Source organism: Zophobas morio, unplaced genomic scaffold (genome assembly GCF_036711695.1).
Source record: "Zophobas morio isolate AGI-343-1 ecotype UQ-CSIRO unplaced genomic scaffold, CSIRO_AGI_Zmor_V1 ptg000130l, whole genome shotgun sequence".
Taxonomy (NCBI): domain Eukaryota; kingdom Metazoa; phylum Arthropoda; class Insecta; order Coleoptera; family Tenebrionidae; genus Zophobas; species Zophobas morio.
In genome coordinates this window covers 72,705-144,793 of record NW_026972235.1, presented here as the reverse complement: position 1 = coordinate 144,793, position 72,089 = coordinate 72,705, and the positions used below count along the sequence as shown (strand labels likewise).

At 27.0% G+C, this 72,089-nt stretch overlaps 1 protein-coding gene and 2 long non-coding RNA genes across 4 annotated transcripts; 2 read left to right on the top strand and 1 right to left on the bottom strand.

Moving 5' to 3' along the window:
- The first annotated feature begins 43,066 nt into the window (after positions 1–43,066).
- On the top strand, positions 43,067–43,949 carry LOC135145124 (uncharacterized). Of its 2 annotated transcripts, none has more exons than XR_010283334.1 (4): positions 43,067–43,102; positions 43,422–43,481; positions 43,658–43,800; positions 43,858–43,949. It is a non-coding gene; the product is annotated as an uncharacterized LOC135145124 (long non-coding RNA). The 2 variants fall into 2 exon arrangements; XR_010283333.1 differs by having other exon boundaries at positions 43,852–43,949.
- A 5,366-nt stretch (positions 43,950–49,315) lies between these two features.
- LOC135145132 (uncharacterized) lies at positions 49,316–54,480 on the top strand. The gene is made up of 9 exons (XR_010283338.1): positions 49,316–49,390; positions 49,458–49,544; positions 50,377–50,521; positions 53,322–53,450; positions 53,508–53,551; positions 53,604–53,695; positions 54,000–54,090; positions 54,158–54,325; positions 54,399–54,480. It is a non-coding gene; the product is annotated as an uncharacterized LOC135145132 (long non-coding RNA).
- Positions 54,481–55,394: 914 nt separating this feature from the next.
- On the bottom strand, positions 55,395–68,775 carry LOC135145134 (transcription elongation factor SPT6-like). The gene is made up of 22 exons (XM_064077241.1): positions 68,636–68,775; positions 67,557–67,679; positions 67,206–67,268; positions 66,857–66,942; positions 66,675–66,789; positions 66,061–66,124; positions 65,917–65,957; positions 65,251–65,402; positions 63,077–63,235; positions 62,095–62,264; positions 61,898–62,018; positions 61,714–61,756; positions 61,171–61,269; positions 61,005–61,055; positions 60,827–60,891; positions 60,652–60,754; positions 59,604–59,702; positions 58,592–58,709; positions 57,295–57,446; positions 57,012–57,161; positions 55,716–55,789; positions 55,395–55,650 (listed from the first exon to the last, which is right to left on the bottom strand). The coding sequence occupies exons 1-22, from the start codon at positions 68,657–68,659 to the stop codon at positions 55,395–55,397; spliced, it is 2,328 nt and encodes a 775-aa protein (XP_063933311.1). The 5' UTR covers positions 68,660–68,775.
- Positions 68,776–72,089: the final 3,314 nt, after the last annotated feature.

Below are 72,089 nucleotides of genomic sequence, written 5' to 3'. Positions count from 1 at the left end.
CACCCCCTTTTCTAACCATGAAAGATTACGAAGAAGCCTTTGACAACATGATGAGAGGAATCAGCTTAGCATTCCACTTTGATGATTTCTCTAATAATTTTGTCAAAAGCAATGTCTATGTGTCCAACAAATCTTTCATAGAGGGTAATGTTCCGGGAGAGGTTATTGATACTTTCAGATGTCTAAAAGTTAATTTTTTAGACCACGTTCGAAAGTTTTACAAAAATAGAAAAACTATTCAAGTGGAAATTAGAATCTACTCAAGCAATTTTCTTAAAGGAATTTAAGAATAACATATATCTGAAAGTGATCAATACTGATAAAAACCAAGGCCCTGCATTAATGACCACAATACAGTATGTAAAATGGTGTAGCGACCATTTACAAATAAAAATTCTTATTTCGAAATTCAAAAGCGCAATAAAGAGGAGATATTGACAACGCGTCGAGATAAGAATCTTGGTTTTTATCAACAGGTAAAAAGAACGTTGGATAAAAATAATGAGTTTATAAAACTGACCAGAATCATTTTACATCATCTGGATAAGACTAAACTTTATTATTTTTACGGGTTAGCCAAGGTACACAAAAAAGATTTTCCTAGACGTGCACCAGACATTAGACCATTAGTTGCGTGTGTTAATACACTTATTCCTGGTCTGTCGAAATGGTTTTACCATCCCTTCTTATATCAGGAATTCCGATGATATCCTGACTGCTATTCAGGGTACCATTTTGTCGTCTCATCATGAAGTATTGTCTTTAGATATTTCAGCCTTATATACTTCCATTCCTACTATGGAAGCATTTAGGGTGATTAAAAAATATATTTTAGAGCATTATGGACCAATTCATGGTGGTTTGCTTGTAGAGACTCTTCATTTAATTCTAAATACAAGTTATTTTGAATTCTATGACAAGCTCTACATTCAAACGAACGGAATTCCTATGGGGAATCCAGCATCCCCCAGTATAGCAACACTTTATGTTGCTTACTATGAATCTATCAAACTATACCCTCTTTTAAAATCAAATCTCATCCTGTATAAAAGATATTTGGATGATACATTAGTGATTTTGAATGACAATGGTAGATTCTTAGAGAAAAAGATGCTGGCCATCCTTAACAGTATTCCTGGTCTGAAATGGACTAAAGAATCAATGAAGGATGGTAAATTACAATTCCTCGACATCTGTATTCATACAGATGGTAAGATGGTATGGACAACATCGGCGGAAAAGGATACAAATTTATTTCTATATCCTACCCCTCATTTGGCACATCCGCCAGGAGTTGTAAAAGGTATGGTGAGAAGCTTAGTTTCTAAATATTACAGACAAAATTCTTTTCGCGAGGATTTTTGTATCATGTTGTAACAAACTTTTTGCAAGGTTAATGGAGAGGGGACATTCCAAAAAAAGATTATATGTAATATTTAGATACGCTTTCTCAATGTTATCTATAAAGGAGAACAACGATAACAACCATATACCTTTACGAAACGTTTCTTTTTTCATATCCGATATGACCTGAATGGACCGAGGCGAAGTTGAATTAGAAATGCGCTCGCTACGAATGTCATATCAGCTATGACAAATAATTGCCCTATAACGATTGGATATTCCAGACCTCGGAATATCAATGAATTATTGGGTTCGAATCGTTTCGTAAACTCGGAAAGTGGAGCATTATAAATTAGAAAAGGAGGATAGCTAGCTAGCACTGTTTCTTTTTTATAATGTTCCTAAGCCTTATATTAAAGTCATATGATTTTTTATATGAAATGTTCCCGAACATTTCTGATTATTCGGGAACCACTTTCCGAGTATAAACCTGAAAAGGTATAAAAGAGACTGAAAAGACCTCTTCTAAAACTTTTCGCTTTTTCGCTTACCAAGTGCCCTCAAATTCCACTGAAGAAGCCCAGGCAGCAGAAAGAATCCTGATTCAAGATACTTTTTTGAACAATCAGTCAAGCTTGGTTCAAGGATACCTCTGGAGATTTTAGCGAAAAACTTTTATTAATAAAACTATTCTATACCGCATATGAAAGTTTATTGATAAAAGAAATAGTTTGAGTATCTTCAAGAAGCTTTATGATAATTTTGGTTTGCAAAGATTATCATTACATCTAACCCTAACCTAACCCTTTAATGAAATTAAAAAGGAATTCAATATAAAATAACATTATCACGAGGCGTTCCTACCCCGTACTTTGAGTCTTTTTTTAAAATAAACTATAAATGATTAATACTCAACGTAAACACCAATCCAGTTATTTTTAATGAAATTAAAAAAGGAATTCAATATACAATAGCTTTATCACGTGGTATCCCCACCCCGTGCTACGATTATTCTTTATAAAATAAACTATAAATGATAATACAAATTAATTAAAACATAACATAATAAAACTATAGAAATATTAAGTAAACTACAAAAAATGTATCCATTTTATTAATAAAATCAAATAAAAATTTATATTTACTACATCTCCAAAAAAAGGTAGGGCTAACTATTATTTTACTTTTATTATGTATAATTCCCAGTATTTCACGTTAAAACCATGGGTAATAGAAATTCTTATATATTTTTTTTCTTATAAACTAAATAAGTATATTAATATAAATACATAATAATTGCATTCTAAAAAGTTCTTGACTTTCATGTGGTATTTCATTATATTTGATATCATTATTTTGAATTTTTTGTGATAAGTATAAACTTTATTAAAAAATTCTATATATAATTATTATTATAACCCAAAAAGAAAGTAATTATATTAAAAATTTATAAATATAACGGAAATTAAAATTAATGAATACAAATATTCATTAAATACAACGAACTTAAAGGAATTTATGATCAAAGCAGTATTAAAGTGATTATTTAAAAGAAATATAGTTAAATAATAAAAAAATTTTTTAAATATTTTATTTATTATTTTCATTTTTTCTAATAAAATTCTGGAAAAAACATATATATATATAAAAATAATATATTACTTGTATATTTTTAGTGCTACAAAAAATAATAAGTTAAAATAATATCTATTTATAAATATTCATGAAAACTAGAAAAAGTAAAAAAATAAAAATTATTTATTTTCTTTATAAAAATTGTATTACTTTATTTCTTCTTCAACACAACAAACGAAGTTATAAACTCAAAGAAGAATTTTTTTTATGAATAACTAAAATATAATTTTTTATTCTATGATTAAGGTTTTTTATAATATTACTTCATTATTCATAGCATTAAAGTAAACATATTAGGAAATTTTGCGTTTTTTTGATTGACAGAATAACTAGGGAAGAAGGGATAGATTGCATTAATATATAAAGATACGAATGCAAAAATTTAATCAATTAACATAAACAATATTATTCTGCAAGTATTTAAGAGCAAGTTAGTGTCAAGAGTGGTAATCATTGCCAGTATGCCGTCTGTGGACTTTCTCTTTGCCGTACTCTTATTTATTTTTCAAGAGAGAAAGGTGTATTCGCAGCATGCACAAACATCTCACTGTTCAGGGGCATACACCGACCATGAAAATATGTAAGTCCCCATGCCTGCCTAACAAATCGCTGACACATTGTAAACGTAAAACCCATAAGACCAGAATATTAATGATCTTAATTTAAAGTCACAGGACCTAGTTAATGTCTTATTAATAATATACTTTTGACTATAATCAAGTACCTACTCAGTAGAACTTTTAGTATTGTACTGTTGTTATAACGTCCTTTACCAGAATCCATACATATTTTAAAGGGATTTAGGAGGGTGCAACTTGAATACTTTTCCACCGAAGGGAGCAACTTTAAACACTGCTGTAACGTCCATGTAAGATTTGACTTCCAGTATATCCTTATTTAAAGATAGTAGAAAAAGCTATACAGTAGACGTAAATATTCTCTAGATAACATTTTTTTTTAATTTAAGTGTTTTTTAGCTGCAATGTATTTTCCCAATAATAACAAGGAATTGGCCGGGTGTATTTACTTAGAACTATACATTATTAAGTTTTTATTATAATTATTCCTGACTTATATTATAAGAAATTTGGAAGATAACACTCCTACCGTCATCACTAAAAAAATGTTTGCTGGCTTCTCCAGCTTGACTTTTTTGTAAGTTTGAAATTATGATCGTATCATGCAATTTTTATTATAAAATAATATTCTGTTTATCCATGCTAATGGAATTAATCATATATCGTTCCCCGTACTTTACAAAATCAATAGCCTAGTAGATACATTATATAACTTTTCGTACTATTAATAAGAATCTTAATAATCGTTTCAGTACTTTTTAAAACCTATAGCAATGATAATAAAATATTACATGTAGAAACTTAACGAATAACAAAATAAAATCAATTGAAGACGATTCTTTTTCTCGTCTCGTTGCCTTGACTGAACTGTAAGATTCTTATTCTTTAATAAAATGCTTGTGGGTTAATCCATAAGCCAATTTGATAAATTTTAGAAGCATTACCTTGCTAATCTATTTCAACTCCCCTCTTCGTTAGCTAGAATTTAATTTTTTCTAAGTTTTCATAGTTGCTCTATATATTACTTTTTCACTAATATTAAAGACCAAATGGATCGATTTTAAGATTAATTGTTATCATACTTATTATTAATTTTGCTTCTAATATTACTACTCACGTAAACTTTAAGGAATTTACGCTCTAACCAACTTACCTTCATCAGCAAAGGAATGTTCTCTGGTCTCCGTAACTTAACTTTATTGTAAGGCCGTAATTATGATCCTATCATTAAATATTTTATTATATTATAATATTCTGTTCACTCACCCTACTCGAATCAGTCATAAAATGTTCGCTGCTTACTTGATAAAATGCTATAGTTACTCCCTTGTAATATTATTAAGAGTCTTAATAATTGTGTTCAATATTATTTAAATTATATAACTATGTTATTAACATATTACTTGTAGATCTTTATGGAATAATACAATAAAGTCAATTGAAGACGATTCCTTTTCTCATCTCGTTGCCTTGACTGAACTGTAAGATTCTTATTCTTTATTAAAACGCTTGGGTGTTATTCCATAGGCTAATTGATAAAAAAAAAAATTTCTTGCTACTCTATTTCAACTACAGCCCCCATTGTTTGCTAGAATTGAATTTTTTCTGAGTTTTCATAGTTGCTATATATATTGTTTTTTCACTAATATTAAAGGACCAAATGGATGGATTCTAAGCTTAATTATTACCATACTTATTATTAATTTTTCTTCTAATATAACTACTGACGTAAACTTTAAGGGATTTAGCTAACAACCAACTTACCTTCATCAGCAAAGGAACGTTTTCTGGCCTTCGTAATTTGACTTCATTGTAAGGCCATAATTATGATCCTATCATTAAATATTTTAATATATAATAATATTCTGTTCACTCATGCTACTCGAATCAATCATAAAATGTTCGCTGCTTACTTGATAAATTATATAGTTACTTCCTTGTAATATTAGTAAGAGCCTTAATAATCGTGTTCAGTATTTTTTATATCCTAGTGCAATGTTAGTAACATATTACTTGTAGAATCTTACCGTATAACAATATAAAATCAATTAAAGACGATCCGTTTTCTCATCTCGTTGCCTTGACTGAACTGTAAGATCCTTATTCTTTATTAAAACACTTGTGGGTTATTCCATAAGCCAATTGATAAATTTTAGAGGCATTACCTTGCTAATCTATTTCAACTACAGCCCTCGTCATTAGCTAGAATATAATTTTTTCTGAGTTTTCTTATTTGCTATATATTTTGTTTTTTCACTAATATTAAAGCACCAAATGGATGGGTTTTAAGCTTAATTATTACCATACTTATTATGAATTTTGCTTCCAAAATATATCTACTGACGTAAAGTTTAAGGAATTTAGGTTTTAACAAACTTACCTCCATCAGCAAAGGAATGTTTTCTAGCCTTCGTAATTTGACTTCATTGTAAGGCCATAATTATGATCCTACCATAAAATATTTAATTATATAATATTCTGTTTACTCACGTTATTCAAATAAATCATAAATTGATCGCCGCTTGCTAAAATTATATAGTTACTCCCTTGTAATATTATTAAGAGACTTAATAATCGTGTTCAGTATTTTTTAAATTCTATATGTTATTAATATATTACTTGTAGGTCTTTATGGAATAACAATATAAAATCAATTGAAGACGAGTTGTTTTCTCATCTCGTTGCCTTGACTGAACTGTAAGATTCTTATTCTTTATTAAAACACTTGTGGGTTATTCCATAAGCCAATTGATAAATTTTAGAGGCATTACCTTGCTAATCTATTTCAACTACAGCCCTCGTCGTTAGCTAGAATTTAATATTTTTTAAATTTTCTTATTTTGCTATATATATTGTTTTTTCACTAATATTAAAGGACCAAATGAATGGGTTTTAAGCTTAATTATTACCATACTTATTATTAGTTTTGCTTCTAATATAACTACTGACGTAAACTTTAAGGAATTTGGCTAACAACCAACTTACCTTCATCAGCAAAGGAACGTTTTCTGGCCTTCGTAATTTGACTTCATTGTAAGGCCATAATTATGATCCTATCATTAAATATTTTAATATATAATAATATTCTGTTCACTCATGCTACTCGAATCAATCATTAAATGTTCGCTGCTTACTTGATAAATTATATAGTTACTTCCTTGTAATATTAGTAAGAGCCTTAATAATCGTGTTCAGTATTTTTTTTATCCTATTGCAATGTTAGTAACATATTACTTGTAGAATCTTATTGTATAACAATATAAAATCAATAAAGGACGATTCTTTTTCTCATCTCGTTGCCTTGACTGAACTGTAAGATTCTTATTCTTTAATAAAATGCTTGTGGGTTAATAAGCTAATTGATAAATTTTAGAGATATTACCTTACTAATCTTTTTCAACTACAGCCCTCTTCGTTAGATAGAATTTAATTTTTTCTGAGTTCTCATATTTGCTATATATATTGTTTTTTCACTAATATTAAAGGACCAAACGGATCGATTTTAAGATTAATTGTTATCATACTTATTATATATTTTGCCTCTAATATAACTACTTACGTAAACTTTAAGGAATTTAGCTTATAACCAACTTACCTTCATCAGCAAAGGAATGTTCTCTGGCCTCCGTAACTTAACTTTATTGTAAGGCCGTAATTATGATCCTATCATTAAATATTTTATTATATAATAATATTCTGTTCACTCACCCTACTCAAATAAATCATAAAATGTTCGCTGCTTACGTGATAAAATGCTATAGTTACTCCCTTGTAATATTATTAAGAGTCTTAATAATTGTGTTCAGTATTATTTAAATTATATAACTATGTTATTAACATATTACTTGTAGATCTTTATGGAATAATGCAATAAAGTCAATTGAAGACGATTCCTTTTCTCATCTCGTTGCCTTGACTAAGCTGTAAGATTCTTTTTCTTTATTAAAACGCTTGTGGGTTATTCCATACGCTATATAATATATTTTTATTTTTTACCTCGCTAATCTATTTCAACTCCCCTCTTCGTTAGCTAGAATTTAATTTTTTCTGAGTTTTCTTATTTGCTATATATATTGTTTTTTCACTAATATTAAAGACCAAATGGATGGATTTTAAGCTTAATTATTACCATACTTATTATTAATTTTGCTTCTAATATAACTACTTACGTAAACTTTAAGGATTTTAGCTTATAACCAACTTACATCCATCAGCAAAGGAATGTTTTCTGGCCTTCGTAATTTGACTTTATTGTAAGGCCATAATTATGATCCTATCATTAAATATTTATTATATAATAATATTCTGTTCACTCATGCTACTCGAATCAATCATAAATTGTTCACCGCTTACTAAAATTATAGAGTTACTTCCTTATAATATTATTAAGAGTCTTAATAATCGTGTTCAGTATCTTTTATATCCTATTGCAATGTTAGTAACATATTACTTTTAGAATCTTATCGTATAACAATATAAAATCAATTAAAGACGATTCGCTTTCTCATCTCGTTGCCTTAACGAAACTGTAAGTTTTTTATTCTATTCGATAATTCTTTTGGGGACGGTATTATAAGGCACCTTAATTTGGGAGAGTGCTTATTGTAAGATAGGAATAAACCAATTGTAGAAGCTACGTTTCACGATGCTACCCATTTTCACTTCAGTCTCTGCCTATTTTATGCATTAAATTGTTTTTCTATAGTACTACCACTATAACTCTCTTTTTGTACTTTTTTAACATTAATTTTAATTAAAATGTAGTAATATATTTTATATTTTATCTTAATTTTGAACTTCTTACCTTTTTAAATACTTTTAGGGATCTTGTTACTGTACGTTTTATCATGTTTCATAGCTTCTTTCTTGCATATACATATCATGTTGTGTTGCTTTTGAAGGCATCTTTTCACTTCTTATTATACTTTTTCCAATCGTTTTCTAAACGGTTAGATTGATTGTTTTTCCAAAAACTTTCTGTTTGTAACATCTAAATAAACCGCGTAAGCCGAGGCTTCGCACAGTTTATCAGTCTAGTCAGGTTATTAAAGACCTGTAGAAATGCATTTTAGAAATAATTTTTGTAAAACTGCTTATATAATAAGACTTTTCGGAGCAACGGTGGGTGTTCCTCCTGTTAAGTATATTTATTATTATTTATCTTTTGCATAACCATTAGAGATCTTAAAGAAAATCCTCTAACTGAGATTGGGGCTAAAGCTTTTGTGGCTTCCTGGTACCCTCTTGGCATGTAATTTTCTATTCCTTAGTATTGCAGTCTTACAAATTTTTTTTTAATTACCTTTTAAAATTTACTAGTGAATTAAAACTTGACCAAAATTTTCTTTGCTGCTCGCTGGCGCTCTACGAAGAATTAAGCGATGTTAATGGATACTGCACTTTTGAAGGGAAGCTAGAAACCTTTAGTGGTTTTAATCAAACTAAGTGTCCTTACATCAAGTAAGCCAGAATCTTTTCACACGACGAGTATTAATACTGAAATTTAATCCTGGTCTCCCTAAAATGGGGTAAGGATAGTAAAAAAACTCATTTAGTACCTATTACGCTCCCTTTTACTTGTTGGTACTGTTTTTTTCTGTATAAATCATAAAAGGCGATGTAATGATAATTTTTAATAAAGTTGATCTTTTAATATTTTTCTGTACCTTACTTACTCCGAAACTCTTAGAAGTCTATTACCCGCTTTTACGTCATCATCTATTTAGTACAACGATGTTTTTAGTAGTGCATTGCATTGCATTAAATGTTTCAATATATCGGGGTTAAGGGTAAGGTTTAACAAAAAATAATTTATGGATATATGAATTTTGGGCTATAATATTTGCCAAAGAAGTAATAGCAATCCCTCTCGAGTGGGCTCTCTTCAACAATGCCTACCCCCTGTTATCCTCGAGAAGAGTGTCAGAGACAGTGTAAATTGGGGACAAACATTAAATAATGTTGATTATAATTATAATCAACTATTTCCGACTTGGTTACGGAAATGAAACCTTAAAAAAATAACTTCTGTTTTTCCGTTAATAATAAGAAAATCTCCAAAACAACTATTTTTCCTATTAACTGTTAATAGAAAATTTGCTTTTCAGCTGGGGAGGTTTTTCATAAGCTATTATGAGCTTAGGAAGAAAAAAAAAGTGAATAGGCTATTGGATTTACGTGCAACGATTGCAAGCATTAAAAAAGTTTTCTAAAGTAAATAGGAATTGTGTCTTCTGTTGCAAATATTCAAATACTGTACTTCCGAACCTTGCTTTTTTATTGAAGTCAATCAGTAGAACGAAAATAACAAAGCTAAAAGAATAAAAAAAAAAATTTGTATTATGAGAAAAAAAATTAACTAGAGCTCGCGCTATTAAGACTTTTAAAAAGAAAAGATAGAATAAAGTAGATTATACAATTGCTACTTCACAGAAAACCAAATTTATTAGTACTCTTGAATTTCTTATTAAGTTAACTTATCGATAGCGCGTAAACTAAAAAAAAAAAAAAAGTAATTAACTTTAACGAATATACAAAGGATTGTCTATTATATAAAGAAAAACCAAGGGGAACAAGCTAGAATTGGCTAAATTAATAAAAAAAAAAAAAAAAAAAAAATTACTATACCCAAAACCAGCACATCAGCCAATAAAACGGTTTATAATAAATTAATTTATCATAACTAGCACAAGTAAGAAAAAAAAATCTATTGGAATTTAAAAAAATTAACTGAAACACAAAAATTAATGACTCTCTTTGCTAAATAAATATATTTAAAAAACTTGAGCTATCAAAACTTTTTGGTAGAAAACAAGCAATAATACTGTTAATGATTATGTTATTAATTTTCACAAACCAGCTTATTAGCATACAAAACAAATCATTTAGGAAATAAACTATTATAAAGAGGAGAGAACAAACAACCTCAAAAGTTTTAACAAGAAACTTTTCGTTGTTCATTGTTATTTTAATTAGATCATGTGAGTAACAAAAAAGCAAGTATATTAACTATTACCGTTTATAAAATTAACTTAATAGCAAACATTACGAATTTATAATAAACTATGTAGTAGTAAGCTACTATTAAGCAGTTTGAACTGAAACGCCTTAAAAGTTTTTAAAGAAACTTTTTGTCTCCCCCATTTTTATTTAGAGTAATGTAAGGGACATTTTAGTATATAAGCAAACTATTACTTTACAAATCTAACTTTATGCACTCATGATTTTATAGAGTTATGTATAGGCAGTGAGAAAAAAGGCATCAAAAGTTTAAAAAAAAAAACTTTCTTCTTGTTCAAAGCTATTAAACTATACAAAAGTAAGTGACAATTATAAAAGTTTGACTAGTTAGTACGTTATAAATTCATTTATTAGCACACAATGATTTACACTAATAACTTGGTCTAATAATCTTATAATTTAGTGTGTAAGCTTTTTTTAAGCAGCTTTTCGTTGTTCATTGTCACTTAATTTAAAATACTGTAAGTGCAATTATAAAAGGTAAGAAATCAGTACTCCTATAAATTCAGTAGTTAAAGTTTTTTTGTTAATCGCTATTAATGAATAGTGTAAAAGTGTGAAATTCCTTCACATGCTTTCATTAATTTTTATAACTATTTATATATTTTTATAAAATAATATTAAGAGACTTTATTTGAAGTATTCTAATATTCACTGTTATATTAATAAATATAGTGTAAAAAATTTAACTCAAACTTGAGTTTGGATTTACCTTTTACTTTACAAATCTTATTTCTATTTTTATTTTATAAATAATACTAAATACTTTTATTTTTCAAGTGTTTTCATTAATAATTATTATAATATTTTATATATTAGTATAAAAGAAAATAATGGGATTTAACTGAGTACAAATTTTACTTTTATAAATTCTTCATGACAATTTATTTTCTATGAATTCAAACTTAAATAACAAAAATGGTTTTCTTTTTTTAAAGTAATTTTTTTAATAGCTATACATTAATAAATATTTTATAAAAGAAATAAATTAATTTCATAAGTTTGCGTTTACCGATCTTTATAACTAATAAATTTTAATTATATAATAATAATAAAAATCTTTTTTCTGTTTTTTACTGAAAGTTATATTTCAATATAATATTGATAAATAGTACACAAGAAATAACTAGATTCATCTTGCGTACTTTTGATTTGTTATGTAAATTCTTATTGAATATTGAATTTATAAAATTTTTTTAATTAATAAATTATGTTATATAAGAGCTAAACTAAATTCATCACAAATTTCTTTCTACTCATTACTTTTACTCATTCTAATTATTTAATACATAAATTATTACTATAAAAAATAATGCTAATTTAGTAAATATTTTAATCAATAGTGATTATAATATTAATAAATAGTATGAAAGAATGTTAGATGCAAATTTTTTTGTTTAATTTTTAAGCTTAATATACTTTATTAAATAATTCTTTTACAAAATTATACTAATATTTTTTTTTTTAAAACTTTTTATTAATCGCTATTAAAAGAGTGTATCATAAAAAAAAATTAAAGTTTCGCCAAATTAAATTATTATTATATGCACTTTTCTCTAAAACATTTTATATTTCTAGTTATAAAACTTTTATACTGATAATAAATCTGTTTATATAAATAATAGTAAAGCATTTGTAATTTTATTTTAGATTTTTGGTGGAATAAAATATTGTTGAATAATTTTACAACGATGGTAGCGTCTTGAATGTTCTTTCAGTGGTTTGCGATATTTAGCTCCTTTTTACCAATCATAACAAATCTTTATAGAAATTTCATTGGTTATAACGATGCCGTAGCGTAACGTGTTTTATTAAACTCAATGCGTTTCATGTTTACAAATGAGTTTAATAGAGAAAAAGTAACCTCATAGAATCAGGTAAAAAATAGTCAAAACAAGTTCACAGTTTATCTTTTATAACTTAACTCATTTCGCTGTATAATGAAGTTAAAAGTTGTTAAATTAGCAGTAATTTAATGTTGTTATTCTCCTGAATAGCTAGGCATTCTTTTGTACTGCGTTGTATGGCTTTTATTACGATGAACCCAAACAACTATTTTTTTGGAACAGATTCAACGAAAAGACTGATACTTTTCTCCAAATATGAGGCATTGGGACCTGGTCAAATTAGTTGTTTTTCTGTATAGAATTTACCTGTTAAACTTCCCACCTTCAGCGTCCCTTTAAGTTAAAAAGATATTTATATAAATAAAAAACTTACAACAGTAAGCAAACTTCATTTGTAAAGGTTGTTATAAATACTGCATTTCTTACTGAAGGTGTCTAGTTGCTTATAAAAATTTTATGAATTAATAGAAGGCTACAATTTTACTATATATCTCTACTCTATAGCACAAGTGCGTGGTTAAAACGCCAATGCATTTTTTTCTAAGATTCAAAAATATGAAATTTAAGAGGTACTCCCCAAAAATAATATAGCGCTGTCGAACGTGATAATTATCAGCATGGTTTTTTTTCTTGTATAAAGAAAAAAATATATAATTACTTGAGCTTTTTTTTCTTTGAGATTATATTTACTAAGAAAATTTTATAAATTTAAAGTATAGAATAAACTTTACTATTTAATTTAATGAAGACTTCTTACAGGTCAGGTAAAAACGCTTTATCACCAAAAAATATTCCCACTTAAAATAAGGCAGAAAAGGAGCACTATTCCATGACCTATATGAGAGTGACGCGAGAGGGACTGCGCTTATTATTTTTGTCAGACGGGGGACAAAAATCTTCCTTTTGCCTGTTCTGCTTTTGCTGTACGTTCTGGGAAGGCCCAAAGCTCTCTAGATATTCTCCCCATAAGAAAGCACTTAGCAGTTATACCATATTTGTAAATGTGTGCCATGCATTAAGTACTGAATTATCTTTAACAAATAGTTGAGCGTAAAGTTAAACTTTTGAAAGTCTTTAGGCGACCAATTAGTACCATCAAAATTCCAAATGAAGTTACTAGGTAAATATTTTTTTTTTTTTTAAATTTAGCTAACATGCTTAAGAATAATAGTTTTGTATTAGACCAAAACATTTCTAACTAGGATATATATACATGCTTCTATACTTAATTTTTATTAATAATATAATTTATTAAACATTTATTATAAAAGGAATATATTCAATTGCAACCTAAAGCTCTCTGACTATGAACAAGTAGCAGCTCTATTAATTTAAAAAATTGTAAGAGTTACTCTAATACTATCATTATGAAATAATGCGTTATTTTAAAATAAAGCGATCTCTCATTTAAGGACTCGGATAGAATTATGCTTCCCACATTGGAGGGGCTTCACTTCTTGACTTTTATATACGTTTATAGTAAACATATAGGTGGTTTTTAAATATTTACTATGCAAGGTTAGTATGGTAAAACTATTTTTATGCAATTATTTTAGCTAAATTTGGGTATATAAATTTAAATTATTGAGGTCTGTCAACGATATAACAAATAAGTATGTTTTTTCTATAAAAGTTTATATCGATCTATTATTTAAAACATAATTTCTTATTGGCTTTGGCCCCTTCAGTTTTTTTCTTAAACTTAAGACAAATGATACTGAAAATGATGTCAAGTTACTAAATTTTATTTTCTAAATAAGCTTGTAGAGTTTTTGTAAATGCTGAACTATCCTATCAGCTTTTATGGCTTATAATTATTATAACTCTACGAAGAGTATAGCGAAACCCGAATTAAAAGTAATAATTGTTATTTATTGTTTTACATGCTTATAATAGAAACTAAATAAACTTTGATACGGTAATGCGACGAAAATATATAAAAAAGGTTATCAACTTTAGGTCACTATGCAAAAGAGAACCCCGGATAAACATTAAGGCACCTGAAATACCCCTCAGCATTCGATTTTTTATTATTATTAAAAAATTTTGAGGGTGCTCGTTAAGTCGAGCGCCATACCAGTTAGTCTTGATTCGGGCGCTAGTACCCTGTTTGTTCCGTTCTTTTGGGGAGGAAGTGCAGTACGTAATCAGCCTCCTGATCACCCACTAAACTATTAACCAAGTTACTGGAGATTTTGTCTTCTAAAATCAGACTAGTTGAAGAGCTGTTCGACAGCTTTCCCCCCGCAGATTTTGAACCACTTAAAATCGCACCATGTTTAGTTTTTAAGACTATCCTACGGCTGCATTAGCCAAAGTCGGCAGAAATTTGCAAATAAAGCTCAAGTTTGTAGTCCACCAACCAAACACTATTTACACAAAAAAGGATAAAATTTAACTTTGCTTTGTTACTGAGGTAGTTTACGTGATAGCGCAAGGAAAATTGCTTGTCGAAACCAAAGACCCAAGTACCTAGCTTTCGTTTGCTAAAGCATTGCTTGACCGCAAAATGTTATAATTACCTCCGTTTTAAAGCTCCTCTGCGACACAAAAAATATCTTGGCTCTAAAGTGGGTTATTTTGTAATTCGCCACTTATCAAACCATACCTCAACTGCAGAAATATCATTTGCACCTGCATTGAAGCAATACAAGGTGATTTGAAGCAGGCGTAGACAGCAGTATCATCGCAACCTATTACAAAAAAGTGAAGGTATTGTCAGGTCTTGGCATGTCCAATATGTATAAAGCAAATAAAAAAGATAGCATAGAGCCTCTGGGACTCCCTTATCTAGTTCTTTTATATAGATGAACTAGCTTTTCCCACTCCGATCAAAAAGTTCTTTGATGCAGAAATGACGGAAGAGATAGAAAATAAACTGGGCAGCTAAAGATTGATAGTTTTATGAAAAGCCTAGCGTGTCATACCTTGTAGAATGCTTCATCGACACCTGAAAATATTACACAGGGCAGTTTAATGATATTTATGCCCCTTTCGTGACGGGTCCCAAGAAACACAAAAGCTCCTGCGTAGTAGAGTGGCCTATTGGGTTTAAAAGTATACTCTGGTATACAACTAGTACTCTTTACAAACTTTCGCAATCTTCCAACTATTACAGCTTCAGAAATTTCATCAATACATGATAAAAGGTTTATAGGGCCCTAGGGTTGTAGAACGACACTTTAATTTAGCAGTGCACACGACCTGCCGCCGTTTTTTTATCGTTCAGGAAATGTACACGATTTTTAAAAATAACTATTAAGTGAAACTAAGGTCTTTACTGTTGAGAAAGGTGTTTAAGTTGGTTACGCCATCAGGACCTGGCGCGTTTTTAGTGCGCAGAAGATTTATAATAGAATATCATTTCTTTCGTATAGGTATATTTGCAAGTTATAGTTGGATCTCTTTTACTACGATTAGCACTACTATCGCGTGCAGGAGCTACATCCTTTGTGATTGGGCAGTGACCGAAAAAACTGCACGAAAATATGCGCTTTAACTCTATGATCCCCGGTATAATCGGCCTATCTCCAAAAGGACGAAGGATGAAGTTTCTATGATAACTAATGGATTTAAACAAACCGGTACACGGGGAAAGAGATTTCGCTGTTGCTTTCACACCGTTTACCGATATTTTGTTTCTTACATAGTAATATTAATGATGTACTTGCATAAAAACAAAAAACATAAAAATAAATCTTACTTTGGTTATAGTATATTGTATTAGCTTCACTTAAGAAATGTATTTTTTATAAATTTTATATATCTAACTTTATATTATTAAATTATATCACTGATCTGTGGCATGATTGCTTAATTTTTTTTGCACATCTTAGTGGCATTGTGTTAATTTTAGATGCATTGAAAATAAGTTTTCTCAGTAACTTTTAAATAGTTAATAATACAAATCTACTATTATTTTAATGCTAGATGCTCTATTTCACACCATTATGCTATTATTTTAAGCTATTTAATCATATATCTTATTGAGAAAATCTTAAATACAGATCCGTCTACCTTGTACGACTCTACGACTCCGAAATTCTCTTAGGAGTGCGCTATTTTATAATTTTGTTCTTTTTTAAACCTACCTAACTATTACTAAATACATTTACAAAATGTATAACAGTAAACACCTCTTAATTTTTAATTAAAAACTCTATTAAAAATATAATAACAGAGAATTATATATGAAATGTAATGTGGATGAAAAAAGTAACTTCCCATTTTAATCAATTCAAATGACTCAATAATGCAAAATTAAAAGTACGTTTTAAATTAACCTCGTCTAATGCTAACTATTAAATACAAGCTAATTGTAACAGTATATACCCGCCACAAAAACTTTTACTAAACGACAAGTAAAATAAAAGCTGTTTTAAAGATTCCTCGGTTGCCAATCTTGGGGGCTTAAAAACGCTGCTAGAGATTTTTTGATCTAAAAAGTGTATGATTATTGCGCTAGCGGTCCACATATATAAACATATACAACTAAAAAGAAATCGACTAATTTTTTTCGTTTCAAGCGCCTCGCTGCTTTATTTTTGTTCGTTCTGCGAGCAGGGATTAGTAATTGATTAAAACTAAAAACAAAAAATAAACAAGCAAACTAAACAAACTTCATTAGTGATCTAAAAGGTTACTAATAACACTAAGCATTACTTAATAAAACAAAAGTTAGGAGGCTAAATTATGTACCTTTGTAAGAGAAAGGAAATCATTTTATTAACGTAGTATTTTTGTTAAAAGTCTATACACGAGCGTTGACTTGACAACTTAGAAACAATTTTTTTTCTTAAATTTTGTTGAGAGGGAACCACACCACTATACAATTGACCCCATGTTATTATTTCTACCACCTAATTAATTTACCTCGGGCTCAACTCTTAGAGAAAAGGATTGCAGCTAGTGTAGAGCTCCTCAATTTTTGTTATATATTTTATAGTGAAGCGCATTTTGCTTTTATTATATGATCTTAGTAGTGGTACCTACTTAGTTTCTCTCGTAGTTTTACTGACTAATTTTTTTTTTCTCCTTTTATAAATCATTATTTCGTTGCTAATAAATGGTACTTAATAGTAGCCTATTTTTTACTTTTATAATTCTTTCATTCTTCTTTTTTAATTTTGGCGCTCTCAAATTATCTTCAGAAAACCCTTACCTCTTTTAATTCGTAACAACACAGTATTTTAAAATAATTTCTAGGAAGCGTATTTACAATAAACTAACCCTTAAACCCATATGGATAACTTACCTTCAAAGGGTTATTGTTTCTACCGGTAATCAAATTAATTTACGAGCAGTTAGACAAGCATTTGAAAATTATCTTCCTCAGTAAAATATACAAAAATGTTAATTAGAGAATATTGTGTTTAAAATATTATGTTAACTTGTTTTAACAAACCAAAGTTTTTACTCTGTTAATCTAAAACCTTGCTCCTTTCACTCGCACGGTAGACTCACTTTATCTCTACCCTTTATCCTATGAATTTTCAACCTTATTTGCCCTATAAACTAAAAAAATACCGAATTATTAAATTACTACCGTTCAAAAACTCTTTTTGGAAGTAAAAAATATTAGAAGTAAAGAAGTTCTATTCAATTTATTCTTCGAGGGAATCGTCATTAAAAAAAAAAATAGGTTGTGCATTTGCTTCATGACCTCCTCAAGTATAAGACAAAATAAATATATTTTATGCTACTCTCAATGATCTTGAATACAACTTATTCCTTGCCGGTTATATATAAAATTTTAAAGTTAAGGCTTATAAATATATATAATACAAAGTAAACATTTTGCTAAGGTCGAAAAACGCATAGATAAATTTAGTTTTTCCCTTGTTTCTATCAATGTGTAATACATGTCTTTATAGACCGAGTTGAGAGAGAAAAGGAGGCTGGAATATTTTAAGTTGTTGAAAATTTTTTCGTAGTTATTTACCTCAAGCAAGTTGTGGTTCTGGAGAGCGGGTCCTACACTGCGATTTTAAGAAGAGAAAGAGCGGTACTGCAATTTTTTTTAAAAACTTCAGGGTGTGTAAAGCACCCGTTTGCCCTTACATAAAAGTAAAACTCATTAATAAGAATATAATATTTAAGTGATAGATTAGGATACTGTACACTAAGTAAAGGATGAAAAGTATATAAAGTTGGTAACCACAAATTATAATAAAAAAGTTCTCGAAATGGGGCTTTATGGGAACCTAGTCAGCTATATAGATATTGGGAAAGTATAGAACATTTGACCACTTTCGCTTAGTATAAAAACTATGACTCCTATAAATAAGTAGTGAAGGTTAAGAGCAAGAAACGGTCAATTAATCTTAATTGCATTGTACGACCTGTAATGAGCATTACATTGCCTACTACACTGAACCCTACACAAGCACACACTAAAATAGTTTGTGGGGGCCCCTAATAAGATTTTGTTAAACCCCAATCGCCTACCCTGGTCCCACATTAGGAGGGTTTGATGGCAGCTAGTAAACAGGTTTTATCGGAATTCTAATGCTCGCTCGCTCTGAGGGACTAAGATATAGTGCAAAAAAATATATAGGCGCCACTGCTAAACTAAAGTGGCGCGACAGATAAAATTGCTTCGCTGGATGACAAACGCGTCATGTCATGGTTTGTGCGAAATAATGCTCTTCACCGGGGCCATCAGCTACCTTTTTTACGTCGTCTTCCAACCTAATGGCTAATGCCCTTTACAGTAGGCTAGCCAGGCACACTACTCGCCTGCGGGTGAGCAAACTTATTTAAGGGTAATAGGACGGGACACCTTACCGCGACCCACGTGACATGCGTAAGTGCTAGTTTTTGTATGTTAAAGTCAAGGAAATAAAGACACTTCATCGATCGAAAGCTATTATCTAACAGGTCTGTGATCACTCCTGGTTAAGAGCTCGAGTATTCGAAGTTTTTGGACCCCATCGAGCCCCTGGCGCTGAAACATCACCAGAAGAAGTAGCTACTACGACAAAACCCGGAGGTTATTAAAATTCAGCGAGTTTCTATAAAAAAAATGTTTCTAAGCGATTTATATTGCGGAACTTTTAAAGAGGTCTATTTAAGAGTTAGGGACTTTCGATACGAAATTATAAAGTTTAGTTATCTAAAGCTTATTTTACTAATATCTAGGTCCGTTATTAAGCAGAAAGAAATTTAAAGTGAGATGGCGATTTTTAATTTGCTGTAGAGCCGATAACTACAAACGTTCTACTTCAGCTAAATTAAACCAGTAAGCTGAGTCACAACTTAATTCACAACCATATTTAATAAATGCAGCGTAATACAAATACGATTGAGTAATATAGGGCTTGCCGATATTTATAAAGTAAATTAGTGTTTTAAACAATCTCTATAATAAATAGCTCATAAATATTTCTAAAGTCCGAAATGTCGGAATATCAAAAACGGACATAAATCGAGAAAATAATAAGAGGGAAATTTATATGTTACACTAAACTAATTTGAATTTATACATTACAGTAGGGCGCAATAAAATAGTCTTATAAAAGTAGAATTTAAAAGTCATTAAGCTTGTGGTAATAACCTAAACTATTTTTATAAAGTTTTTGAGGAAATAAAATAATTATAGTGAAATGAGCTATTTAACAACTATGAATGAAGCGAAAAACAGAAAAAAACACCAGTTTTTGATAGGTGGCCCCTACTTTTTGACGTCTTTTTTATTAAAAAATAAAAGATTTCACTATAACTTCTATGTGCAAACACTATATGCAAAAGTAAGAAAGTATAGGGATGTCATAAAGTTTTCAAAATGCATATAGAAGCTTGGTTTGTAGAGTTTACTTAGTTTACTATAGTTCCAGCGAGAAAGAAGACAGAAACGTTTTATTATGAATGAACCTGTATAAACATAATCGCAAAAAGTCTTCTAAAGAATGGTAAAATTTGTCACTTTTTAAGGCATATTTTCATCTATTAACTGTTTAAGATTGTTTTCAAATAATGGGTACTGGTAATTCCGGTCTAAGAAGGATTAAGCGGGGTTTGTATGTTGTATATTACTTGGGATCTGGAAATAAAATAAAACTAAAAACAGGACGCGTAATGCAACTTAAGTAGTAAGAAAAGGTCGTAATAATCAATATATTTGAGATTTATTTTGTAGACAGAGGAAAAATAGAAATTGTCGTAAAGTGTAATCTCTTATTAGCTCGCCACCTCATGGCTTCTAACCACTTTATAATTTATTAAAACGGGGGAGTAGGTTAATTACAGGAACTGCAACATCACTATAGGATCTCACAGGAACTACGTGCTTGAAAACAAAATATTTAAGGAAGATAGTAAACATTTTAGAAGTACTCTTCATTTTTTTAAGTATTGAACAACATATTGCCTCTTGAACATCCTACGAATGTTCCTGGAGTAGTAGGCTGTAATTGAAATATTCTAAATTCAACGTGTGCGAAATAAATAAACAAGGTCGTAATTTTATAACTAAAGTTGACTATTAACAACGGTAGTAAGATAGGTGATGTACTACGCAGTATACACTAGGTAAAGAGAAAACCAGCAAGTGTTATGGAATAATAATAATTCTTCAGTTGCTTTACCCATATACTTATTACCATAAAATTTATTATTTTTACTCGCAATTTTAAAACGAACAAGCGAGGTAAAGGCAGTTTATACAAAAGCTTTAATTACCTTTAGTTTATCACATCTTGGCTTTTCCCAGTTTTTTGAAAAGTGGACGCCCTCTTATGTGGTAGAAAATGGTTTATGAAGGGACCGGGTCTTAACACTTTGGGCTACAACTTAGGGTGTTGCTTGGTGTGTTTACCTCATAAGGAAAAGTCATACTGCAAAAGCAGAATGAATTCTCCTATAATTAGTTAACTTTCTCAAGCTAGAACCCTTTATATTTTTTTAAGTACGGAACTTTAAATATGTTTGCCTCTTGCTATGAAAAACTGTTAATTGTTAATTTAAGTTGTAGTACCCTTTAAGGTTATTTACAATTACAAAAAGTTCCTTTGCGTTACCTTAAACGTGTAAACTCGTCTTTGCTAAACTTTGAAAATATAGTGGAAAATTAAGTTCAAATATTTTGCAAGCTTATGTATGTATTTTGTAATTTTTATAATCAAAACAACTAAGTTATTTAAAAAAATTAAAAAGGAGTTTTTTCTTTAGCGAACAAATTCAAAAAAAAGAGAGCTTGATACGCTAAAAATATATTTCATAAGAGCTACTCAACACGAAAATAAGGGAGTGGGATTAAAAGTATTGTATATATATATATATACTCCATTATTCTTCAAAAGGCACGTCGATAATTTTTTTTTCCCTTTAACCCGGTGATTTCGATAAGCATCAAGTATTTCATAACATTTCAGCCCAGCTTTTTACCCAGGTCTTCAGTAGCCTTATAATAAAAAGAACATTAGTCTAGGAATAACCCTATAAGGAAAAGGAGGATTACATGAGGCCGTAAAAACCTTCATAATTCCGCAGTAGCGAGGACGCCATCTTTGGTCACAATGTTCTCTCCAGACTGATGATTCCAGAGGTTGATTTCAAGTTTGTCGCTACCATATTCCTTCTTGTACTCTACGCTTACAGTTTGGTCATGTAACTTACCGTCTTTTCTGCAGGAACAAGGAAAGATGCAGTAAAACGGAAAAGATTTAGTAATCAGGCTTTGCCCCGCTATTATAGCAAACAAAATTTGAACGGGGCAGGAAAGAAGTGCAGTCCAACTTAAGTGCAGGAGTAGGCCAAATAAAAGACCGCTTGCCTCTAAATTTAACAATGGTGTACCTCTTTTTAATAGGATACTATAAACAAGCTCTTAATTACCAAGTTCAAGTAATTTAGTTAACTTTAAGTATAAAGAACAAAACTTTATAATATATTTTATTAATAAAAAAAATAAAAAATAAAAAGTAAAGAAAGGAAGTTACACCTTCTTAAGTTACTCTAACTAAAGAATAAATTTACATAAACGAAAACCATGTATAGTAAATACTAAATTTTTTAGTGTTTTTTAACTTTTTTTTTCCCTTTTCAAAAAAACCCCTACTTAATATCCAAATAATATCAGAAACCTTTAAATAGTTATACTGCCATGGACTAGGGTATGTTTTATATATTATTACTATTTTAATTACTATATCTAATTTACTTATAAATGATTTTTCCTGTTTGAGAGTAGTGAAATTTTACATAGGTAATTATTTACTTAATGCTAGTTTACTTTGACTTTTTAAATACAATTGTTTGAAGTAAAAGTAGATAAAGTTGAAAAAATATAGATTACTAAGGCTCGACTGAAAGTAGATTCCGATAACCACGTGAGTATACTAAGCGGCCCACTATCTCCGTATAATCTGCTTCTACTTGGAAACAAAATTAAAGTTTAGTTTTAAGGTATTTTGGTTGAATTGATACATTTAATGGTGTGTTTAAATTTGTGATTATTCTAATAGTAGACTTCCATAAATAAATTTAATAAAAGTACTCTAAGAATTTTTAACATGTTTGGGATTTAGTAATTTTAAAAATACTACAAGGCAACGCTGATTATTAAATGTTTTGCCACTTTTTGTAAAAGATTTACTTATTTGCTTTATGACTGTTTAATCTCACCTTTATGGAAGGTGAGACGACATAGTATCTTTTTTATTATAAAATGAATGTATTAAAGTTTAATGAAGCTTTATCTAACAATTTAAAAAAACTAACTTAAAACAATCTTAAAAATACTAAAATAAAAACAGTTATGAGTAACTTGTAAGAATTTAACATATTTAAAAAGCATTTTTCCACAGATTTATAAACAAATAATATTTATTCCAACTTGTATTTTACAGCTTATATTTATTAACAGTTTAAAGCTATTTTTTAAACCTTAGGCCTTACAATACTCAAATCATCAGATTATTTTACATGTATTTAAGATATTAGCTTTTAAAAAACTGTTACTTTGCAAGGCATGTATAGGCAACATACCCTCGAGGGTTATGTACTCGTGGATAAAGCCCTCCTTTTCAACTATATCTTGGAGAAGATTGAAAAATTACTTAATGGATAACCAAAAGCATGCTTTCTCAAACTGATATTCTTTTAAAAATTTTTACACGCGGCAAAAATATTAAGCTTTTTTGACATTAAGTTTTTGTTTGGACCCTCAAGTAATATCTGATATTCTACCTGCTTATCATTATTAGGTATTTCGAAAGGATTTAGACCTTGAGCTTTGTTTCATTTTACCCATTCATCCAGGGAGGTTAATACTCTGTCCAATTATAATTAACTACACTTAACACTTAGAATTATGTTCATTTTCTTATTTTCCGTCGTTGTGATATGGGGTTTATTTAAACTAACACTTATTTATTTCTAGGTTTTCCTAAATTTTCTGCATTAGCACTGAAATCCGTCCCATACGTTTTTTGGTAGGATCTCAGGGACGTTTCAATAATCTCGTACTTAAATAAACTTTTTCGATAAAAGCTGGTCCAGTTATCATTTTTGAAATAAACTGCCTCCAATAATTAGTTTTTCTGCTTTCTACCCTAATCAAGAAATGTTACCTTATCATTAGTTAGTATGCTGTAATCGATATTATGTTGTGATAAATTAGCCGTATTAATTTCTTCATTATGCTCTTTAACTGACGGTTTTTTTTAATAATAACTCAGAATAATTAACCTGCATTTAAAAAAGTCTTAGTGTAGGAGATACTCCTTAACATGTTCGGCCCCTTTTTAAAAATTATATTTGCCCAGCATATCGTCCAATTTTACCTGCTACCCATAACACCTTTTTGTTAAAGCCTCTTTATTGCCTGAACAGCATTTTCCGCGAATTCATTGCTTTAGTGGCTATCAACAGTTATAAGGTGATGCGCTACATGTATATAATCCCTTTTTATAAAATTTTTCCTTCCAAACTAATAAATTTGTAAACTTAAACCTTCTAATCCAGTAATTTTTTACTTTAAACCACGCCATGGGCGGAAAGGGGAGTTGGGGTCATCTCCACCGGCTTCTGCATATAGCAAATTAATTCTAATAAATCTAGTGCTTCGAAAGTAGGCATCTTTTTTAATTTCTCTTGCCCACACATACCATGAATAGCTATCTACTATTACATGAGCACAATCATAGCCTCCTCTAGTATGTAGTAATTTTTTACAATCCATTGACAAGCTGTAAAATAGTGCGTTGAGTCTACTATTATATGCTTAGGCTCCTTGTAAATATTAAATTTTAGCAAACTTTGGACAAGTGACACAGTCATTAACCACCACGTCTATTATAGCTCCTTTTCTTTGCTTTCTTTAAAGATCTCTCTCAGTTTCTTCCTTCCTGAATGAAATAATTTTGTATGCACTTCACATTTAATTCTTTATAAAATTTTACACATGATATTGTTGCCACTCCAAACATCTCAGTTTGTTTATCAGCGCTTACCATTTTTGTTTTTAATGTCGGCAGTTTCGAATGATGGGCAAGAACTTCTGACTGGCAGTTGATCAAACATTGTCTCGGTAACCCTGTATAACAGCTTGCGTTTTGGATATTTGCTATGGAGCACTAGAAATTATTTGTATATACATATATACCTATGATGTAATAAAATGCCTCTTCACCCACCCCCCACTTAACCGTTTGTATTTGTCTGAAGCTCACCTGGTTGATTGGTTTGTACAGTTTACCTATATCATACATACTGCGAACCAAGAAGAAATAGTTTACATATGTGGAGATAAACGTGCTAAATCAAGCCTTAATATATTATAGATATTTTTTATAACTAGACAATTTTACTACCAACAATTCGAATAATTCATTACTAGGAAATTATACTACGTTCTAACTCAATAGGCCAGACTCTATAACAGTTACTATTAGCTACTATACGGATTTACCACGAGTAATCGCAGATTAATATGGTATTTTTAATATATTTTTCATCTGAGAAACAGTAACTAGCATTCAAAGCACTTTACTGAGGATCTCATAACGCGTCCCGTGCGTGCATCGTAAGTGAGCTTGCTCGTTAGCAATTTAAGTAACTTAGAGCAAAACAAAAAATTACTAAATCAAAAAAATAAAATTGTGGAGAGCTGATCAAATAATTTTAAAAAATTACTTCTTTTTTGTAAAATCTGTAAAAGATTGTAGATCTAAAGAAATAATTCACTACTCCTCAAACTCAGTTGAAATATATATCTCTTATGAAACACTACAAATGAATGACTTTTTGGCAAAGTTTACTATCAAGTAAGATTTAAGTTTTTGTATTTTTTGTAAGATATCTAAAAAAATGAAGGATTCCTTAGAAAAATTATATAATTTATTAGTTTACTTTTTACTTCTTAATTTATTATTAAAGTTAACTTACAATAGACTGAAGATTGTAATCGTTAAGACGCCTCTTCGTATATAAACTTTTTTTTAACCAAATAAAAATGGCTGCAATGCGCAACTAGTAAGGTAAATATTTTGACTTTAGCTAAAAATAATCATTACACTCAAATTCTTATTACAAAAACTTGAAAATACTTCAGTTTTATTTAAATTATCGAAAAGGCTTATCACTGAAAATAATAAGCGAGCCGGCACTCGTTTCTTATATAATTGTATTCTACTTGCTCTTAGTTTAAGGTGGCAAAGCTTTTGGGAGAGTTAAAGATTGTCAAATAAATTGCCACAGTTTCTTTTAGTCCTTCGACTTTCCTGTATTATATTTTTTCGTTATTCCTAATATACTATTTTACGAAACTATCAGCTTGTGAAATCAATGCAGTTCTAAATATACAATGGTATGAGCTATGCCTTAAACAACTGACGTGAAAAGAAGCCTCAAAGAGGGATATTAATATATTCCGATGGGGTTATTCAAAATTTTTGTTTAATAGTATTTAATCTTTTTATTGCAACTTGAATTATTAAAGTGAAGGTTGTAGTATTATTAATAGTGCAGCGATAATATATATGCCCCAAGGAGAACGCTAATTTTTCCTTTCTTTCTCTTTTCTTTAAATCGATATCCGTTTGCGTGGAATGGGTCTTTTAGTTTACTAAACAGTATATAAAATATAATTTTCATCAGGCAATTGTCATGTGACGTTAACTGAGACCACAACAAGAGCACCAAACTTGTTAAGCAAATTTTTGTATATATTTTTTATAAATCTTGTGGGACACTTGCACCCCCTTCCCCCTCGAAAGGGAAGCTGATAATCAAGGAGGTCCTTTCCTTGGTGGTTTTATCACAGTCTTCCAACCACACTAAGCAGTCCAGGTTCGATACATATCCGGAAATATATACTAATTAGCACCCTTTCTTCCACCCCTTTGTGAGGAAGGGGGAATTACTTTAAGCATTATAATGACTTCTAAAAGGCCTTTTTAGCAATTAAGTGCTTACAAAATAATTATGTGGCTAGTTTGCTTCGCATTTCTTTTTACTTGTTACAGCTGACGTTAGCTTAGAGGACTACAAAGTCAATATTTGTTTTAGGTAGTATAATAAAACTTTTAAACAGTATTTTTCCACAACGCTATAATTATGGCAATGGTAACATCCTAAAAAGTGGAAACGAAATCTCATTGCTTACTAGATATTGATTCACTTAGCTTTTCAAACATTTATATTGCCTAAAATAATGACTGCGTTAAATCACCGAGCAACCCCAAAAGTCATTAATTATAATAATAGCTGCACGCTCCAATATTCAGGTTGTATTTTTTTAAAAAAAGTTCGAGTTTTGAAATTTATTAATACGTCATTAGTTAATTAATTAAATTGTTTTTTTTATTATGAACTTTTATATGATAAATGTTTTGATTAACCATCAATTACTTTTAATACTTAATATTTAGTGTCTAATTCATAAATTTTTTATGAAATGGCCATTTTTAATCGAAACAATGTTAACCGTTTATTCATATGTAGTGAAAATTGGTTTAAAAGTTTAATATTATTAAAACTGATACGCTTTATACATGCCTATAATGTATAGTATGTTGGACAATAATAAAAAATTTAGAGCTGTTGAGATCTCGTATCTCAGTGCGATTTACTGTGGAGAAAAGTGTGAAGGAGGCCCTTGAAGGGAGGGAAAATAGAGCATGAAACTTAAAATTAAGGCGTATAATTTGATAGCTTTTGTATAACGAGTTTAGCGAATTATTGAAGAAGCTAAGATACAATTTAAAGGGAATTAAGTCAGTAGCATTGGTATACTTCAATAAACTCGAGGCCCTTTGATCTTTTCCTCGGCTGCTTCTTTGAGAGCTATTTTATTGTTGTAGCAAGAACTTAAATAACTTGGGAAAAGCAGTGAAATACTAATCTTTGAAGGCACTAGCAAATTTCTTATGAATTTATGAAGTAATATATACTGATGCTAAACAATTTGATAGTTTTCGGGTAAGTAGAAGGCCTATGTTATGAGATGGATAGACAAAAGAGAATGAACTCTTTGCGTAAAAAGGTCTGTGAAAATCAGTATATTCTCTATAAATATATTGAGGGAAGTAGCTAAGTTATACAAGTACTTCAGCTCCTAGCTGAGATAACTCCGCGCGAGAGCGTTTGTTGAATAAGGCTTTTATAATGAGTGACTGAAATAGCACACTTGCTCAATTCATGAGCCGCTGGTGCTGTCCGGAATCAAATCTGAGCGGTGGCTGGAGAATAGTGCTAGTACTATACGTATAATATATGAATAGTATAATTAGTACTGTTTGCTCGCCTTGCCAGTGCTAGTAGTACTGATATCGTATGATTTGTGTAAAAAGATGGTATTAGTACCATAAAAGAGCTCTGTTTACTAGTATATATATAGGTAAGAGCTCGCCGAGCACTGAGATAAGCTTTTAAAAAACTTTGCTACTTTACAGAACAAAGCATCCAAAGTTTGGAAACAGTTAATCTTTAAAAGATTTAAGAGTTTAGTTTTATGAATAATTGGTAGAAAGCAAAATATTTCAATAAAGTTTGGACACCAGAGCGAAAAGTTGTTGATAAACAATGGTAGTTAGGGGTAGATATAATTATGAGGTGAAAAGATCTTGGAGCGTCGAAGCTGTCTTTAGTATATCGACAACATCAGCCGATAAATCTAGGTTTCCGTGCAAACAGTTGGGCAGTGACTAGGGTATCCTATAGAAGCAGACACAAAAATTCTATTTTAAACATATTAGCTATTGTATTTATAATTTGCTGTTTTTTACTTTCTTACTCACCAGCACTCTTATAAAAACTGTGTAACTCTTAACAATGCATAATTGTAAAGCCGGCTTCTAATAAAAGCAGCAGATGCTAGTACAACAAGGCGAGCGACTTCGAGATTAAGTATGTGGTTCTCAAAACTAAGAAAATTAACTTACTTGTGGTAAAGCCAAGAGCGCAATTAGAATGATGAAGTGTAATTTTTGCAAATGAATTCTATATTAGTTTAAGTCCTCACCAAATCATTTGAACCATTCTTTACACTTGTATTGCTTTGTTTATGAAGACATATAGGGCAGCATTTCTAATCTCGCTTATTTTCGGATTCGGTAAGTAGCATATTTATTTTATAATTAAATTTCACTACATTACATGTTTAATTCGATTTATTTTTTATTTAAAGGAATCCCTTTTGAAATTTATTTATCTTTTTTACAAAAAGCAAAAATTTTAAGGAAAGAAAAGATAAACGCTAAAAATTATATAAGAAGACTGACGCCATTATAGCGAAATATGTCTTCATGGTTTTACACAAAAAGAAAAAATAAGTTATCTTACGGAGTACTAATAGTTTAAAATGTAGCTTACTGTTTACTAGAGAATGACTAGAATAAACGCGAACCACTCGAGCCATTGAATTTATGGGAGGGTCCAAGCCCTTTTTACCTGTAGAATTTAGTGAAAGTGGTGGGCCCAGATTTACTTACTGACAAGAAGAGATTCCTTTTAAAATCCAATCTTTGGAAACTCTTAATTTGCTAAATATAATAGAATCGTCCGTTTACGACGAAAAGTACTATGTTTATTCGGCGATTTATAAAAGCAATAATGAACATGACATTACACCCACAACCCCGAGTGGTTGGTAAATTTGGAAGCCATAAAAACTTTAGCCGAAAATATTGACTGTGATATTATACCCTACCCAGACAACTGTCGGCTAACAATTTTTATAAAAATATTTCAACTCACTAACGTTTAGTATTGTAATTTTTTTTTTTTATAATACAATTATTTTTTTTAAAAATTTTAAAAAAATTCTTTTCGACTTGCTAATTGCAATCTGTTAATTAAATTGGTTAACCTTTACTTTATTCCGAATTATAATTTTAAATAATTGTTGGTAAATTTTATATGGAAAGTACCTATTAACTTACAAAAAAGAGCTCATCTCTCTGCGCTAAGTTATATTTATAAATTATTAATAAAGTTAAGAATACCAATTATATTTTTTCCAGTAATGATTTATTAATAATAGATTTATTCTGCTTTGCGAGTAGAAAAGAACCAAATTTATATTTTTTGTAGAGTTAACAAATTAAAATTTAAGCCTATACGATAAAACCTCCGGCCTAACTCTATATTTAAAGAAAATTTATGAAATTTTTTGAAGTAAATTTAAACTTTAAAGTCGAGTTAACGTAATTATTTTTTAGTATTACTACTTCTAAAATTATACCAATTAACTTGAATTTTATAATGGATTCGTATTTTAAAATTTTAAAAAGCCAAGAAAAGTATATATTAATATTTTTTTTTTTTCCGAATAAAGCACATATAATTATTACTAGTTCTAAAAACTAGTAACTTGGAATATCAACTAATATGAGAACTTCTAATACTTATAAGTAGTTAATATTTATTTTACAGTAGAGAAGGTTTCGATTACTGTAAGAGAACTAACAGCAACAAAACCCTGTGAACACTTTCAATGTTAAAAATTAGTATGTTGATGGTTTAGATTTAGTGAGGAACATTTATCTAGTTTACGTAGCCTTTGCTCTTCACTAGGTCATATAATTTTTTAATCACTTTTTATTTCTAAACCCTTCATTTATTTATATAAAAAGTAAAAAAATTATTGAACAAGCAAAGTATTTGTAAAAAAAAAATACTTTAAAAGATTTAATAAGAAAAGAAAAATAGTTAAAGTCTCGAAATAGTAGAGGCATTTGCTGACGCATTGGAAGCCCACACACATATATTAGAACCCGCACCGCTTTAAGCATGTGTCTACCATGACTACTTCTTACCTTTTAGGACCTAGCATATATATCAAGGTTAAGCTTACCACCAGTGCGGAAACTTAAAACTATTACCAAACCCCTTACTACTTGGAAAAGCCTCGGATACCGATAATACTTGAAAACTTAATTTCACGAGCTATCTCTATGATTTTAAGATTAATTAATCAAATACTTACCACGGCCTATTTCCCCAACCTGTGGAAATTGGCTTAAGTAATTTTCATTCCTAAAACTAGACCCTCTAACTGTTTTATTAAAGATTATCACCTAATAAGCTTGTTGTTCTGCCTAGGAAAGGAGACAGGAGCGGGGTCCTTTTTAAATTATAAGAATTCGTGGATGGTATTTGGATTCTGCCTAATTTTCGGTTTGGTTTTCGAGTTAAGTACTCCACAATTCACCAGATAATTAGGCTTACGAGAGAAGCTACAAAAGCTTTCTTAATAAAAAAAAAAACACATGTGTTCTTTTAGATATTGAAAAGGCCTTTTCGAAATAATAGGGCACGACGGTCTCTCTTCCTTTTCTACTTGGCTGTGGTGGTACACCTCATACCTAACGAATAGAACCTTTACTGCTAAAGTAAGTTCTTTGAAAATCCTCATTTAGACAATTAAAGGCGGATGTTTCACAAGGCTTCTTAGTACCCCTTTACTTTTTTCTATCTATATGTGCGACATGCCACATTTGTCGAAAAAATGGGAAATAGGCTCAATACGTCGACGACATAGTCTTATATTATAGTTCAAAATCGGGTCTCTCTGGTGTTTAAAAACATACAGTCTCAGTTGGCAGTAATTGAGACATGGTTTTCATAGGGAGGTTGATAACTAACGGGCCGAAAAGTAGCTTTGTAATTATAACAGAGGGAAGGATACTTCCCTAGAGCCCTAGTAAACTGTCATCCCTCGAAGTAAGAAGGTTTGATATCTCGAAATTGTGTGACGAACGACTAAGCTGGACTCCACATCCTTTTTAAGTTGTTTTAATACCAGAAAAGCTATAGTCTTGTTAAATCCCTTACTATGCAGGAAAAGCAAATTACATTTAGAAAAGAGTTTCTGTAGTTATACGTCCTCCGATGGTCTATGACTCTATTGCTTGTGCCTATTTTTTAAACAAACATTCATCGACTACAAATACTACAAAATCGAGTCCTAAATGGTGATGGACGGCGTGGGCAGCAATTAAATGAATCGTCAAGTGTTATTTTACTATGATAATTAAATATTAAAAGTATCTATTAAAATATTATCAAGCAAATATTACATCCTCTTTAAGGTTTCATTAAAGGTGTCATGCCCAATCTCCCTAATATAATTTTGTCGTATATTTCTTTTGTGTTTATATTAAATTTAAGTTAATGATAACATTATAGTTTTAAATATTATAAGTTTACATATAAGTCCACGCAATAAGTTTGCTAAAAGAGACTGGTGGAACGTAATTGAGTTCAGTAGCAGCAAGATCTCTGAACACAAGCATACAAAGTTAATACTTACGTAAAAAAGACTTTAGTAAATAAATATAAAAAAATGTCTATCATGAAAATAAAATATAGACGGTTACAAATATTGGAGGCTAACAAGATTCTCAAACCAGACGGGCTTGATCGATTTTAGGGGGTTACCATATAAAACTCTATTAATAAATAAAATCAACTACTAGTATATACTTTAATCGTTTCTTATATATTAATACAAGAAAGCAACCATTATCAAACTTTTCTTTTGATGGCCTTATATATAATGAAATATATATGACTATTTGATATATCTGAAGCATAACACTTACAGGCGTGTAAACTTTTTTAAAGCCTTAAATGCACCATCGTCAATTGGCTCTATTCTATTGTCATGAAGATTTCTGCAAAGTAATAGAAGACATTTAATTAGATAAAACTTATTTAACGTGAATACTTCATAGTATTTAATAAGCAACAACTTTGATTGGTGTTTAAATTACCAGTAAAGATTGCTCTTTGATACTATAAGAAGGCAAAGAGAAAAATTATTCAAACAGTTAGAGAAGGCAAAATTAAGCAAAGAAACAACTTCTATTGAGTTTATTGCTTGAAATGTGTGTGGGCGTGTAAGCGGAGGGGGGGAATTATTAAGAATGAAAAACGTACTAACACACTTATTTCTTAAAGTTTTATTATTTACTCGTAACTACACTAATTTATATATAGGCAACAATTGAAGTATACAACATAAACTTACAAGTATGTAAGATTTTCAAGTTTTGAAAACGGCTGACTGTGATTTTTGTAATACCGTTAAACATTAAATTGCTAAAAAATTTAATAAAAACAGATCTCTATTTTAAAGGGCATATTATTAAGAAAGTTACAGAAAAGTAAGCGAATTCAGGTTAGTGAAACCTCCCGAGAGAAGATACTTTATATCATTATTCACAAGACCCCTAGAAGCGGGGTTATACAATCGTGTTAAGAAATATAATAATATTAGGTTATAGTAGATAAGCTCTAAAAATAGTTACAATTTTTTTTTTGGAAAGAAATCAATTAAAGTTTAAAAATTAAATTATTAAATAGCATTAAATCATAGTTTGAGTTAAATACTTACAAAAAATTAATGATGGAGAAAAAAAATAGTTTTCCGGTGGGTAGGAGGTAAATGAGCATAGATTTAAGATTCTATCTCGAAGTATATAATAATTAAGTTATCAGGCTAGAATACGTTATTTAATTTGTTTATGAAACTTGTAAATAATGTATGCGCACTATTGTGTAATATTATACTAAATAAGTGGAATGGATGAACTTGGAAACCTTTTTGTTATTATTATAACCTACGTTTATTCCTTTTTTAAATGTATTATAACATATTTAATAGAGAGATTTAACTATTTATACCTTAATTCGACGAAGTATGCGCATATGCTTAAAATATGCGCGTGTAAATTTATGGCGATCACACTTATAAAGGTAAATTTCATCATAGCCTTGAGCGGTTATATCGATTATAACAACTTTTGTAGATTGCTGTTAATTGCATTAGAAATGTAATAATATTAATAATTATTATGCAGTATATTCTTTTTTTGACTTCTATACATTTGATACATTTTTTTCTAACTCAGTAATGAGATATATTGTGCTAAGAGTAAGAAAGAACTACCGCTCATTTTAAAAAATAAGATTGTAGACATAATACCATTAAGTAGCTTCAGTTTTCCAGCGGCGTTAGTATATTTATTGATAGAAATTAAGAAATGATTTTCAAATTAAGTTTTAAGATTATTAATAATCATTACTTGAAGCCAAATAAATTTTTATGATGATTAGTAATCATTACTTGAAGAACTTTACTGCTTATATGAGCCTTTAATGTTTAAAAAAATTTGATAACATACATTTAAAGAGCTTTGCGATAATTGACGCGATCCCTTTAAAATTTTACTTGATTAAAAGAAACGTAAGCTTTAAGTAACTATTCTTTAACCTAGTAGTTTACTAATAATGTATGTACTTTTATCAATGGTGTTTTTTTTTAACTTGCAACTCTAAGTGCGTGACACGAGGACCATTTTTTTTATAAAAACAGATTCTAGCATTTTTTAAGGTTTTGGACTCGATAGTTTAAGAAAAATTAATTATATGAAATGAAAAATAATTAAAAGTTTAAAAATAAAAAATTTTGATCGTAACATTTAATTTGAGAGCGTTTAATAGCCTTCTCTTTTAATTGAGTGCATTTTTTTTAATGGTTAAAAGGAACTATAGTAGTCAGGAGCTACAAAGACTGCTTGTTTAAAAGTAAGTCCTTTGCCCAGTGGATTTTTATTTGCTATTATTGTTAGAATTATAAGGTCTTAAGGACCTTTAAAGAGAGAAAGCGCTTACACAAAAGGATATGTTAAAATATTTACCACTCATGGCGTCTCTTGTGAGCTTAGTTAAAAGAAACTATTTCTAGTACTGCATTAACAAACCATGGGAATAAGAGCTTAGTGACTTAATATTTAGAAACTGTGTGGTTTAACAGAGGTCGTAAAGGAATATAATGGTCATACGAATCTATTTAACCTTAATTCTTGTATATATATAAGGTAAGGTACTTAAAATGAAGGGATATGTTTTTTGGGGGTGTACTCTGCTTGATAGCTTATTTTGCTTGTTTTCATATTTTCTTAAACTGTAAATAGTATATAACGGTCCCTGAACAGATAAGCTTTTAACCTGTTAATTTATAAGCATAGATAGCTCAGTCTTTATAATTTTCACAGGAGAGATTATAGCAAAAAACAAAAAAATAAAAATAAGCAAAGCTCAAGGTAAGTATAGCGGAAAGCGGGAACTTGGATCTTAACACAAAAATGAAGCCAAGGCATAATTAATTCAAGCTGTGGAAGGCGAGAATAGAACTTAGAAACTGAAAATAGTAGAAGAAAAAGAAACTCAGATATAAGCAAAAGGCGCTATCCCATAACTCTTATTTTATTTATTTATATATAGTTGTTTTCTTATTTCACGATCGGGTCAACATTTTCTATTACTCAAGCTCTCAATCAAGGGTAACCACAAACTACAAAAGAAAAACTAGCGCTTAAGTGCATCACGTAGATGGCAAATAGCGTGCTTCCTCCCATAGCTACTTAATGAGCTCGCTTACCAGCAGGTGATTAGAAGGCCTGGCTAGCTTGTCGTAAAGGACAGTGGCTTGCTTAAAAAGACGGCCTTCAAGGGGTTTAGCTGGAAGCCCCGGTATAGAGCTTCATTTCGCACAATCCATGAGAGTTTGTCCTCACGCGCAGAAACTTGTTTTGGTGCACTCGGAGTTCGGATGCTAGTGGCGCGGAATCGTAAGGCTAAGCGCAGAAGTTTATGTTTTCAATGGTTGAATGCAAGGCATACCAATATTGGTTTGTTACGCATCGAAAGCTTGCTTTTACTACATAAAAAAGGGCAAAGTGCCTTAGTCTCTGCCTTGACACGTGCCACTACTTAATTCCAAGTGCGTTCGTACTAGAATTTGCTATTAATGATGACTCCCAAATATTTTGCTTGGGAAAAACACGAATCATTACGCCATCAAATTTTACGAGTGCTAACAAGGGGCATAATACTTCTAATTATAAGCGTTTTGCTCTTAGTCGCATTTAATAGCGAAGCCACCCGTGCTGGGCACAGCACAAATTAGAAGGAGAGAAGGAACCCCTATGGGACCCCCTGCTGTCACAATTGCAGCAGCGATATGCAATTATCTTCTCACTATTTTCAGCATGAGGAACTGTTTCAACGTTAGAATTGCCAAAGGTAACCTTCATGATAATTGCTGCAGTTGTTGTTCTTATAGTAGGTTTCCTGGTGGGGAAGGTGGGCAACTGTGGGGTCTGATATTGGCATAATGTCATGACCGCATTAATAAAACGGTTGCTTCAAATTGAACTTAGCCACAATTTGCAAAATTAGAGCAGAGCTCATTATTAGTGCATTGTACAATGATGTAATTAACCCTCATTGTGAACTACTTTTACCTGTAGCTTGAGGAAAGCCCCGATATAGAAACCATTTTACACCACCGTGCTTCCAGACCAGCTCCAATTTAACAATAGTGGTTTCAACCAAAGTTTAATAATAGCACTACCGTATAATGTACCTTCACATACATCTACCCCAGTACCATACCACTATATGAAAAGTAAACACTTATTTTTTGTCTAAATGATAGAACAACTTAAAAAATTCGTCAATGCTTGCTTGCTACAAAACTCTGAGTTGCTAAGAATACATCCGCTCTTTGCTTACTATTTTAAATGTCCCTGACCTAAATTTACTAGGCTAAGCAAACTAGACCATTCTGGACTAGAAGGGGGTTACTCACAATTCAGAGTATTAGAGTTGGATTTACCGCTACTAACTAGAATAGAACTAAGTTGTAGTGCCTTATCCCATATAGCATGTCGGAGGTGGCGAAGCAGAAACTTGCGCCTGGAAAACTCGCGAGTTAGGAGGCAAGATGTTTACTACAGAAAGTCTTGATTTCGAAACTCTTTAAATGTTATAAAAGACTTTGGAACAAATATAAAATCTACCGTTGCTTTTATTAATGAAAAAATGTCTTTAGTGCTGTGAGCTTCCGCTATACATCCGAGTAGGTGAATAATTACCAGCTGTAACTATAGTATATGGAGCCCTTAATTGCATGTCCACCATGTGCATTGGTGACACATTGGGGTTTAATGCTTTATCTGCTCGTGCCTGCCTCGGTGTTTAGATTTTATGTACATAATAAATTTCGCGAAAACCAAACGTAGATGACTATTTTCCTTTAATGGCTAGTTAAAAAGTAAATATAAAAGTTTTTGTTAAGATTCAGATTTGACCTCTTGTCTAGTTGCAATCACTTTTACTGTTTTTGAACTGATGTCCTGACCTTATTTTATGTTAGCAAAAAAAAGAAGGTTCACCATTCGAACAGGAATTAAAATTGTTATTCAAGTTTTTGAAGATTTTAAAAGTATTAACAGGAAAGTAACAAACATTCTTACACTATGTCAGAAAATAAATTTTAGTTTTCGATAAGGCCAAAGAAAGATTAATAGAATAGTCTACCTAATACTTTTTATTGAACTTGTAACCTGGGTTTTCTTTAACTACAAAAGTTTTGATAACAGTATATATAGATATATATATCTCCTGTAAATAATTGCGAAGTTTATTCCCCATTAGAGATATTTGGCGAAAAGACAATAGTTTTCTTTTTCATACATTATATAACTACAGTTAATTTTTTTTTGCCAAAGGGCTAGCTATTATAGTATAAAAAATTCCTCTGGAGACCTTGGGAAAAAATCAATTGTTATAGAAAAGTAAAAAACTTTCAAAGCCGTTTAAAAAAAGTTCCTACTCTAGTTATTCCCGAAGTCTTCTTCTTAACACTATTACGGTTTAAAACTGTTCCTTTACTGCTCTCTGCTCTCTTTCCCTTTATTAGTCTTATCCCGTTTTACTCGGTTTTATACAGGATCATATTCACAGGGTTTTTGTTGAAGGGCGATGTAACCTTACACTTTCTTCCAAGAGAGTTACTTAAACTTATAAAAAGTTTTCGCCAAAAAATTGATGCCCTCTTTGGAGCTGAACAGGATAACGGAAAGAAATACTCTAAGCGAAAAAAAAAGGTTAAAAAAACACTCTTAAACCTAATAAACTATAATAATAACCTAAATATAGAACAAAAAGATTTGATAAAATTAATTACTGCAAGAGAATTTGTTCCTTTGGGTAAAGCTGTGCTTCTATAGTAGATGAGTTTTCAGCTACACATTCTAAAACTTATAGAACACGATTCGCTTCTTTTCGGTCGACCAACTATCAAGATGACCTAGTTGTCCAAAACGAAGTTTCTTTAATGTATGCAGGCTCAGAATTTTTTACCTTATTTAGTAGTTTTTTCAGAATCGTAAGTGTAAGATTTTCATGTTGTCGTTAAGGTATAAAAAATTTTTACTTAAAATTACGTCTTAAGACTTACTCACCTAATACTATTTAATATGCTTAAGGCCGTAGGAGGCGATAAAAATTATATTGGTAAAATCTACCAGAAATTTTGAATTCCAGTGAAGCCACTTTACACGTAATGTTCCCTTTTAAAAGATGTAGAAAAGCGTTAAAAAAAATTGTAAAAGTTATAGTGTCGTGGGACAAAAAAGAAGATATAGGGCTTATCCATAGAGTGCAAAAATACCACGACTCCATTGATATTTTTTCCCTAATTTTAAAAGATTCCAGCTACAACTTTTTTACTTTGCCAGTCCAATATTAACTTGAAAGACACTTGGAGGAGAGTAAATAGGGAGAAAAATTTCACGTGTATCCTAGGCGAGACGGCTCTCCACGGTAATGACTCTCTTACTCTTAAAGAAAGAAGTTGAATAAGTTTGGTTTTAACATATCTGACTAAAAATGGGGAAAATACTTTAATTTAGTCCAACCTAATTATCAAAAATCGGGTGTTAGTAAACAAAAACTTTTGTGGCTACAAATAAGGTTGACAGCGGTTTTTGCTTGACTAAGGGCTTAATGTTTTCGACGACACCTCTAATTACCCAAAATAGCGAAGGAGAGGAAATTTGACTTCACTAATAACATCTCAGGTAAATAATAAAAATGCTCTTATCGAAGAGAAAAACTCAGAAGACATCTTTCTGTGCCAAAAGAAGGACATTGTTATTGAAACAACAGTCCCACGTTCAAAAACTTACGTTGACGAACCTCAGGCGCCTGCTCATATTCTCGTACAAGGGGAGAATGTACCAGCGCAGAATGTGAGTACATAAAAAAATGCTGTTATATATACACTAATCAAGATATTCTAAAAATGGTTATTTTAAACATGTGGCTTTCACAGATTTCATTATATATACCCAAAAGAAGACCTTACAATCGGCTTCCAGCGTTTATTATAAAAGTTGATACCACTTCTATAAAAAAAAAATTTTAAAGTGCACAGTAGATTTTGCATAACGTAAAAAATTAAAAAAGTTAAAGGTTAAGGGATAAATACTTTTAGGATCTGTAAAAATACTTTAATTTGTTATATATAAAGATTACAAAAAACAAATTAAGTCTTCCATATTGCAGATACGCATTCTTTCTTAACACATATTTTCATTAGCCTGTTCTTGTGCCTAAATAATGCCTATTTATAGCGCTCTCGCCTCTTATCACTGGTTTATAAATAAATACGCACAAGCTCTATAAGCAATGGATTTTTAGATAAGTTATCACACATTTTCTTCATTTTTGTGTTAATGTATCTTTGTTTTCCAGTTAATTGCGTTAACAAAATTCGCTAAGTATAAAAGTTATAAAAAAGAGTTTTATAATAGTAGTTTTCATAAAGCCTTAAATTCTATTTTATCGTTATCTTTAAAAATTAATATTAATATTTAATAAACATCAATAGTTTAAAAACAATTAATTTGCGTTAAACACCTTTAACTTTTACATGCTTGATTTCCGCTTCTACTGCGCTTTTGTGCAGTTTAGTCATTTATAATCTTAATATAATAGGGTTTCTAAGTTATGTATAAATCTAAGTTGTGCTTTCAGCAATATAGTAGGACTTCATACTAATACTACAACAAAAAATAAATTTATAATATATATAGTACTAATCAACTATTTAAAATGACTAAAAAATTACCACTGAAAAATTTTTAGAATTTCATTTAACTAAAAACCTTTTTATTGCTAATCGTATTTTCCAGCATGACCTTTAACTAATTTTAATAAATAGTTACGAGTGGCTACTCTAAGCCAATAAAAATGAAGTTAATAAACTTTAAAGCAAATTTTTGGTTAAAATTAAACTTCAAGATTTATGACCAAAATCTTATAGCCTTAGGCTGGCCCCTAGTACAGCTAGCGCCTCTAACTTTTTCAATGAGGTAATCACTATCAACTATTTTATTATACTGAAATGGTAATTATTACTTTTAGGCTGATAGGAACGCAGCTTTTTAATTTTTCTAAGTTCAAATAGTAAATGCCTAGAAAGTCGTCTTTATTGGTTAAAACATTAAAGTAGGTTTACTATAAGTAAACTTGGCTTGTTTATGGAGTCTTTACTTTTAAGGTGCGAAAGCTGGGGTACTACCGCTCTGTTATGTTAGTCAATGGATGGTACTACCTTTTACTTTTGGGAGGAAGATAAGCAAGTTTTATCAACAAAAACAACCATTAATTTTCAGTCTGGAACTGATTTAGTAGAGTGCCATCCAACAGGGAATATTATGGGTAACGTTGTTATATTATTTCTTTTAACCGTAACTGTATGCGTTTACAATAGATGGAGACCTTCCTTATGAGGAGGTTTCTGTCACAGCCAAAAAGGAAATAAGTATTGGAGTCGGTGGGCCAAATAAACAAATAAAAGTCGAAAAGAAAGTTAGGTTTTCGGCTTATAATAGGCAATATCCTACCTATTCTTCTGAATATTACGACCGCTACTCAAAGGAGAAGCGGTATAGTGAAAAACATTTGAAAAAAATAAGACGACAGCTCGACGAGCTGCATAATGAACTCTTCCCAGAAAATCCGGTTGCATTGGAAGAAGAGGTTTCCTGGCCATTTCCTCGAAATAATCGCTTACTTTATTATTACAATTATATTTATATTTTGTCTGTTGATATCATTTCAGCAAAAACTTATTTGCATTTACTACTATAGCTCCCGTTTTATTAATAGTAAAAAATTTTTCCTTCATTATAGTAAATTTACCATTCATAATTCACGATTTTGACTTACTTAGTTGTGTACCACTGGGTGGAACTACAGCTGGCATCGTAGTTTAATATATATAACTTTTAACGTACAAAAAAACCCTTCAGTATAAACAAGATTTAGTAATTTTCCCCAGCTATAACGGCTATGTAATTAATATTTAACGCAATATCTTAGGAGGATAACTTGAACTTCTTTCAAAAGTTTTGGAAAAAATTTTGGAGTAAAAGCACTTTTGAACCGCTGCATCGCCGGAATGTGCGATCATCGGTTTCAGACAAGATTTCTTCCCTTGACTGTGCTGTGCGTATGCCGAAAAATCATGATACTGAGAGACAGTAAAAGTTTTTTGTATACTAAAAATTAGAAATATAGATATAGCCTAACGATTGAGACTTAGAGGACTACTAAAAACTACAAGTAGACACTCCTTTTATTATAAACAATTTTAAAAAAGAGAGAGCCCCTCCCTTGCAGCAAAGAGAAAGTAGGGCACTTAAATTTATATAAAAATAGATGGAGCAACAATGAAGTGCAAAACTATTTTAAACATAAGCTTCTAAATAAAATAATATTTAAAGCTTAGTAAAATAGTTTATTTTCCCTTTTTACTTTCTTGATAAAGAACATAACGTTTATTTTCATTCACTTTGAATATAACTGCAGCTGTCAATACTGACGCACCAAATATAGCTAACCTGTAAACCATTATATTTTATAACTTTTTAAATCTAAAATGGAAGAGAAGAAATTGTTTACAATTTAAAAAAAGCTTTTTTAAAAAGTAAATCGTTAGTTTGATGGGGCCCCATTTAAAACGATACTCTAAAGATAAAAATAATTAATAATAACTACATTAATAAATCATTTAACATAATAACCGCATTAAAGTTAATAACAAAGAGTCACCAAATATAGCCTTAAAAGTTTTCAATAGAATTGTAGTATATGTCACGTGTAGAACCAGTTACAATCTTTAATAGCCTCTCGGGCGGGCCCCTGACCTTAAGAGTAGCCTCTATAGATTATAATTTGTTTCCAGTGTCCTCAAACCTTGTAGTAACCAAGATTTTATTGGAAGATATTCATTGCATATAGAATTCAAGAGACACCAACCATGGTCTTAATTCCAAGGTAGGATTGTAAACGCGCTCTAAAGTGTTGACAATAACACTAGCTTAAAAACAAAATAAATAGATGGATCCATGTAGTTACTAGCTTAGGCTGGTCCTGCAATGTAGCTGCTTGAGACTCGCCGACCTTTTCTAACTCGCTTCTGTAGGTGTTTCGCCGCCACTTGCTCGTTGAGTGATAAGCATCGCCTATAAATATCTACAGCAGCATATGAGTCAGTAGGCCACCTTTAGGATACAAGACCCAAGAAAAAGTATGACCAGTCCACTATTAAATTAGTGCTGCTACAAACCTAGGTTGGTGTCCAAGAGATTTGCTGCAAACTAGAATTATTAGCGGACTCTCCCTCACTTCCATAGAAGAACCTGAGAACAATTACCGTCCTATCGTAACAATTCAAAATTTTTAAGGCTTGGACGAGAAACCTAAAGAGATCTATATCAACTGTAGCCATTCCTATTTAACTCCGAGAGCACCAATTATTAGAGTTAAAAGAGGGAAAGGGATGAGAGTGCTATTATCGAATCATTGCCATAGATTCGTCTAATTAGATTTTAGAATAGCTAGCATTAGTAGGTACAGCTAGAATTCAACGCGTAAGCAGTGTCAACTGGTTTTTAAATGAAGTGTAGCCACAGAAGTCAGTTTCTATAGCTATATAGCTTTATTCTAGTAATATAAAGGACTTGAATACCGCAGACATATAGCTAAGCTAGATATGTTGGATAACAAAATTTCGTGCAACCCAAGGAATAGCACTTGTCCAAGTACTGAAGCCAGTACCACCTCTAGAGGTTAAAGATGAATACGCTAAAGAAGTAAACTACCCATAGTGTAGGTTATGACCAACGTAAAGTTAGGTTGCAGTTAGTGAATTAGTAACCCTATAGTGAATGCCTTAAAAATGGTAAAAATTCAGTTAACATTAGTACACAGCCACGTGTTTTTCTGCCGCTTCGCCTTCGGTTTACTGAGCAACCTCGCTCTGGTTTTACAGGTTCCGCTGCTTGCTTTTGCCTTGGTCGCTTGCACTGAGAGGTAGTATTCACCGACATGCAGAAACATCTTAGTTTTCCTACATACCAGGCTTGAGTTGGCCCTGCTATTGCGTTGTAGTAAACTTACTGAGAATTATTCAAGTCATTTAGTAGAGATTTCCTCTGTTTATGTAGAAATTCTTGTCATTTAAAAAATATTAAGTACTTGATGTAGAATAGTTGTCTAGTATACCCAGTATATTTTTTAATTCTAGTCAACTTTGCTCGTTAGTTAATATAAGATAAGCAACGCGGCGGTTGGTAATGAATGGCTTTTAAGGTAGCGTTTTCAATTAATTCCTTTATTATCGTTTTTTTAGAACTCAGGAGAGATCAGCTTCTACGGAAAGGAGGCACTTTCCTGGTAATAAGCAGTAGATGTAAGTGAGTTCGTGAAAAAATTAAAGAAAAGCTTGTTCTCTACACTTTTTCCTTTGTTTTTAATTTCATGCTTCATTTTTTTTAGTTCTTGTGCAAAGCTTTTCTTAACAAAGCGAAAAACGCTTAGGCTATTTATTAATTGGAACTTGACGTTTCTTTTCTTTTTAAATTTTAGCTTTGGTATTTGCTGCCTTTGACCTACTTTGGCCTTATTCCTTTGGTTGCCGAGATGACTTACTATAAGGTAAGAGCACTGAAGGGATGCCCTCCGGGAATACAAAAAACTCCGGTACTAAGGCGAAGCATATAATAAAGAAGGTATAAACTTCTTACAGCCCATTCTCTCTCGCTATAGTTTAAACGGGCCAGAATTAGGTGGGGTGAATGCCATACGAACACCTTTCTTAAGTTTTTTTTATTACATATTTCAAGAATTTAGAGAGAAGTGAAGCTGGAGGAAAAAATAACACTCTACTTTTATTTTTCCTTGTAGAGAGAATAAAGAATTTAAATATTAATTTACAAAAAAGTTTAAAAAAAAAATAAAAGATGTTAGTTTCCGTTGCTATTGTAGGAACTAATCTTCCGGGTTCCAGAGGAAAAGAGATATTTAGAGAGGCCACTTTCTGCAAGGCATGACCATAATATTAACTATAATTAACTTTTCTTTTATTATAAAAGTTTCTACTTTTATGCCTTAAAACGATGATACCCAGGCAAAAAATAGCAGCCCTTAGAGTAACCACACTCCAGCGTGAAGGTTTCCCTTTACCTAATACTTTATCAGGAATTTATAAACTGAAAAGAAAAAGAAATAAACTATGTGTGTCTGCTATTATTATTTTTACTATCTGTTAAGGGAATTAGTCGAAGAATGAAGAAAAAAAAAGTAAACAAATAAGCCTTAAGGGCACTGATCGCTGCCCGTTAAAGAAAGTTTTCTCCCATCAAGCAAAGAAGAGTTAAAAAAAATCTTTTATTATAAGATGGAGGAGATTATTTGGTTTTGATCTCTGTAATTACGAAATAATATTAAAGGAAAGCGAAATTACAGGTAAAGAAAACATTTTCCTTAAGTCAAAAACCTAGTAAAAGACGCTCGCTACAATAAAATTAACAGAAAAAAACTTATTAAGCTAAATTATAAAACTAAACAATAGCAATTGGAATGGGTGTAAATAAATTTCCAAAAAACTTCCTGAAACCTTATATAATTCTGGTTATAATCTGGTTATCATATTAAGAGGAAAGGGCAAAAGCTTGTGTGATAATAATTGTTTTTTAATCAAATAATAGCATAAAGTTTAAGCTCAATGACTTTTATTAAAATAAACCCAGTACTTCAGAGAATAGCATCCTACAATAGGTAAAATTTATCAATTAACTATCATATTTAATTACATATTTAATAACTATTTTAGATAGACAGGTTTAAACATATAAGTTGTTAAATCGTTAACAACGAAGCGAAAATTTTGTATACTATTGGAGACGTAAAAAATTTACTAAATGGAGGCTTCGATCAAGAAAGATTATTAAATTTTTTAGGATAATCAATTTTAATAATGCTTGTTATGATTATCAGCATAATTTAGGATTTTCACAAGAAAAATTAGCAATGCCTAATGGTTTTTCGATAATATAGTTAAATTTTAAACATTGGATTTATAAGGAAATAATATTTACAGTCGTCAATTTTTGACCAATTACACCAACCTGTTAGAGTATCTTACTCTTCTTCAAACTTTTCTATAATGAGTACAATATATTATAATCACAAGCTATAATAATTGTTAAAATTACGTATAATAATATTCACACTTAAATAGAAGCAATATTTTTATTTTTACAACAATTTAATAAATCTTTTTTAAATATAATAATTGTTATGTGCATATAATTCTCTAATTTTGTAATTGTTTTAGAAACAAATACAGACAAAAAAAATGATAGAAACAAACTAAAGAAAGTCAGAACCAATTAATTAATTTAATAATGTAAAACATTTGTATTTACATATACATATAACTTATTTTGTATATAATCAGTTTTTTTGTCTTGTATACATAATTTACAGATAAGCTTTAGGACAAAACAAAAAGGGATTTAATAAGTTCATCACGTCCACTTCTATTAATTTTGCTAAACCTGCGAAAATTTTTAACATATATTGCACCTTCAATTTTTTTAATTCTACATAGCTTAAATATGTTTCAAAGTTATTTTTTTAAAATTATTTTTTAAATAATTTAAATATAATTAACTATGTAAGGACTCTTTTAATCTTTTGTAGTGATCTGCTTGTTAAAATTTACGTGAGTTCTTTCCTTTATATATTTTTTTGATTAGAGTTTATATTAAATTATCAGATATTTTTTGACTTGTATGTTATTTTGGTTTATTTTAGCGATAATTACTATATAGTTTTTCAATTTATGTTTTGCTTCTCTACTATTTTTCATTATTTTTTTCTCATTAAATTTTGTATTTTTTTATTATGCAATTTCACTCTTGATTTAAGTGCGCTATATATTCTAAAAATAAAAAATAATTCTTGTTTACATGTTTATTTTAATCTGAACTTCCTATATAATCTGAGTCTATATATGTAATGTTAATGAAGTTTACACTGTTGGGCTGTTATTTATTATTGGCTTAGTTTATTTTATAATAATATTTACTATATAATAATTTCTAAGCAATTATTATATTTATATATTGCTATTTAATCATTAACTTTGTTCTAATACCGAGTGTTTTTGTTAAATTACTTAGAGATAATATAATGCAACAAAAATTTACTAGCAGCAATTATTCTATCTAATTAATTACAATCTCATAATCTTTAAATTTTATTTTAACAATTTTTTTAAAAACGTTACCTAATTTAAAATCTTTTAACTGTGAAGAAATTTCGGCCGCCTCATTTAACAAGCAGGTATTGGAAATTTACCATACATTACTTAATTTATTGAAAAGTAGTTAGTAAGCAAAGTAAATAAATTCACCTCGAAAACTTTTTTTCAACATTATAGACTAAATGTTGCAGTTCCTCACCTAACTTAGCAAAGACTCTCTTTTTATTACAAAATTAAATACTAAATAAAAGTATTTAATCAACATTAGTCCTTTATGTTATGAGTTAAAAATATGAATAACCAACTACAGCACTTTATAGTAACACAACTATTACTAAATTACTTAAACAAAGTAAAAGCATAGCACAGGTTCCCTATTAAATTTTGTATACTTTATTAAAATAAAAGTTGGTCTTATTTGTAGTGAGTAATTACTTTAATCAATTTTTAATGTTAATCGTAGCTTACTTTAAAAAATATTACTTTAAACGTGTTAACATTAAGTGAACAAGTAGACCGTCATATTTTTATATAAGCTAGAAAAAATTAAGGTATTTGGTTAACGACTAACTTTTGTTACTGCAAATAGAATGTGTAATTAAGTGTACTAAGGAATTTAAAGTAATTACTTAAATGTTATATATATCATTTTTGCCTGGTTAAAACTACTAGATTTGTTTCATGTTCCATATAATAATGGGAATTGCTTCTTACGTAATTTTACCAATATTTATTTGGTCTATAATTGAGGGCCACCTTTTCCATAACTATAAGTCTTCAACTTATAGTTTTGTTAACTGTATAGAACTAGAAGAAGGTAACAGTAGCTTAAAATTACTTTTTGTATGTTTAAGCCATACTTATAAACTTATTTATCTCAAATTTTATAGTGCTACCAGTTTCTTATACTCTATCCATTCGACCTTTCTTAAAAAAAAATATCTTCGGAAATGTTTCTATTAAGTTATCCACTACCAAAGAAAGTAAGTGATCGTCTTTCATGCAATAAATCTTCAAGTTTTCAATTGTACTATTGAAAATTATCATATGAAACTGAGATCGAGCAATATAGAACTAATTGTAACGGTATACCTATTATATATAAGTTAGAGTTTAAACTTTTTTTAATAGGATAAAGAAATACTCAGAGTTCATTTCGATGAATTATTAATTCTGAGGACATATACAATTAATATAACTTATTCTTGTATACAATATAACCATATTTTTTATGTATAAACTACAACAAAGAAAGCTATATCCATCAGGTACAATAATCATGTTATTATCAGTGGCTTTATAAAGTCGACGTATGTAAATAATAACAAAATTTGATATTTATATGGTAAGTTTGTCATATATTTTATGTATATTACGTTTAAATGAATTTTTACTGCAGGAACACATTTTGAACCTCAGAATGCACGGAGAGTGTTTCCTTGCTTTGACAAGCCATCACTCAAAGCACAATTCAAATTGCATTTAAATATTCCGAAAAACTTTTCTGCTCTTGCTAATACTACTGAAGCCCAGAAGATTATACATAGTAATAGACACCTAATCTCTTTCCAGTCAACACCTGTTAAAAAAATAATCACTTTTTTTATTTAAGTTGTAAATAACCTCGTAAATAACCTTCTCAAAAGCTCATGTCGACCTACCTTTTCTCCTCTGTTTTTGGATTATTAAAATGTGCGGTCTATTTCCTACAATGGAGTAGTTATTCCTGTATGTGCTTCTTGTAGATCTTTATTAAAAAGTATCACAAAAACTCGTAACCTAATCATTATAAATGATGTTTACTTACCAAAAGTTTCGGTAACTTTACGCTGGAGTGGGCTAACAAGGTTCTTGATTATTATACAAATTGTTTTAAAATAGGCTATCCCTTAGAAAAAGTAATTTACTTAAAGTAAACTTCGCTTCCACAAAAATTGTATAGTAAATAATAAATTGCAGTTAGATTTTGTTTTCTGGAATGAATTTGAATTAAGCGAAAGTGAGGATTGGGACCTCATCGGCATCGGCACTTTTTATCATCTTGTATGGCTTACAGGAAGCTATCCTACGTAAGCTTTAAAAAGAAATCTGTTTAGGAAAAGAGCGAAAATATTTTAAATTAAAAAAAAAACAAGAATTGGCAGAAATTATTTTGCATGAAATTGTCCATCAATGGTTTGGGAATCTGGTCACCATTCCCGATTGGAATGTAAAGAAAACAAAATAATTAACTCTGTGTCGGCACTTTTTATTATTATTTTTAACTATGCACACTTTTATGTTCAAGAAATTGTGGTTAAAGAAGGCTTTGCTACTTATAAGACATTTTTAGCTTTGGGGGAACTTAATAAAAATTGGAAGCATTGGGAATTAATGGGAGAAAGATGGGAAAAAAAATGATTTCATCTTTTATTCTATTTTTTTCCTAGTATCTTTTAAAGTTTTATAGAAGAAGCTTTTGAAGAAGATAAGGAAAATGATTCGCAACCAATAATAATTTCTAGAGTCGATCCTAAAAATTTTTATAACCATATAAGATATGGTAAAACCGCCTCCATCTTAAGAATGCTTGCTGATCAAATTAGTCCTGAAAAATTTCAACTTTGTTTACGAGTGTGTAACTTTCTAATAACTCTTCTTTTCTTAAATACTTTATTTTTATTTAAATTGAGGAAAAGAATCAGATTTAGTGCTTTTATAATTCTTTTGCTTTACAGTTAAAAAAATTATTTTAAAACTAAACAGAAGTTTTTTAAAGAATTTCAATACGGAGTTGGGAATTCCAGAGATTATGGAGAATATTTTCAGAAGAGAGTTAACTACATTTAAAATTATTTTCTCTTAATTTGTTTAAAAGAAAATTTCAAGCAGAACAGCGCTAATTATACAGAATTGACATCTAATTGGTTTACCGAAATCAGGTTTAAAAAATTACTTTCACTCAATTTGAAATTCTAATTTTTCAAGAATATCCACTATTATTCGTTTAAAAAATATCAACAAACATAATAACTGTACGACGACAACGATTTTTAGATTCCAGTGAAAAGGTTTAATTATATTAATAAATATTTTAAGTCAAGTAATTAAAATTTGAAATGATTTTTTTCTTTTTAGGATTATACTCGCTGGCATATTTTTTTACGATACGTAGAGAGACCAAGAATTCTACTTTCAAAACAATATTTTCTGCCGATCAACAAAGTATTACGCTTCCATCTTCGCTTGCAGAAAGCGCTTGGTTTTTAAAATTTATAAAGCTATAGCACCTTAATTTAATAAAAAAATTGAATTTTTAAAAAGAAAAAGAAAAACTAAATAAATTAATTTTCACAAATAAAAAATGTTGTAAAATTAATAAGGCAAAAACAAGAAAAATTCTCTAATGTAAACAAAAATTTTTTAAAAAATTTATTTTTTAGAATTTATAACTCAAAAGCTGACCAATTCTGTAATTATTTTAATTATTTTTAAAAAATAGTGTTAAATTTCATCAAGCAAAAACAAAAGAAAAATTGTTTTTTCAAAATTTATAAAGCAAAAGCAATTTAATCTATAAATTAATTTTTTTAATAAAAGCTGTTTTTACTATTAATAAGCAAAAGAAAGTAAATTTTTTAAAGAGAATATTGACTATTTAGAATTTATAACTCAAAAGCAAATTAATTTTATAATTAAATTCAATCTTTACAAAAATTTTTTAAAGATTTATTAAGCAAAAACTAACAAATCTTTTAAATAATTTAATTTTTTTTTTAAAAAATTAATATTTAAAGAGAGTTATAAAGGAAAACCAAACAAAACTTTTAGTAAATTTAATTATTTCTTTTAATTTTTTTAAATTTAAAAAGCGAAAGCAATTAAATTTTATAAAATGAATAAATAAATTTTTTTAAAAAAAGGAAAATATTATAAAATTTATAAAACAAAAGCAAGTAAATTATTTAATTAAGTTATTTATATTTATAAAAAAAAAAAAAGTTGTAAGTTTTATAAAGCAATAGCAATTTAATTTTTTTTTAAAAAAAAAATAAAGGCTGAAAGTAAATCTGGAGGAGACTGGTTTCTACCGCGTTCAATATTCAGATGAATTATTTTCAGCTTTAAAGATTGCAGTGAAATCGTAACAGTTGTCCTTTTTGGATAGAGAAATCTTATTAAAGACTCTTGCACTGTCGCAGGTATTTTCAAAGATTTAAATGTTTCAATGAAAATCGTTAATGTATTTAATTTCAGTATCATAAATAATTGTGAAATAATTCTGTTCACCAAGTAAAAATTTATAATTATAGAGTATTATTTAATTTTTAGTTATAAAGATTTGCTAATGATTACATTTTCAGTATTACTTAAATAATTATAAGTAATTCTTTTCATCGAGTGGAGAGTTATTATTTCTTATACAATAGTTTTATAAGTTATAAAGATTTTTTAGTGATTTAAATTTCAGTATTGCTTATAAAGAATTATGGTATAACCCTTTTCATTAAGTAAAGACTTATAATTATTGAGTATAAGTTAGTTTTAATATAAAGATTTGTTAATGATTTCAATTTCAGTATTGCTTATAATTACAAGGCATTATTTTCATCTAGATTTATTACTGAATGTAAATTAGTTAACAAGTTATAAAAACTTGTTAACGGATTTTATATCAGTATACTAATAAGTAGTTGTAGGTGGTTTCTCTTTAATGAGTAAAAGATGGAGTATAATTTATTTTATTTAAAATTTCTTTCACTTCGTCTAGTAAAGATTCGTATTAATTGGAAATAAATGGTTTATAGTTACAATAAAGAATTGTTATTAATGTTTTTTATATAATATTACTTAGAAAAAATTATATAAATTAGTTTTATGGTTATCAATTTTTCCTCTTAATCGTGGAAACATATATATTGGTATAACTTCGTATTACAATTTTGAGTATTGTTAATAAATTTAATATCATTATTATAAATAACTGAAAATAGTTTCTCTTCATTAAGTAGATTTATAATTATTGAATATAAATTGTTTATAATTATTATAAAGATCCGTTTAAGAGCTTAATTTCAGTATTACGAATAAATAATTATTAATTGTTCCTTTTCAATGAATATAGGTTTATATTTATTGATAAAAAACTGGTTTAATAGTATAAATTGTTTCTCCTCATAGAGTAAAGAATTATAATTATTGGGTATAAAATTGTTTTATATTTATAAAGAATTATTAATTGTTTAATCCCAGTATTTCTAATGAATATTTATAGATCGTTCTCTTTACTGAGTAGTTTGTAATTATTGAGTATAAATTGTTTATAGTTATAATAAAATTTTTTTATTGATATTAACGTCAGTATTACTTTTAAATAATGTTTATTTAGTAAATGTTGGTTTTATATGTATTATAAAGAAACATATATAAGTTAAATTATAGTATTATAATATCTATAATAAAATATAATGAAATTAAGTAAAAACGAGTAGATTTATTTTTTTAATAAGTAAATAATTTGTTTGTTGAGTGAAAGTTAGTTTTATATTATAAATTAAACGTCGAACTTTAGTTTTAGTACTTAAAATATTTAAATTTAATTAATTAAAAAATATAGTGCGTTTTGGTTCATACTTATAATAAAGAAACCTAAAAATAGAATAATCGCGTATTTTTTTGATCGAGTAAAGATTTATATCTATAGAGTATTAATTATTCTTATAACTAAGAATTCTAATATTTATTTAGTAGAAATTTCTTCTCTTGATGTAAAATATTTTGAGTTAGTAAGTGTTGATTCTATAATTACAAATAATTTGGATATTATTTAGTTAATAAACTATTTTGGAATATTTATGAATTAAAATAGGAGATTCCTATTTAACTCGTTTACTATTTTACTTTATAAAATTTATTAAACAATATTAATAATGTTTTATAAATACTATGAAGAGAAGAATTTACTATGATGCCTGATAATTATAATCAAGTTGATTTTAATATTAATTATTTTTTACAATAATAGTAAATAAATATTTTTTTAATTTAAAAAATAGTTCTACCTCAAATTTAATTATTTATACTCTTAATAGAGTAAAAATTAAACAGTAACATTACTAATAATAAAAATAAGTTCTACGTTAAGTAAATAATAATAAATAAAAATAAATTTACCTGATAAAAAAGGATTCCACTTCAAGAAAATATCTTTATACCAATTAATCTAAATGTTGAAATTTGTGATGAGTTATAGTATTAACAATAAATGTTTTTTACCAATTAAAAGTCTGGCCATCTTCCAGTAAGCAAAGTTTTAAGCCTTTTATTTAACTACAAGCCAGAAAATGAAGTTAAAAATTTTATCGTGAATCTTTTTTCAAAATTCTTTAATTATTTTTATTATGATTTTTTTTTCTTTTAACATTTTTAAGATGGATATATTATTTATATTTCGTATTAGTAAATTTTATTGCCGAATTTTTAGAATAAATTCAATTAAAGTTAAATGTTTATAATGTAAACATTTAGCCTAAATTTTTCCCACTTTTTTATAATTTTGCGCTTGTGTAATTTATGTTTGTCCGTAAATCTAATTATTCTTAAATAAAATTTTTTTAAACAAACAATTTTATTGTTAATTTTTTTATAACTTTATATATTATACATATTATTTTACTGAAAAACACTTAATTTATGTATAAAGTGGTGTTTAGCTTTGTTTTTAGCTATTAATTATTGTAAAACCCATAATCTTTTATTAATTTTTATAATAATTATTACAAAAGTCATGTATCTCAAATTCAACATAATTTTACTTGTAAATTTTTTTATCTTTACAGTTTAAGAACGAACTATTGTGAACTATTACTCTTTAAGCTTTTAATTATTATAAGACTCTAACTTTACAATTATTTAATGAACATTTTTATAAATTTGCATAGTTGGGTATTTTGTTTAGAATTATGGGTTTTCTTAAAGAAGTTAATCTGATTTACGCTCAAGAGGAACACGAAGACTGGCTGGCGTATTTAAATAGCCTTCTTCAGTACATATTGCCTAAACTAAAAAAATATTCAACGCAAATAAATTATACTAACGTTGAACTTCAAAGCCAATTCTATAAACTTCTTGGTAACTTTTCTAATCTTAATTTTTTTAACGTGCATCACTTTTTAAATATTTTTAAAGGGCTTCAAGGCGATGCTAAAAACTATCCTAATAGCTAAAGAAGGGTTTTTTAATTTGGTGCCTTTTATGTTATTGTAGTAATTTTGGCTCAAGCAGGTTTAAAACTTACCTAAATAACAGCTTCTCGCAGCACATATTTCTCCAATCGGCTTCGCTCGCTGTTGTGGCGCTTTACGCGAACTTGCCAAGTACGAGTTTTAGCCTTATGAGTTAATTAACTTAAAAGAATTTGTATTGTTTTGTATAAAACGTAGATAATTACAATTTTATAATAAAGTTTATATATATTATATATATTAATATAAAAATTACTTAAATAAAGAAGTTTATATAAAAAAGTTTACATTCAGATAAATAATAAAAATAAGAAATAGTAAAATAACTGATAAAAGAGTATATATAATAAAGTTTACAGATAAGAAATATATTAAAAATAAAGTATAGTATAAATTTTAAGTTTAAATACGAATGAATAATAAAAACTAAATATAGTATACTGGCGTTGGTTGCTTAATCGAATGCGAAAGACGCAGCGATTATTAAAGAAGCGCTAAAGGCTTATCGAAAATTTAAAGCTGACGAGGTCAGGCCAATGCTGAACTTTTACGGAAAAATCCGCCTTATACTATTGGCCAATTTTTTTGCTATAGTTAGATTGGATGTTTGTTGTAGGCGAGCACTAGCCACTAATCCTATTGGTAAAGAGCAAGTATGGCATTTGCTCAGGGACGAATGGGATGAAAGGATTAATATTTTTAATAACAGCGCTGAAATTACTCCCTTGCAGTTGTTGTTTCCTCGCTAACCAAGAAAAAAAGGTACTTAAAAAAAGCTTCACGGAGGGTGCCACGTGTTTTTTATTTAATGGTTCTTTTTATGTATATAAAAAAGCATCGGCGAACTTGTAAAATATGCTTATGCAGTTAATTATTCCGAAAGAAGAAAGTTACTTTTTTTCTATCATTCACAGCGCAGAAAAGTAGTCGTTTTTTAGGAAACATGAAATAAGTTTTTATTATATTTGATCAGAATGCTAAAAAGATGGCGCAGAGATTATAAATCTTTTCATACTTTTTTAAGCACTATAAAAAATGCAAGCTGAACCGACAAAGTGACTTAATAACGTTTTCTGTAATACTTTATTTTCGGCTATTAAATAAAAAGTCAGATAATTAACTAAGAGAAGATTTTTTTGGTTTACTTTATTTTTTGCTATTAAAAATTATATTAATAAAAATTCTATTAAATTTTTAATAGAAATACTCTGTAAGTTGCTTTTAATATTTCTTTATAATTCTAAGAAAAATAGTTCTTAAATTGTATTACTTTTTTAGTTGCTTTATAGTAAATTTTTTACAAAAAAATGTTTTCAATTGTAAAAGTTTTTTATTTGCTTTATAACAAAAATTATAAAGAAAAATAAATTTTGTTTTATTTTTTATTTGCTTTATAAAAAATTTGGTAAAAACTACAAAGAAAAAAGTTTTTATATTATTTTTTTTATTTGCTTCATTAATTTGCTCAGTAAAAGTGAATTATTAGTTTTTATTTTGTATTATTTTTTTTCCTCTTAAGAAAAAAATAAAAAACTGCAAAAAAAAAAAGTTTTCTTTGTTTTCTTTATTTCTGCTTTTATAAAAAATAACTTTCTTATACAGCAAATTTAAAAAATTTTTAAACATAAGAAAAAAGGTTATTTAAAAAAAATAGAACTTTTAAGAAGCTCATCAAGAATTTTAATAACTACCTAGTAAAGTTAATGTTATTATTATTATTAATTGTATTATTATTTTTACTAATTCTATAATTATATTTATTATAAAATATATCAAAATAAAAAACTTGATTATTACTCATTACTGTAAAAAAAAATAGAATAACTTTTTATTAATAACGATAATCCGAATAACTTTTATTTCTTGAATAACTCCCTGAGTGGCTCGGGACGGAAATTTGGCGGGATTTCGAGTACTTTTCGTAACTGCTGCGATACCGCCTACTTTCATTGACTTTCCCTTCGCTTTTTCGATGCGAATAGCGGCGCGATTCTCTACGTTTTGAAGTTTTTTGTTTTTCTTGAAACTGATTTACTTGTTGTAAGTATTGAAGCTCTTTTATTTTTTTCTTTTGATATTCTTTAAACCTTTTGAAAAATAGAATAAAAATAAAAAAAAGTTTTTTTTCATAAAAAATTGTAATTAAATTCACCAATCAATGACGTCTTTAACGCAATCAAAAAGATTATTCCGGTAAGTAAAGCCTTCAGGAGATAAAACAACGAACTGGTTGCATTAAAAAAAGTGACTATTTTTTCAGTAAAAATAACTATAACAAGTTTAGTTTTACTCTAATTTTATCATTATTTATGTAGAAAAAATATATTAAAGTTTATTATTAACAATTATATAAAGTTATGATTATAATAATAATTCTTATTATTTTTTATAATAAAAATAGAAAAAAGAAATTTTTTGCACATGAAAAGTTTACTTTTTTTTAGTTTAAAATATATAAATAAAAGGTTATATTTATTTGTTTATCTCATATAAATAAAAAGTATAATAATTATTACTAAAAATTTAAAAAAAAAGTTGAAGTTTTTATATATTAAAAGTATATTTTTTAGTATTAAAATTAAAAAATGTTTTTTTTGATTAATAAAAATAAGAGTTTTAAAAATATTTATATAAAAAATTTCTTATAAAAAAAAGTGGGAAAGTTTTAAGAATTTAAACAAAATTTTGGTATAAATATTAAGTTTTTATTTTAAAAATTATTCTTTTAGCATAAAAAAAAGTATAAAAGTTTTGGTGCTTTAAATAATTTTTAATATAAAAATAAAAAAGAATGAAAGTTTATAAAAATAAAACAAAAAAATAAAAAATTAGGAAAATATGTCGAATGAATATCAGCATTATATAAATTTAATGAAACAAAAGTATTTTTGAGTAGGAAAAAAAAAAGTATTAAAGGTTTATATATAAAAATATTTAAAGTATATATTAGTTTAACTATAGTTTTATATTATTTAACAAATATAAAAGTACAAAAGTTCATATATAATAATATATTAAATTGTATAAAAGTTTTAATAGATTTTTAATATTAAATATATAATGTATAAAAGTTTATATAAAAACTTTTACAAAAAATAAACATTTTTAAGCATAAAAAAAGTTTTTTATGTAAAAAGTAAATACAAAAAATACAAATATTTGCCTCGTGAATAACTGCAGTATAAAATTCATATATATAAAAAATGTTTAAAAAAAAGTATAAAACTTTTACATTAAAAAGTTTATCTTAAAATATATGAAATATATATGTTTTAAAAGTTTTCATATAAAAAATAAATTTGCCCCATGAATCTCAGAGTATATAAATTTTTTATATGTTTTTCTTGGTATTAAAAAAAAGTATAAGAGTTTTATATAATAAAGTTTATATTTTTCTATTAAAATTTACATAGTATATAAATATGTCACAAAAAAAATAAATATTCGCCTCGTGAATAACAGTATTGCATCCTGGAAGATAAGAAATCATTAATTTTCCCGCAAATTCCTTCGATGCACTTAAATAATACGGAATCCGCGCGGGATTTCGTTTTTTTTCTTCTCTTAAAACTTTATCGAGCTCAGCTTTATAAAGAGGCTAACAATAAAATAATAATATTAACAGTAATAGTAATTATAATAAAAAACAAAATAATAATGATAACGATAATTATAATAATAATGATGATAACAATAATAATGATAATGATAGTAATAATAATATCAATAACTTTATGGTAGCACTGACTGTTCTGTACTTCCGTTAACAGCGCGGTGATTGGAGACAAAAAACGCGCCAAAATTTCATCTAAATCATCATAAAACTGTTTTTTCAGTTTATATTTTCCCTCCAATGAATGCGCTTCTTTATCAACAGTAAAATCTATAAAAACAAAGTAAATATAAAAAGAATAAAGATAATGTTATCATGAATTAAAAAAGTATAAAAAAGTATATTATATATTATAAAATTTTATATGTAAAACTTATAAATAAAAATTAGCAAAATATATTATATTATTGTGATGTAAAAATAATAATAATAAATATTTAAAATTTTAAGTATTTTAAAATAATAATAATAAAAATAATATGACCGTGAATTACAATAAATAATAAATATTTTTACTTATTTATAAATTTTAATATTTTAATAAGTATTACAAATAATAAATAAAATATTTATAATATTGTATGAATAATAATAAAAATATATTTCTAGTTATATATAAAAAACAAAATATATGATAATAATAATAAACAAAAATATATCATAATATTATAGTAAACTAGAAATAATGAAGTTTTAATATTTTTTTAATAATTCTTTGAAAATAATAATAAGCAAAATAAATATATTATTTATAGATTTATATATTAAATAATAATTATAACATAATAATAAATAGAATACTTGTAATAATCTTAACGTGAACAATAAAAAAAAAGTGTATACTCAATACTTAGAGATCCTTTCATTAACAATTTAAACAAAAATAAACAAAATAAATATCATCATTTTCATAATAATTAACAGTATTACTCTCGTGAATTACAAATATTTTTATTTAAAATTATCATATTATCATATGTAATATTAGATTAATAAAAATATTAAATTAAAAAAATGTTTATTTTTATTATAAACAATTATAGTAATTAACAATGAAACTTAAAAAAATGGTGCAGAGTTTCTTAAGTTATTTATCCTTTATAGTAAAAGTTTTAATAATATTAATAACAAAACTTCATTGAATATTAATAAATTATTTTATTAGTTATTATTTATACTTAACAAAAATATTATAATATAGTCGTAGTTTTTGCATTTATTCATTTTTTTTCTACTGCTATATTGAAATAAAATATTAATTTACAAAAGTTTTATTATTCTTTACTATTTATATCATTATTTTGTACTAAAATGAAAAAATATATATTTAACCAATAAAAACAATGAAAGATTGGTTAATAACCAATAGAATAACATTTCAGTATATTCAACCATACGTATTGTCTAAAAATAACCTTCAATAGAAATATGTTGGTAGACTCCCTCATCGACTTTCCAGGTGAGTGCCAATTCATTTTTTTTACTGCAAGAAGGACGGATGACGCAATCGCCCATTTCCAATGGTGAAAGGAACTAAGAACCAGTCAACCAGTAGAAAAATTAATATGAAAAATTCAAGAGTATTAAAAAACGTTATTATTGATTAACTAAGTACTATTTCGTAGGCCATAGGAAGAAAAAAAGAGATCAGTCAATCATGTTATTTATAATTTTAATTTATATGTACACGTGACTACTTCATTTTTTTAAAGCTGAGCATTAATTATTTTTTAATTGGTTAACGTAAATAGAATTTAACCAATGATTATTTAGAACGTCTGGTTGAAAAAACGTTTTGCTTAACTTAAATCAAATTGTTAATTAGAAACCGTTGAATCAGTTTAACAAAAATAAAAGTTCAAGAGCATTATGTTATATAAATGATACAGATAACTTAACAAAACGTACCAAATAAACGCTAATAAAATTCTAATATATCCAAGTAAATACATCCCGTATCTAATTATAGTTAACTGAAACCATAAAATAGTTTGCTGATAATAAAGTTTCGAAACATAAAACGCTACGAATAAGTTTTAAATAAATAAAACATACCGAATAATTACATAAAAACTGATGAAATTAAAACTTTAAATATGCAGTACAGCAAGTGCTTATTCGAATAATTGGAACGCATTCAAATTAAGTGCCAAATAATAATTAAAAGGTGCTAATAATTTAGAAATCACCAATATAGTAAAGCACGTGTTTAGTCACATGGAAAGGACGCATACAATTTATGAGCTCAATAATGGCAAAAAGGCACTAATTAAAATTAAAATAATCAAATTACAAAATCACACGTGTTTGTATATTAATTAATTTGTTGCATTATTTAAAAACGGGGTAACCTTTATGCCGCAGCCAACCAGTAAGACAAAGAGAAAATTATGAAAGCCAATCCGTAAAATAAAAAAAAGGCATTACCTCTTCCGCTTCTTGATAGTTCAAGTTTTTGAAAAGTGGATGATTAACAACACGGCGATGATTTCTCTGCTCTAACGATAATTTTTTCCTTTCGGCTGCCTTAAAAAAAAAGAAGTAAAAAAAAAAGTTTTATGTAAAAATATAATTAATAATTTAACTATAATTTTTTTATAATACTTATTAAATTTTTGATATTAATTTTTATTATGGCAAATAATTTAACAAATAAAATTTAAATTTTTATTATTATAAAATGGTGCATAATTTGTTCCTTTTACTTTTTTCTATTTTTTATTTTTAATATTATATATTAATATTAAAATTACTCTATAATTATTTATTAAATATTTAATATAAATTTTATTATTAGTAATATACAGAACCAATAAACACAAAACTTTAATATATAAATTTTATTTATATAATAAAATTTCTTGTATTTTTATTTCCATTTAATTATTTTTATATTATTATTACTGGAACATTTACAATTATTTCATTATTACTATTAAATATTTTTTAATACTTTTAAAAAGTAATTTATATAACAAATAAAAATAAAACTTTAATATAATTATAAATTTTATTATATATAACTTATTTCCTTTTTTTTATAAATTATTTTTATTGTGTTATTATAACTTTACAATTATTATTTTATTATTTTAATTAAGTATTTTTATTTTTTTATTTTACTAGTAGTTTATATAATAAAAGAAATATAATTTTTTTTCAATTTTACGCATTCATAACTAATACTATAACTTTTACAATTAATATATTATTATTATTATTATTAGATTTCTATATTTATTTTATTGGTAATTTATATTATATTATCAATAATTATTTTTATAATCTTATATATTTCATTTTATTAAATATTATTATATAATATTATTTATATATACTTATTATTATTACCTTTCTTATTTTCACAATCCATATTATACTTTTGTTGTTATTGTTATTGTAATATATTTAATTATTATTTACATAAAAGCACGTGTCAATGGCAACGTGAAAGCTCGTGCGTATAACTGGGTACCTGTAACGCCTCAGTGTCCTGTTTACACTTTATGGTATCAAAATAATGATCTTTTCTTTCCACTTCCCTCCGAAGTGCGGACTCAATGTCACTACGTTTGCAGCTTTTTCATATTTTCGTTATTATTTTTGAAGCATTTTTCATATATTAAAATACATTAAAAAAAAGTTCTTACGATAAGTACAATTGAATATTCTCAATATTCGTGTGCAAAACTACAGCTTGCAAAGTTTGTCCAACCTTCAAAAAAAAATTCATAATAAAAAGAACTTTTTATGCTTTTATAAAAAAATTGAATTTTCGTATACAAAAAATAAAAGTAAAAAAAAATTCATATAGAAAATATAGTAAACCTGCAAGTGGTCAGTAACTTTTTCTATAAGACTATCAGAAACGTTATTTCTCTACTCATAAAAAGTTTAGTTAATAAAAATATCACAAAGCAAATAATACAATGAATCAATAGTTATAAAAAATATAATGAAAAATAAAAAAATTGATAATAATAATTATAAAGACGTTGATACGCCCATCAATCACTTCATCCACGCGGCAGTACGCAAAGTCCGGAAAAACGCGGGTGACACGTGCAGTCACGAGGCTGAGTGATTCAAAGGACTAATATATAATAATAACGATAAACAAATAATATAATAATAATAGTGAAGTATAAAAATTAGTAAAATTAATGAGAATAATAATAATAATGAAGTACGAAACAAATAGTATATAAGAATAATGAATATTACAAAAGTAAAAATGAAAATAATAATTAATAATAAAATTATAATGAAGTAGTCATTAAAATGATTGATAATAATTAATATAAACAAATTAAATAGTAATAAATATATTAATAATAATAATGTAGTATAAAAATAATTGAAATAATGATAATCATAAATATAATAAAGTTATAATGAATTATAAAAATAATGATATTTATTATATAATAATAGTTATAATGAAGTATAGTAATAATGATAATATTAATAAAATCATTAAAAAAAATGATAATAATTAATAAATATAACAATAATTTTAATAATTAAAAAAATATACAGAAACGCTTTGTCCAGTTACTAGTTCAAACCGTTCGTCCGACCTAAAAAATTTATTTATTAATATTATTATTATTTCTATACTTCATTATAATATTATTTTTTAATAATTAAAAACTTATTGGTTTTGAATAAAATTATTACAAAAAATACTTAATATGTAATAATAGCAAAATAAGGGAAACCTCAACGGACTATACGACTTGCGCGTATCGCGAAAAGGAAAGCAAAGCTCGTGTTTAATATCGTATAATAATAATCTATTATTCCCTTTTCCTTCTTTCTCTAAAAGATTTGCAAACTTGTCTATAAAAATATATATTTAAAACTTTAAACACGAACCAATAAAAAGTCCTAAAAACAATCATCCACTAAAAATCACCTAAATCCAATAAATCAAGTTTAGCGGAGCGCTGAGGATCTCTTAGAAGAGTTTCCACGCATTCATCGTTTTCGGCATCTTCAAATTCGTCCAGCACGTCTTGCGCAATTTTTTTAGTGAGTTCGTAACTTTCTGGATGGATCCGAGTTTCATCCAACACTTTTACTTCGCTATTTACAATAATAATAAATGATTTATTCACGAATAATAATAAACTTATAAATGAAGCCCGCTATAAATATTTATATTGAAAAACTTAATTATGTCAACAGTTAAGGATTATTAAAAGTTCAGAAAAATAATTGGATTCGCTAATTGTAGTAATTATTCACGTTTAATAATGAATTTATTTATAAAAACTATTATCAATATTTACATAGAATTCCCAATTTTAGAAAGTTTTTTTTAAATTTTACTATATGTTACTCCGCTTTTTATAATAATAATAATAATATTTACTCACGTAAAATAATGAACTTTTATCACAAATAAAGTCCGCTATAATTATTTATATAAATAAAGTTGATTTTTCCTAAAAATAAGGAAACCCCCCACTGGGGATTTCTAAAATTTCATAATAAAAGTTCTTCGATATTCATAATAGTAATAAGGTTTTTGTATTACTGAAAAATAATATAATTGCAGTTTAGGGAAAATCGAGTATAAAATTTTATAAAAAACCATTTTTAATTAGCTAAACAAATTTTTATCGCCCCAACATTTGAGATTTCAAATATTTTCATTAAAATGTTAAAATATTGAAAATATTTAGTTTTTTAAAAAACCGCAAAACAAGAAAACCGATAATAACTACTATATACAAATAAATTTATAATCATTAATAAAATATAAATTAATATAAACTAAAAAAAATATTTATATTTAAAATAATTATAAACTATTCGCATCCTAATTGGTGGTAAATAAAAAACTTAATTAAAAAATTTTGAATAAGAAATATAATTATAATAATAACGAATACCCATCACCGAAATTCCTATCCACCAAATCAAAACGAAGAAAAGCCGAAACATTAGTAAAAACACGTGGCCCCATGCCGAACTGTGTCACGAGTTCGAATCGGTTAAGTACTTGGCCACGACGGCGGCACGCCTCAATAAAAGATTTGGCCTTCCGAGGCCTAATCAATATAATAAGATTTATAATTTTTATAAATAATAATAAGTATAATAAAAGCAATAATAATAAGGGAAACAATAGTGATATTATTACTATTATCAAGAAAATAAAAAAAGTGATAATAGTAAGAATTATAACAGTTACGATTATAATTATAACAATAGTAATAAAAGTAATAATAATAATAATTAAAAATTATGCGTAAAACTTCTATAAAGTATATGCACTATTAAATTTTTATTTGCGAAATTCATTGAATGTTAGAATTTTAAACCAAAATTAATATTTTTATACCAAAATTTTTACAGTAAATTTATAACTTTTGTAATCATTTATTAATATTAAAAAAAAGTTCGGTAATTATTCTTTTTTATATTTTTAGTATAAATTTTTATAAAACTTTTTCAAATTTTGGATTTTTCATTAAATATTTTTTTTTTTTAAAAAAATTTGGTTACCGTAAAATTTATTTCTTTTATAGTTAATTAATTAATATTATTATTACTTTAATATTTTTAAGAGTGCAATTAATTATTTGAATTTCTTTTAGTAAAAAATTTTCAGCATGTTATTTAAATTTAACAATTTTTTTATATAGAAAAATTTACACATGATTTTTGTAAAATTCAATAATTTTTCTAACTATTTTACAGTTTGGTTAAATATAATTTTTTATGAAAGAAATTTTTCTGCATTATTTTTTTTGAATTTGTTAATTTTTTTACACTTACAATGTGAGCGAAAAAGTCTTTTTATATATGAAAAAGTATTACATGCAGTATTTTTGTAGAATTTAAAAATTACTTTGAAATTATTTTTTTTAAAGTTGCTTATTTGCAAAAATTAATTAACAATTCCGTTGTAAAAATTTTGTATAATATAAAACTATCAGCATTAATTTTCTAACATTTCCGTTTTTATAAAATTTTATATATAATAAAAAAAAAAGTATTATTTTGGTGGACTTTATAATTTTCTTAAGATGTTATATTCTTTTTCGCATTATTTTTTTTTATTTGTTTATTATTTATAATTATTAAACAATTTTTAATACGTAAACCAAAAAATTTTTAGCACTATAATTGTTGAATCGGATAATTTTTCAAACTTGTTTTACAGTTGCGTTAAAAAATTTCTTTTTCTATATCAAAATTAGCAGCATTAAATTTTCTAAAATTATTTAAAAAAAATATTTTCATTGAAATTCGTAAATTTCCTTCATTTATTTTATATAATAACAATTTTTCATGATATTCGAATTTTTTTTCATTTACTAAAAATTCTAAATATTAAAACATTTTATTATTATGTAAAGATTGAGGATTTTATTCATATTTTACCATTTCTATAATATAATAAAAAAATTTTAGCAATATTTTTTTTTAGTGAAGTTAACGGTTTTTCTAAAAAATATGACAATTCGTTAAATAGAATTTTTATATAATAAAAAATTTTGTGCAATATTTTTGGTGAATTTAATAATTTTCTAAAAAAATTTACAATTTCGTTAAATTAAATAATTTTTTTAATATAATAAATATTTTCAGCACTAATATATGTTAATTAAAAATTATTCTGAAAAATTTTACAGTTTCATAAAACTAAATTTTTTATATAACAAATATTCAGCATTATTTTTGTGGATTAAGAAAATTATCTAGATTTATATTATAATTTCCATTAAATAAAAAATCTTAATAAAAAGTTAACGCCAGTTTTTTAAAAATCATTTTAAAATTTTTTAATTAAGAATTATTTTATTATAATATCTTTGTATTTATATTTTAATAGAAATCGTTTTATAAAAAATTTCATTACCGTAAATCAATAAAAAAAATAATAATAATATATATAGTAATTTTTTTTTTCATATTTATATTCTGTTTAGAGAATCTTTATCACCGCAAAATTAATAATAATATAATACTTTTCATATGTGTTTTTCTTTTAAACATTTTTAGAGTAAAATAATATATTACAGTAAAATAAATTATAATAATAATAATAATGAAATACCCAAAACCTGGAAGGTACTGAACAAGACTTTCCAGATTCCCATGATCGAGAACTTCATTAATTCGAACTCCTACCGAACTGACAACATCAACAAGTTCTTCAGCTAACCGCAAATTTAGTTTTTTATTGGAAAGAAAACGTTGCTCGCTGTGCTGAATAGGAATAGTAATAATAAATATATATGTAGTAATAATAACTATAAAAAGTTTTCGCTGTGCGTAGTAGTAATGATCATAATAATTACAAGTAAAATATCCATAGGGTAATAATAATGGTGCTTATCATCAGTAAACTTAATGATAACAAAATTAATTATAATAATAATAACAATAAAGATATTTATACGGTAATAAAATTGAAATGGTGCTGTTCATAATAATAATTACTAATAATAATTATAATAATAAAAGGAATAATTAATAGTTATAATAATATCAAAATAATAATAATAAAAGTTCTACTAATAATAATAGTGATAAGAATAATAAACGATATTAGTAATACCATGACGATAATAACTATAATAATTATAAATGTAATAATGATAATAGTAATTATAATAATAAGAGAATAATATAAAAATATTGTAACAACTATTATAATAATAATCACGATAAAAAGTATAATGATAATAATAATAAATATAATAAAAAATTAAAAAAGTACAAGTTTTAGCATGGACAAATCATCTTCAACGCAAGTAAGATCTATAATAATAAAATTAAGAATAAAAAAATATATTAAAAAAACTCATTATAAGAACTCGAGAAGCTCTATAATTAACCAATAGAAAATTAGAAAGTAACGCACTGGCTATTTCAGCAAGAGGATTGGCTACTCTTCTTGCAACAGAAATGGCGTGCCGCATTCGACTCTGAATAGAGATTAAAATATGAAAAAATTGATTAATAAAAGTACTTCTTTTGTAAGTTTGTAGACTTGGAAAACAATAAACTTAACCAAAAAGAAATTTTTTTTTTTCACAAAATTAATTTCATGAAAATATTTTATCAAAATTTTTTTTAATAAGAAAAAGCTAAAAAAAACTTTTTTAATATACAAATTAAAAAATAATGAAGTTGATAAAATTTGTAAAGCTTTTTTATAAAAATAATAAAAAAACATAATAAATATAAAACTTCTTTAATATATAAAAAAAATAATAATAAAAACTTAAAAATAAAAAACTTAATTATTAAAAATTATATATAATATAAAATTTATATTTTAATACTTTCATAAAAAACGCAGCATGTTAAACTGCAAGTTTAATTTGAGTGGAAGCAATACATATAAGGATAATAAACAATTGACTGTCGCAAAAAATACTGTTAACAAAAATTTAATGTGCGCGAATCAAAAGTGTTTTATAATTTCTTTTAATTCAACCAATCGCAACTATAAAAAATTAATTTTTTTAGTACAGGGACGTTAGGAAATTCCTCAGTGGCTGACCCAGAATCCATATACAATCGCGCAACCTCGCCAGACACGTGCTCCAAGCCCGGCCGGTAGGGGATGTCCTCTTCGTTTATGACTCTATTTATTTATTGATATAATTATTTATATTATTGTTACTAGTACTATATTATATATAAATATATACTTTTCGACATCAGAATATACATGAAACGAATCTTTTCCTTCGCATGCGATTCCGATAACTTTTGGTTGGTAGTCCACTATTAACTCCTTAAAGAGTATAAAAGTTTTATTAGCTGCAAATAATAAATAAAAAAATAAAATAAATTTACTTTTTTTAATAATAATTATAATGGAGAATTATTACAGATAAAAAGTACTTAAGAAACTTTTAAAAAAGTTATTATATTTATATTTATAATATATATATCAATTATATATTTAAAAATATAGAAAATATATTCAAACTTATAAAAAGTAGTAAAAAGAGTATTAGAAAAAAAAGTTATTTATTAAAAGTTGATTAGCTCTACCTTTAATGCTTCATCATCCTTTTGTTTCTCTTCTAGTATTTTACTACGAAAGTTTCTTAAAGTCTATATTTATATGGATTATTAGTATTCCTATTATCATTATTATTGCATATTATTGTTATATTATCAATACAATTCATTAAGTATGTTCTTATTGTTATTATTATTAACGTTCTATATCATGATTATCATAATTATAAATTATATAATAAACTTCTTAAATTATAACTTATTATAATAAGTAAACTAATGAATTATTTTTATAAACTCAAACCTTTTCTCATAAAAAAAGAGACTAAAAATAATTCATTATAAAGAAAGTTAAAAGACTTCATTGGTCGAAAAACTAACCAATGACTTCACAAGCTGGCCACTAGAGTCGACCAAGGCCACCATCGTGGGATTCTCAAACCCCCCGGGGGTTATGCCCATTACATAATAAGTAAGAACTTCACCCTCTCCCTTTTTAAGCATCTTTAAATATATAAATAGAAAATAAATAATAAAACCTCTAAAGTTTACTTCTTACATAATAATAATAATAACTTAATATATTTTATATATAAAGAAAAATAGTAACGAATGTTAAATAAAACCAACAGTTATTATAAATACATATTGATAATAAAAAAAAAAGATTTATATATAATAAAAAGTTTATAGGTTCCTCTACAAATGAGTTTATAAATAGAAAATAAAAGTTATAGTATTTTTAAAAAGGCACGTGATCTATTGTTGCATAAGAAATAAAAAACTTTGAAAATATTTTGATAGCAATGAGGAAAAAAAAACTACAAAAGTAATACAAAAATAAAATCAAGTGCACTAAAAAAATTGGTTGTGCCGTAAATATAAGCACAAGTGCAAGAAGGCAATGCGCGCCTACACGTGGGCTTCGTGTATGGCGACGGTTGCTGACTCGAGGACACTAGTGCAACTATTCTTGAGGGTTGAGTTAACGAGGGCAGTATTTACCCTTGGAAACGGGTTGGTACGAGTATTACTCATCAGAATAGTTATTGCAACTTTTTTAACGCGGGTAAACGAGGGTAATATGCCCAAGGCACTACTGCAACTTTGTAGATAATATCTTTGCGGAGGGGAAGTAGGTAAGGTAAGGGTTCTGGCTGCTGGTGACAGCGGTGATGCACGGGGCAAAGTTTTACTTTTTACTATACTTATATTATATTATAAAGCCATAAGTCTGCGAAATTATAATTATAGAAATAATTAGAAAAACTTTAAGATAATAATAACCACAGAATAAAATAGTAAGTAAACTTAACTGAGAAATTTCTATTTCAATAAACATTAATACAACTGAAATATAATAGAAAAAATAAGAGAGCGATAGTATATAAATAATAATAACTTTTTCTACAGATCCCAAATATATAAAACACATATAAATAAACAAAAAAATAAAAAACTTCTTCATCGAAAAACGGCTTCATATTAATGCTGTCTCTAAACTTTTTGGCGCAAACTTGTAGAAGACAATTTTCCGCGTGCCCCGACAATTTTTGGCGCAATTCTTTTTCAAATAAAGGAAATAAAATTTCTTTAAATGTTTTCACGAGAACAGCCTTCCGCTGCTCGTTCCAAAGTTTTACTTCTAAACGGTGATCGTCTATAGAAATATAATAATAATAAATATTAATAAAATAATAATGACAACTATAAAAAGTTATAAATAATAAAAGAAGTAAATTTTATAAAGAAATTAATAAGTACAAATGTAAAAAAAAAATATTATAAGAAAATTAATATTAATAAGTATTTATTAAAGAAATATAAATAATGATAATAAAAAGTAAAAAAATAAATAAAAGTATATGAATATAGATGATATTAAGTATATATAGAAAAAAATTATATATAAAAACATAACCAACAAATAAAAAGAAAATTAAAAATACAGAAATAATAACAAAAAGCATAAAAATATAAAAAGTACATATTAATAATGTTAAAAATTTATATTAAAGTTAATAATATTGTTTGCATAATAATAAATAAATATATAAAAACCTTTTATATATTATTCTAATAATATAAATATAAATAATAAATAAGGAAATATCAAAAAATATAAATAAATAATATATAAGAAACTTTTATCAGAAAAATATTGAAAAAAATGTTTAAAAAAGCTGCGTTCTTCGAGCTGATTGGCTGATTCACAGTCAAAATTGACATGCAAAAGTCCTTCTTTTTCTCCTGAATTCATATAAAAATGAGAAAATATAAATAAATAATAATAAAGTACATGAAAAGCATAATAAAAAAATATTTAATAAAAATTCAATATTTTAATAGACAACAATATTTAATATTAAAATTTTATACAATTCTAACAGTTTAATAATAATTTAATAAAATATAATATGTAACTCACTATTTTAATAATTTATATAATAATCTATATAATAAGAAGTTTAATCACAATTCTAATAATAAAAATAAATTCAATTCAATATTTTAATAATATTTTTCGATATTTTTATAATAGAGTGATAGTAATAAGATAAATATAATTCTAATATTTTACAATATAGTAATAATAATATAAAAAAGTAATACAAATCGATATTTAGTAATAACAATATTTTATATAATAATAAGCTTAATACATTTCTAATAATAAATAGTAACAAAATTTAATTATAAGAATAATAAATATTTCATATACAATAATAATAAGTTTAGTACAATTCCAACAATTTAATAAAATAATAATTATTATATTTTAATATTTATAATAATAATAAAAACAAGTTTGATAAAAACCAAAATTAAATACAAGTCAATACAATTTCAACAGATTAACAAAAAATAAAAGTTTAATAGATTTTGAACAGTTCAATAATATAATAGTAAGAAAAATAAATAACTATTACGCTTCAATATTTTAATAATAATCAATTATAAGCTTATACAATCCAAACAATTTAAAATATTATAATAATAAAATAAATAATTATTACAACTCAATATTTTAATAATGATAATATGTTTAATACAATTAGGATAGTTTAATAATATAATAATTATATAACAAAAATCTCAAATAATTTAATATTAATAATAAAAGGAATATTTTATATAATATATAATAACTTTTACAAAACGCAAAATATATAAGACAGTTGAAACAATAGAAATAATAAAAAGTATAAAACTTTATAGATTTAGAGTCAACAGGATATTTCATAATAATTTTCATAATAAATAAATATATAAAAGCAAATATTATATATAATATAATTTTACTGTTCTACACATATAAAGATAAAAAAGATAATAAATAAGAACCAATAAAAACCCAAAATGTTAATTAATATTAAAAAATAACCAATCAAAGCAGCACACAAAAATAGCCAATAAAATATTTTTGATATAAAGATGTGTCATTAAAAAAACCGACCATGAAAAAGATACAATAGCTCTCTCCAATGAAATGAGTTCGCTGGTTTTTCCTTCAAGTAGCGAAAGGAATAACATGGATGCTGCTCGGAAATATGCAGCTGCCCACGCCGCGTGGGCCAAACCGACACAAGCGCGTTCAAATGATAAACTTTTCTCATTCTTTTATTATTATTATTATTAAAATTATTATTATTTTATGCACCTGATAATTGCTTAACACTAAAATTCATTTAAAAAATTGTAGTGTAATTAACTAAAAAAAAAATTACCTTTTTCTTACAAGATAATGATTGGCTATATCGGTAGCCAATATATAGCGAGCTGCGAGTAGAGCCGCTTCGGGTGTGGAAAAAAGTAAACTTTTGTATTCTGATATATAAAAAGAAATAATAATATAATAAATATAAAATTTTTTTTAATAAAAAATTATCAACATATAAAAAAAACTCAAAATAAAAATATTATTTCTATAAAAAAGTTTTATATATACAAATATTAAAAAAGGTAAAAAAAATTATAAAATATATCAAAAAATATAAATCTATATAAAATTTTCAAAATATAAAAATGGAAAAAAAACTTTATTAAAATAAAAGTGCATAACAAAAAATATTTTCGCTATTAAAAAATATAGAAATATATAAATTGCTATAAAATAAAAAAGAATATTAAAAAAAATTCTCAATATAAAAAATATAATATTAATAATTTAAAAACCGTATAATATAGAATATTTTTACTATTAAAAAAAAGTTTATTATATAAAATAAATATTTAAATAGTAAGAAATTTATAATCTCATATATATAAGTATTAAAAAAATGTAATTAAAAAAGTATTATAACAAAAAAAAATAACTTTTTTATTTTTAATAATAATTATTGTGAAAACAAAAATATAATAATATATAATAAAATTCTTAAAAAACCTTCACCACTAATAATAAAAAGTATAATAAATAAAAAATAAATACACTTTTATAAGTATAAACAAATATACTACAAAACGATGCAAATTATATAAAGGCATGCCAATAACTGACTTTCTGCTACAATATACGGAGTTTCAAGAGGTGTTTGCGTCGAATAAACCTCAATATTTTTATCGAAATTTTCGGCAATTTGGTTAACATTTAAGCCAAATTCGTTGCAAAGTTTGTCTATACCTGAAAAAAAATAATAAGTAAAAAAGTTTTATAAAAAAAATATTATTTAAAAATTTTCTTATAGAAGTTGAATAAAAACGAAATTTTATTTTATTATAAATAAAGTTTTCACATAAAAGTTGTATAGTAATTTTATAAATTTTTGAATTTTATTCCTTTTTATTATTTCTTATGTATATCTAAAAATATACAAGTGTATACTAAAATTAATTTACAAAAACATGAATAATAAAAAAGGAAAAAAAAAGTTATTTAAGTCTGCAATAAAAATATATATAAGTTTTATATAA

Coding starts and splice junctions, on each gene's coding strand:
- LOC135145134 (XM_064077241.1), bottom strand. CDS start 68,659: ATGAAGCCGTTTTTCGATGAAGAA. Junction 66,125..66,674: donor AGGAATTTCCTAACGTCCCT/GTACTAAAAAAA, acceptor ATCTCTATTCAG/AGTCGAATGCGGCACGCCAT. Junction 61,056..61,170: donor TGATTGATGGGCGTATCAAC/GTCTTTATAATT, acceptor TTTTATGAGTAG/AGAAATAACGTTTCTGATAG.